Below are 72089 nucleotides of genomic sequence, written 5' to 3' on the forward strand. Positions count from 1 at the left end.
ATGAATATCAACAAAGTGATCCCGTATGGTAAACAAGAGGAGCTGATTAATAATGCATCCCTAGGTAACTTGCTGGGATTTCTTTGTGAAACAAAAGCTTACCTTCTCTGTTTCCTCTTCAACTTTAAAAGCTTCAGGTTTTTGCATGTCACTGAGCAGAGACCAAGAAAAAGCTCTTGCCTTAGCTACATAGAAACTGAGCATAAAAATAACAAGTCCTGGGTCACTTGCTTGATGTCTTATAGCTAGATGCAGCTGCGTTTTAGAGAATGTTTATTTAAAAAAAGTTCTAAGACTCTGCTGAGCTATGAAACTTCTTCTTCACCACAGAAAAAAAAAAAAACAGACAAAAATTCAGAGGCTGAAAGCCAAAGAAGTAGGTAAGGTGTTCACATTAAAAACCATGAATTGGACCTACATTATGGGTAGATTTATAATAATGGGTATTGTATTGTATATTTCAGCTCATAGGCAAATTGTTCATATTATTGAGGAAACTAGTACAAACACGATTATAGGTTAGAGTCAGAACTCAGAGGATGGAGGGCTGTGATGTGTCAACAAGCACAGTAGATTATCTAAGAGTTATGTCCAATGGCCTGAGCATTTCACCAAAATGAGTTTCAGGCCGTAAACACTGACAACTTTGAGCTGATTATTGGTTGCTTGACTGGCTGAGGAAAATCTCAACATTTGCACTAGCAAACAGCTCAAGAAGTTTGACTCTGCCCTGGGTTATCCTCGATCCAGAGTATAAGGACAACCAAGAATATTATAAGACTAACTTAGGGCTTCCAGGTTCCAAGCCAGGATTCCTCAGCCTAATTGTGCCATGACCTCAAGGATCCGATGGTCGCCAAATCTCTGATATCATAAGGCAGTCTCACTTGCCCTAGTCACTTTTCAAACCCATGTAAGAGAATGCTCTATAAATTTAAAATAAAATATCATATAGAATAACTGAAATCCCTAAGTCAAGTTAAATTTGGCCACAGTGCTAATGCGGATGCTGTTCCTGATTTCCACCTTTGAAATGTGTTTTGGTTGTCAGACCCTCTTTTCAAATGTTACTTTTGTTATGTTAACTTTTACCCCACAGTCTTGTAGCAAATGCATTCATTCCATAGCACCCCCAAAAACAGCAGAAGAGGAAAAGACATAGAGGTAAATTTGCCTTCCCAAAAGGCAGAAACTGTTCATCCTGCCTAGGTATAAGAAGTTGGCCCAACAATCTTTCTGGTAAGATCACAGAGAGGAGAAAAAAATTCAAGAATCCAGAATAAGAAAGTCCTTGAAAGAAAGCTATTCCAGGTACTGCTTCTACTCTAACTTCAAAGGCAAAGATTTTCATTTCCACTAGAGTACTATTATGTGGAATAGGAGAGCAAATGAGCAAATATGTACTTAAAATAAGAAGCAAGCACATAATAATTTCACATTCATTTGGTGAAGGGCAATGTCCTGATAACATCTCTATTTTATCACATTGACCCCAGCTTGGTTTCGTCCGTAGCAGAGTTCCTCGACCTTGGCACTGGTGACATTTTGGGCCAGATAATCACTAGTCTTGTACATTCCAGAGCATTTAGTGGCATCCCTGGTCTCTTCCTGTTATATGCCAGCAGCAGGGCTATCCACTCCACAGCTCAAGACAATGAAAAATGTCCCCCGACATCGCCAGTTGCTTCCTTGGGGGCGCAAAATCACCCTGGTTGAGAACCACTGTCCTGAATCACACTGCCTAGAATAACATTTGGCACAGTCTCCTCACACAGCTTCTGTATATACTGTTTCCCCTTCCTGGCTTGATCTTCTTCACACACACACACACACACACACACACACAAACACGTACATTTCCCTTTCAGATTTTTTAAAAATGATTTTTTAAGGGAAATGTTAAAACTTAAAGGCTATATTTCTTTATTTGAATTCAACCAATATTTACTAAGCACCTACTACATGCAGAGCAGTGTGCTATGCATTAAATACGTTCTAAAAATGAATAAGGAAATTTCTCTTCCAAATAGAGTCTGCAAACTATAAAGAGGGATTCAAATTACTGGAACACATTTCAGAGTAAAATAAGCACATAAGAGGGGAAAGAGGGGCGCCTAGGTGGCTCAGTCGGTTAAGCATCCGACTCTTGATTTCAGCTCGAGTCATGATCTTGTGGTTTGTGGGATCGAGCGCCATGTCGGGCTCTGTGCTGACAGTGCAGAGCCTGCTGGGGATTCTCTCTATCTCTCTGTCTCCCTCTCTCTCTCTCTCCCCTTTCTCCACTCACACGTGCTCACACTCTCTCTCTCAAAATAAATACACAAACATGAAAAACTAAGAGGGGAAAGATGGTAAGAAATTAAAAGAAGATATGACACCTAAGCATATTGATTAAATAACCTCCTCAGAGCCGTTTGCAGAGTGCTGTGCCCCAGCCTTGCCCTGCTTCTTGAGGACAGATTGAAAAGATTCTGAATATAAATCTATCTCCCCAAACCACCTTCTCATTTTGGGGAATGTTAGGAGACATAGAAGGGCCATGAATTTCCCTCAAGCAATATTCAATTTCAAGGCACCTAATCAGAGGTGCCCGGTTAATTGTCACTATTCAGTGTTAATACTCTTATTACATCACGTTCCCTGCAGATGACTATTTGCTTTTCACAGAACTTTGGTAATTAACTGAAAGAATTACTAACGTCATTTTGTAGGGAAGAACTAAAGGCCCAGAAAAATTCACTGATTTTTTTTAAGACTGCTGTGAGAATTAACTTTACATTCTTATTTAAAAACTTAGTATTGCCAGCTTACATGTGGATTAAAAGTTACATTCTAATGGGCTTAAATTAAAACTGACAGTAGCTTGAGTCAGAACCTGGTTTGTCTCTGAGCTAAAAAGTCAGCTAACCTTATTATTAAGAGAGCCAGGAGAGAACGGTTTCATGCATAAACCTTGCCTATAAAAATCTGTAGTGATCCAAGCTTTAGTTTCAAAAGAGAGGCTGTGTATCAGAAAATTGATGACTAGGAAAAGATCTTAATTTTTTCTTTCATTTTTCTAATAATTAGAGCAAAGAAGTTAGGTAAGCAAACAAGAAATCTGCTCCTGATCTCTTGTTTTTTCTTAAATTAAGTTTTTTATTTCAATTCCAGCATAGCTAACATACAGTATTGTATTAGTTTCAGATATACGGTACAGTGTTTCAACAATCTTATACATCATTATCCAATGCTCATCATGAGAAGTGTACTATTAGCCCTCTTCACCTATTTCACTCATGGCCCTGCCCACCTCCTCTCTGATATGCTTTATTTTAAATAAGTAAACCAGAGGGGCCCGTGGGTGGCTTAGTCGGTTAAGCATCCGACTTTGGCTCAGGTCATGATCTCACAGGTTGTGGGTCCACGCCCTATGTTGGGCTCTGTGCTGACACCTCAGAGCCTGAAGTCTGCTTCGGATTCTGTCTCCCTCTCTCTCTGTCCCTCCCCCTCTCATGAGTGCCTGTGTGTGCTCTCGCGCGCTCTCTCTCTCAAACATAAATAAAAATTAAAAGAAATTTTCTTAACAAGTAAACCAGGAAGGTCAAAAAGGTAAACCACATCATTTCTTTAGCTAACAGACTAAGCAAGATGAACAGAAAAGCAAACAAAAAGTCCTGTTTTGTGGGAATGCCGCAAAAAACTTCCAGAACACGATAATGATCCACGATGGCTTATTATACTGTACTGCAGAGTTGCAAACATAGTAGATTCCAGAAGAGTAATATCCAAGATAGCCACTCAGGCCTAGAGAGAGACAATGCTAAGACTAAGCAATTGTGAATAACAGAAGGATGGCTGATGTTTACATAAACCTCTTAATCTTGTAGCCTGTCTAAATGAATGCTGGCATTAATATTTATTATTAGAAGTTTTAATTAATACTAAAAATTATCAATATTGTAGTTTATTTTATTCTCAGTGTTCACCATGTCTATGGGTCACCTGTTGGTTTAGACTGCAAGGCCGTAACTCTCTTGCCACTGTATAGGAAAATTTAATGGTGGGGCAAGCTTACAGGAGAAATGCAGTAACTCCCAAAATATTGACCTTATACCAGGTCACAAAGTGGCAGTGAGTAGAATATTGTGATAGGAAAATCATCAGAAGAGACACAGACTTCATCCATGTAACAACCATGGAAAATGAGATCTGGGGCAGTCAGTTAACCATAGGCTGCTTTGGTATTTTGATACCATCAAAGAAGGTATTTAAAAGATTTTTTTAATTTTTCAAATAATTTTCACTTACAGAAAAGTTGCAAAAATACTACAGAGAGTCCTCACTTCACCTAGTTTGCCTTAATGTTAACATTTCATATAATTATGAATAATTATATGGATAATTAATATTGATACCATGCTATTAAACTACAGACATTATTTGTATCTCATTTGCTTTCTCTCTATTGTTCTTCTTCTGGACCAGGATCCTACATTGCACTTAATTGTCATTCCTTCTTAAAAAGTATTTGTCTTTTTTTTTTTTTTTTAATTTTTTTTTAACGTTTTTATTTATTTTTGAGACAGAGAGAGACAGAGCATGAATGGGGAGGGGCAGGGAGAGAGGGAGACACAGAATCGGAAGCAGGCTCCAGGCTCTGAGCCATCAGCCCAGAGCCCAACGCGGGGCTCAAACTCACGGACCATGATATCGTGACCTGAGCCGAAGTCGGACGCTTAACCGACTGAGCCACCCAGGCGCCCCAAAAAGTATTTGTCTTAATTAGAGTTTACGTCCTTCGAAAAATAATTTGACCTAACGCTCTGGAACATGAAGCTCTAATTTCATAGACTATAGTAGGGTGGAAACTACAGATTTGGGGTCTGAAAATATCAGCATTACATTTGCTTTTAATTCCAGGTCTAGTCACCCCAAGATCAGCAGAGCCATACTATCTCTTTAAAGAGAAAACAATCACTGAGTGGTCTTGTCCCTCTTGTCAATAATCCATTCACCATAAATGTGAGAGTTTATTTCTGGACTTGTAACTCTGTTCCACTGATCTTCAGGTCCACCCTTATGCTAGAGCCACACTGTTTTGATTACTGTAGCTTTATAAAAAGTTTTGAAATGAAGAAGTGTGCCTCTTCCAACTTTGCTCTTCTTTCCCAAGACCACTCAATGCGGGGGAAGGATCACGTTTTCAGCAAATGGTGCTGGGAAATTTAGAGCCTTCTCCCACACTGTCCACTAAAATCTACTCAAAGTGAATTATAAACCTAAATATAAGAGCTTCTCCTTACCTACAGCTGCCTGTGAGGTGACCGGGATGAGAATGTCAAAGTTTGGGGGCAGTGGCCAAAGAGGTACAAGCAGGAACTTCAGTGATTCTGCAGAAATCACTGGATGGGAGAGAAAAACGAAGTAGAGACATGGTGAGAAGCCTAGCTCTGAAAGCAGCAACCTTTCACTGTTTGGACCCCAAGGGTCATCTGCAGACTGGGAAATTCAGACCTAATAAGGGACCTTATTATGTTATAAGGGAATTTGCTTTTTAATGTAAAATAACTACTTATTTCTAATTAATTAATTAAGTAATAAATAAATAAATAAATAAATAAATAAATAAAACAAGAAAAAAGAGAGACAGAGAGAAAAGAATCAGGAAAAACTGTTCAGCTAGATTGTGTATATGAGTAAGTGGAGAGTACATAAAGTAAAACCTGGATTTCATAGTAACCAAGGCATTTTAGAAAACCATAAAAGGTTATCTAACTAAATCCTTTTACTTGAATTTAACTAAATAAAATCTTCCATGTACATTTATTTTTTCTACAACCAAATATATGTGTTTGCATGCATGCATGTGCCTATGTGTGTAGATATTCAGAGTGGAGTAAATATGGAGTTAATATTTTAATTTCATTAAAACTATAGGTATTCCACAAGTATTCTCTGTTGTTGATGGGGAACACAATGCTGATAACAATGAAAAAATATTCATATTATTCTTTTTTTTCCTGGGCCACTCCAAGCATTCTATAGTATCAATTTTATTTTCTCTGGGTTAATTTTTCTGAAAGATTATTTTTTTCCTTAAGCTTTTTTTTAAAAAAAATTAATGTTTATTTATTATTGAGAGACAGAGAGACACAGAGAGTGAGCAGGGTAGGGGCAGAGAGAGGGGGAGACACAGAATCTGAAGCAGGCTCCAGGCTCTGAGCTGTCAGCACAGAGCCCGACGTTGGGCTCGAACTCACAAACTGCAAGATCATGACCTGAGCCGAAGTCGGTCGCCCAACCAACGGAGCCACCCAGGTGCCCCTCCTTAAGCTTTATTGAGATAATTGATATATAATCTTGTGTGAGTGTAACATGTACAATTTGTTTGTACTTTGTGTTTGTACAATGTGTTTGTAATTTGATATATGTGTATATATTGCAAAATGATGATCAGAATAAGGTTAGTTAACACATCCACCCCCTTACATAGTTATCATTTGTATGTGTGTGGTGTGTTTGTGTGGTGAGAATATTTGCCTACTCTCTTAGCAACTCTCAAGTATACAACACAGTATTATTAACTATAGTCACCAAGCTGTACATTACATCCCTCAGACATATTCATCTTATAAGTGAAATTTTGCACCATTTGATGAATGAACATCTCCCTATTTCCCCCATCCCCCAGGCCATGGCAATCACCAGTCTACTCTCTCTTTCTATAAACAGGCAGTGGCTTCTTAAGATTCCACATATAAGTGACACCAGGTAGTATTTATCATTCTGTGACTGATTAATTTCACTTAGGATACTGCCCTCTAGGTTTATCCATGTTATCACAAATAGCAGGATTTCCTAATTTAATTTGTTATGGCTTAAAAATACTCCAATGCATATGCATATCATATATATACACATACTACATTTTCTTTATTCATTTATCATCAACATTTAGGTTGTTTCCATGTCTTGGCGATAATGCTACAATGAACATGAGGGTCCAGATATCTCTTCAGATTTCATTTCCTTTGGATATATACCCAGAAGTGGGGTTGTTGAATCATAAGGAAGTCCTATTTTTAATTTCTTGAGAAACCTTCATACTGTTTTCCATAGTTGCTAAACCAATGTATACTCCCATCAACAGTGCATAAGGGTTCCCTTTTCTCTATCACAATACTCCTAAACATTCATATATTTTTGTACCTTTTCTTGGATATTACATTAAAAAGTCATATGCTTCCATGGTTAAAGGAGTATTGTTTTCAGTTTGACTGGACACATTCCTTCCAGATCTCACTTTTGCTCTTCTCCTTTATTGGGGCATAAAACTAAACCTAATTGTTTTTTCTTGACTCTTTCTGATTTAAAAAACCATTACTCTTCTAAGTTTAACAATTTTAAATTGTTATTAGTTGTTTAGATTTTTGAAAGTACTACCAAGCAGTTATCTCATTTTGGTAAGATAAATTAAATGTCAGTAATATTGTTTAAATTTAGAAAAGTCTAAAGGATATCTTTGGCTATGGAACTAAATGCAGTTTCTTTACATTGACTTGATTTGTTTCAATTTATTTTCTTACAAAAAAATCTTCAGTGCTTGGGGCGCCTGGGTGGCTCAGCTGGTGAAGCATCCGACGCTTGATTTCAGCTCAGTTCATGATCTTAACAGTTGGTGAGATTGAGCCCTGTGTTGGGCTCTGCACTGACAGCACAGAGCCTACGTGGGATTCTCTCTCTCTTTTTCTCTCTCTGTGCCTTTACCATGCCCCCCCAAATAAATAAATTAAAACAAAACTTAAAAAACTTTTTATGCAAAAGAGAAGCTAAAATAAGACCAGATGATAAAGATCATGATTCAGATAAATCGTCCAAGTCCTACTTCATTTAGAAATATTATCAAATCAAAACACATTCTTATTTCTCCTTGGTTCCTAAGACACAATTGGAAAACCAAGGATTGTCTTATTAATTTTATAGAATTCAAACAAATATGCTTGCTTACTAAAAAATATACTTTGCTTCTTAGAACACAATGTAAGAAAGATTTTATTTGTAAGCGTTATATTACCATATATAAAAATAATCATAAAAATTGATACCAGTTTCTATTATCATTTATGGAAAAACCATTTTTGAGTGGATATTATATACAAGACACTGTGTGATAGTGATAAACATAACCAATATGTAAAAATAAACAATAGAATACTGAGAAGCTAGCTGGAAGTGTTATTAAGCTTTTGGCTAGATTTTGCTTGGGGCAACACAGGCCAAGAATGGGAATAATAAACTGTGCTAAGGTATCCCAGCATGTCAGACTAAAGCCTGATGAATGAGATGGAAACACAAGGCATTAGTGAGCAGGTTTTGCTTTCACTGATTTCAGCGTAAGAGATGAAACTTGGAAAAGTAAAACTTTCCCTTAGGCAGGGAAAGAGATGCATGAGTGCTTCTCCAGGGGATGGGCAGCTGCCAGTCTAGAAAACAAGCTAACTAGTGTACCAGTCACAGCCAAGAAAGCCAGGAAGCTTTGCCAGGCAGGCAAGGATGATTAATATCCAACCATTTATCCACCCACTGGGACACATTCACACTACAGACAGCAAAAGCTGAACACAAAAAACATTTTTTCCCTTTGCAGTTTTTTGTGATGGCTTGATTGTTAACTAGCTTGCTTAGTGGTCACAGTGATCAAATTACCCACAGTGTTAACATTTTATTTATCCTCTCACATTCTGGAAATACACAGTTAAATTATTGGTGATTCACTTCCTGCTAAATATTCTGTATTACATACTGAAATTTTTAGAAACTTGTAGTGCCTTTACATGTTTCTTGTTCTAAATCACCTTAGAAAGTTAACAGGAAGCACAGCTCTTTGAGAAACTCAGGGACACCTGTGTATTTCCCAACTCTAATGATAAAACTGGTACCCAAAAAGACAGCAACAAATTCAGGAGGTCAAACAAAGGTGACTGGGGACCTTCATTTATTTGTTATGCTACCCTTCCTGTGTCTTATTTGCTTAATGTTGCTCTATCATTATTAGATCCCCTGCAGTTAGGTAAAAATAAATCATAATTAGCATTAATAAGTTACCTTTTGGGTAATAGGATTCCTGGGTGAGTCTGGCACAGATTAAACCTTCCTTGAGAGTCTAATTAGGGTGTTACTTATCCTTTGGCTACAACTTGCCAATTATTTAACATAATCTTTGATCACTAGTTTATTTCAACATCTAAAAATATTAAGGTATAGTTAAGAGAGGTCTTTTTGAGATTAGCTCTTGTACTTTCTGGACACAGCTAGGGGAGGATAATTAGAAAAAGCCAAGATTATCTTGCTTGGATGATTTAGAACACAAAATGTCTACCTCTATTTCTGTAACATAATTCTTTCACTGAAGTCCATGATATCATAAAGCTTATAAGACTTTGGAAATTATATCTAGACAACTTTATGAATATCTGTATATTAAAACTTCTGCATCCTTTGTAATATCTGGAAATTTTTGGAACAGCATAGTAAGCTTTCAGAATTCCTTGAATCCACTAGTTAATAAATCGCACAAAATATAATGAGATCCGCTAAAAAATATACCAGTAGCAGTTAAAAAAGGAACAGTTACAATTTTATGCCTTAAATTGTAAAATATAATAGTCACAACAAGAAACGGAAGGTTCTGGGTTTGCAATAGTGCTCAGCTCCTTCTACTGTTCCCATCTCTGCCAAAATAGAATGAAAAAAGAGGTAAGTGAATAATACATCATTAATATCTTCCAATATTCTGAATTTGGAGGAAAGATAGTTAATAATGAAAAAGGTCAAGGGGCACAATTTTATGAATAGAAGCTCTGACATAACACTTTGTGAACTACAGCAGAGATAAGAGGGCTATCCAGGGCTTCCTATTCCCCAGGACATTGCACTACCAGAGAAGGAGATGAGGGAGGTTATAAAGGGGCCAATGAACAATACCTATATTTTTTCTTAATCAGATACTGAATCTGTCAAAAAAACAAGGCAAAAGAACCATGGTATGGAGATAAAAAAAATTGTCCCTGCTATTGATAACACTGCATAGGAGAATGTGGCATGTAGTCGCAAGGTAGCAGGCTTCCTAATACCAACACATTGATTTAGACTCACTTCCCCATTAAGTAACAACCAGAACTGGAAATCTGAAGACCTCCTCCTGTGAAGTCTCACTGTTATAAAAGTTAATAGAGTTCAAGAGCAGATCAGAGCTCATGCTTCTTAGAGGTACTTTGGTTCCCATAAAGAAAGAGTGGCTTAACCATGCATGTCTACTTTCATGGCCCAAAACTAAGCAAAACTCCTTCCAGCTACTCTTATTTCTAAAGGTAGTGGATAAGGTGGTAGTCTGGTCTATTTGGGGAAAATGTCCTCTTGGTAAAAGCTAGAAAAGTGAAGACTAAGCTCCCTTTCCAACTAAAGTTATACTTCAGTCTGTACAGAGTGGGTTCTACTAACAGAAAAGTAATCAGGTCTTACAAGAAAGTCCAAAGTCTTAGATGAACCCAGCCTCATACCAGCTCTCCTTCTGGACCCCAGAAATGCCAGGGCTCAGGAAAATGAACAGAAAGAAGTGGTAACTGGGGTAGGGAAAGGCAAATTAGTCTCAAATAAGATGGGTATCAAAGGGACATCTCCCATATTTCATCAGAAAAAAACAGTTTGGATAAATATACCCATATCAGAGAAATAAATGAAAAGTAATGGCATGGCAATATTTTAAACATACTATACACACATTTGAAGGAATGAATGAACAAATAAAAAGAACAAATGAGATGTGCAGAAGAGAGACAAAGAATTCAGCATGGGAGAAAATGTCATCAAAGAAATAAAAGCACTACCTAAACACTACCTAAGAGCTACAGAAACTTAAAAAATTAACATAAAAAGCTCAAAATTATATTATTAAAAAATCAGAATGAGAGTAAACATACTGTAAACTTACGGAAACAAATATAGAAATAAATAATTACATTACAAATATACTAAGTTAAAAAATAATAAAGAAGAGAATAGACATAGACGAATATGAAAAGATTTGACATAATCATAATGGGTTAAAAAAAAGGCAAGAATAAAGAAATTACCAGTGAGGAGGTGAAATTATTTAAAGTAGACAAAAATGATCCAACATAAAGATAATATCTCTAAGATAATGAATATAAGGAAAAAGGATCTGAAATGTAGGAAGACGTGACTAGGCAGATTAAAAGACATAATACCTCATGGAAAAAAGTGATAAAAAACAAGCACATCAAGATAAATTATGGCTAACTATTGAACTGTAAAGATAAAGGAAGGTGGAGGCAATTCAAGACGGGAGCATAGGAAGACCCTGAATTCACCTCCTTCTATGGATACACTAAATTTACAGCTACATATAGAACAATTTTCTCTAAAAAAGACCTGTCAGCTAGATGAAAACCTCCTCTGCAACAAAGGATAAAAAGGCCACATCAAGATAGGTAGGAGAGGCAGAGACACAGTCTTGCCAAAACCCCACCCCCCAGTGCAACACCCCACAAGTGAGAGGGATCTCACAAATGTAGAGCATATCTTTGAGGAGTTAAGGTTCAAGCACATCAGACACTCCAAACCATGGGAACTGCACAGAGAGATAAGCCCCAAAATATCTGGCTTTCAAAACCAATGGGGCTTACATCTAGGAGACATAAAGGGCTATAAAAATCTGAGACTCTGTTCTTAATGGGCTTGCACACAGACTTACTTATCCTGGGACCTAGTACAAAAACAGTAGGCTGAAAAGTACTTAGACCCCATGTGAAGGAGATTATTGGCTAATCTCAAAGCATCTACTAGAGGGGCAGGGGTTTGTTGGAACTCTCTCCAGGGATGGAGGCACTGGTAGGTGTCATTTTTTGCAGTCTCCCTCTGCTTTGTTAGCACTGCATGCCCCAATCTGGGACTCTGCTGAGGCTCCACCCTGCTAAGCCTGGCAGGTGGCAGCACCCTGGCCATGTGTTCCACCATGGCCCTTCCCTGCTAAATCCAGTGGGTAGGTATACCCTGGCCTGGCATTCACCTGTAGTCCCATCAAAGCTGGTAGCTTCATACAGTTTACACAGTGGATATCCTTTGATTGCCTGGTTCTGATGGCCAGAGAAACACATTTCTGGGCCCTATGGGACTAAGACAATCTGAGACACAATTCTTGGCAGGCTACCACCCCAAGGCACTACACAAACAGCAGACTGAATCATACTTCAGTTTTCCTGTAACCACTCCTTCAAGACTGGGGGAGATAGCTGCTTCACCTAATAAATAAAAAATATAGAAAGCCAAGTAAAATGAAGAAACAGAGGAAAGTGTTCCAAATGAAAGAACAAGATAAAACCACAGGAAAAAAACCTTAATGAAATGGAGTAAGTAATATACCTGACAAAGAGCTCAAAGTAATGATCATAAAAAATGCTCATCCATCTCAGGAGAAGAATAGATGAACCCAGGGAGAGCTTCAACAAATAAATAAAAAACATAGTAAAGTACCAAATAGAAGTCAAAGATATGAAGACTACAATAGCCGAAATGAAAAATACACTAGAGGGGTTCAACAGGAGACTAGATGAAGCAGAGGAAAGGATCACTAACCTGGAAGACAGGGCAGTGGAACTCACTCAAACAGAGCAGTAAAAAGTAAAAATAATTTTTAAAAATGAAGGTATCTTAAGGGATCCACAGGACAATGTTAAGCGGAGCAACATTTACATTATAGAGGTCCCAGAAGGAGAAGAGAGAGAAATAAACAGAAAACTTATTTGAAGAAATAATGGCTGAAAACTTGCCTAACCCGGGGAAGGAAACAAACCTCCAGATCCAGGAAGCCCAGAGAGTTCCAAAAAGATGAACCCAATGAGATCTACATTAAGACAAATCATAATTAAAATGTCAAAAGTTGAAGATAAAGAGAGATCTTAAAAGCAGCAAGAAAAAAAAAAAACAACTTACTACATACAAGGAAACCATCATAAGAATATAAGCACATTTTCTAGCAGAAACTTTGCTGGCTAGAAGGCAATGTTGTGATATATTCAAAGTGCTGAAAGCAAAAAACTTCCAACCAAGAATACTCTACCCAGCAAGTTTTCATTCATAATTGAAGGACAGATAAAGAATTTTCCAGACAAGCAAAAACTAAAAGAGTTCACCACCATCAAATCAGCCTTACGATAAGTGTTAAAGGGATTTTGTTAAGTTGAAAAGAGAGGGCACTAATTACTAACATGAAAACATAAGAAAGTAAAAATCTTACTGGTAAAGGTAAATATATAGTAAAGGCACTGGACTAATAATCATTTAGAGCTAACATGAAAGTTAAAAGACAGAAGTAGTAAAAATAACAATAACTATGACAATTCATTAATGAACATACAAACTAAAGAGATGTAAAATGTGACATCAGAAACATAATAGAGGGAGAATAAAATTGTGGAGTTTTATAATGTGTTCAAACTTAACTTGTGATCAACTCAAGATAAATTGGTATATATGTAGGCTGATATACAATGGCCTTGTGGTAATCACAAAGCAAATGCCAGTGGTAGATAAATAAAAGATAATGAGAATGAAATCTCAAAAAAGGCATCTAACCACAAGGGAAGAGAACAAGAAAGGATCAGAGAGGAAGTATAAAACAGTCAGAAAACAGTGAACAAAATGGTGATAAGTACATACTTACCTATCATGTAAATGTAATTAAAGTCAAATGTAAATGTATTAAATTCTCTAATCAAAAGTGATAGAGAGTATAAATAAAAACAAACAAAACAAAACAAAACAAAAACAAGAGTGATCTATAATGCCTCCAAGAGACTTACCTAGGGAAAGGATATACAAATTGAAAGTGAAGAGATGAAAAAAAAAAAAAAGTGAAGAGATGAAAAAATATATTTCATACAAATGGAAAGCAAAGAAATCTGAGGAAGCTATACCAATATCAGATAAAATAGACCTTTAAAAGCAAAGATGGGAATTACATAGTGATAAATGGGTCAATCTAGTAAGAAGCTATAACAACTATAAATATTTATGCACCCAACACAGAAGCACCTAAATATATAAAGCAAACATTAACAGAATTAAAGGGAAAAATCAGCAGCAATACAATGACAACAGGGGATTTTAATACCCCACTTAAATCAATCGATAGATCATCCAGACAGAAAATCAGTAAGGAAACATTGGCCTTCAGACACATTAGACCAGATGGATTTAATAGATGTATACAGAACATTCCAACCAAAAGCAGAATAATACACATTCTTCTCAAGTACAAATGGAACATTCTCCAGGATAGATAATGTGAGGCCACAAAAAAGTTTCAATAGATTTAATAATATTGAAATTATATCAAGCATCTTTTCAGACTACAATGGTATGAGACTGGAAAGCAATCACAGGAAAAAAAACCCACAGGAAAAATTACAAACATGTGGAGATTAAACAACATGCTACTGAGAAACCAATGGGTCAACTAAGAAATCAAAGAAGAACCCCTGAAATGAATTAAAAGGCAAAAACAACACACCAAATCTATAGGATGCAGCAAAATCAGTTCTAAGAGAGAAGTTTATAGTGATACAGGCCTATCTTCCAAACTGGAAGAATTAATATTGTTAAAATTACCCCAAGCAATCCGTAGATTTAATGCAATCTCTTTCAAAATTCAAATGGCATTTTCAAGGCACCTGGGTGGCTCAGTCAGTTAAGCGTCCCATCTTGGCTCAGGTCATGATCTCGTAGTTTGTGAGTTCGAGCCCCGCAACCAGCTCTGTGCTGATAGCTCAGAGCCTGGAGCCTGCTTCAGATTCTGTGTCTGCCTCTCTCTCTCAGCCCCTCCCACGCTTATGCTCAGTCTCTCTCAAAAATAAAAAATAAAAAACAAAACCATTAAAAATTCAAATGACATTTTTCACAGAAATAGGACAACTTTAAAATTTATATGGAACCACAAAATATCCTAAACAGCCAAAGCAATCTTGAGAAAGAACAAGACTAGCGGCATCATGCTTCTGGACCTCCAAACTATATTACAAAGCTATAGTAATCAAAATAGTATTGTACTGGTATAAAAACAGCCACATAGGTCAATGGAACAAAATAGCCCAGAAATCAACCCATGTGTATATTACCAATTAATTTACAACAAAGGAGGCTAGACTATACAAGGTGGAAACGACAGTCTCTTCAATAAATGGTGTTGGGAAAACTGGACAGCTTCATGCAAAAGAATGAAATTGGACTAATATCTTACATAATACACAAAAATTAACTCAAAATGGATTAGAGATGTAAATATAAGACCAGAAACCATAAAACTCCTAGAAGAAAATAGCAGCTGTAACCACCTCCATATAAGTTTTGGCGATAAATTTTGGATCTGATTCTAAAAGCAATGACAAGAAAAGCAAAAATAAACATATGGAACCATATAAACTAAAAAGCTTCTGCACAAGCGAAGGAAATAATCAGCAAAATAGAAAGGCAACCTACTGAATGAGATGAGATATTTGCAAATCATAGAATTAATAAGGGGTTAATATCCAAAATGTATAATGAACTCATACAATAATAAAAAAAAACCTAAACAATCTAATCAAAAATGGGCAGAGGCTCTGAGCAGACATTTTTTTTAAGAAAAGCATACAGATGACCAACAAGTACATGAAAAAAATGTCAGCATCACTGATCATCAGGGAAATGCAAATCAAAACCACACTGTGACATCATTTCGTATCTATCAGAATGGCTATTATCAAAAAGACAAGAAATAACAAGTATCAGTGAGGATGTGGAAAAAATGAAACCTTCATGTACTTTACATGGTGGGAATGTAAACTGGTACAGCCACTATGAAAAACATTAAGTAGTTTCCCCAGAAAACTAAAATAGAACTATCATTTGAGCCAATAATTCTACTGCTAGGTATTTATCTCTAGAAATGAAAACAGTAATTTGAAAAGATATATGCACCTCTATGTTTATTGCTGTTTTATTCACAGTAGCCAAGATATGGAAAGAACCAAAGTGTTCATCAATGAATGAATTGTGTTAGAAGATGGAAGATGGTCATAAAAGTATCCACCAAACTGAAGAGATACTTTCAGATTGAAAAACAAAGCCATGCCACACCATTTACAGAGTTTAATTTAGGGTAACTCACTGGCAGAAGGTGTGAGTAGACAGACAATCTAGGTGCTATTCTCTACACAGTCTGGACCCAAATCCATAGTTTTTATAGGGTGAAGGGGCATAGTAATAAAAATAGTATTGTACTGGTATAAAAACAGCCATATAACTTAATGGAACAAAATAGAGAGCCCAGAAATCAACCCATGTGTATATGACCAATTAATTTACAACAAAGGAGGCTAGACTACACAATGTGGAAAGGACAGTCTCTTCAATAATGAGATCAAAGAATACTTATCTAAAGTGAACACCATCTTTGTGCCAGAGGATCTCTACTAGTTATTGACAGTGACACCCTCTGTATGCCAGTCATCTCTACTAGTTTCTAAAGTGGCACTGTGTGTGAGTCATCTCTGTAAGTTATAAAGTGGTGCCACTCTAGGGAAGATCAGAACAAGCCTTCTCACAGTCTGGTCAGGGCGTACATTAACTTCCAATGTCAGGGCCTGGAACATGGAGGGCCAAAGATGGAGTCAGTGCCGTCAGCACTCCTACAAATGAATAAAGAAAATGTGGTATATTGAATAAAGAAATGAGTAAAGAAAATGGAATATTACTCAGCCATGAAAAGAAGAAAATATTGCCTTTTGCAATGACATAAATGGGTTTTGAGTATATTATGTTAAGGGAAATGAATCACAGAGAAAGACACCATATGATTTCACTTACATGTAGAATTTAAAAAACAAGACAAAACAAAAACAACTCATAGATGCAGACTGGTAGATGCCAGAGAGGAGGGGGGTTGAGGGTAAATGAAATGTGAGATGGCCAAAAAGTACAAACTTCCAGTCATAAAATAAATAAAAAAGCATCTAGATACAATGTACACATTAGTGACTATAGTCAGTAATATGGTATCACATATTATGCAACTTTATGTGGGGAAACTAGACTTCTTATAGTGATCATTTCACAGCATATACAAATATTGAATCATTATATTTTATACCTGAAACTAATATAATATTATATGTCAATTATACCTCAATTAAAAAATAAAAAAACTTAAAGGAATACTTTTGACATCCAGGTATAAAAATAAATCAATAAATCATCTAAAAGAGAAAAAAAATTCAATCTAGACTAATTTCAGATATTACCCAAGCAACAATCAATGCCAGAAGAAATGGAATAACTTCTAAAAATTTGTAGGAAAGACACTTTGATTCGGTAACCTACCAAAAAAAAAAAAAAAATTCTCCTTCTAGCTGGATAGAAATAGGCAAACACTGAAAACATGCACTAATTCAGGGAAGACAGTAAACATTAAAACAACCTAAATGATAGAAATTTATCTAGATTTATCAAGAAATAAATAATTATCATGTTCTTATATAACATGAATAAAACTGGGTGGTATGGTTTGGAATGATATTGGAAATCTTATTTTCTCCTGCTTTATATTATTTGAGTTTAAAATAAACTCAAATAAATTTGAACTTAAAATAAACATAGATCATATTAATAAAAAGCATTAAGTCTGCATTTTTCATGTACAAATAATGTGATTTCATCTAGGTAAAATTTTAAAACAGTCAAAATTGATTTTTAATTATAGAAGTAAGTCAACATTTGACTGGGTCTGAGAGTGAGAGTTACTTGCACAGGGGAACTTTTTGGTGATAGAAATACCTACTCCTTGACTGTGGTCATCTTACACAGGTGCATAAATTTACCAAAACGCACATGCCATTATATTGAAAACAGGTGCATCTTACCATAATTAAATTATATTTCAATAAAATTGACGGATATTGCAATGTAAGAAACTCATGAAAAATAATCTGGGGGCATGGTGATTGTGGGCATAACCTAGTGGCTATGATTATTTTCCTAATAAATGTATCAAATGAACAACAGAATTTTGACACTACAATTTAGGTAAAACGTTAACCCAAAGCTCCAAAATTTAAACGACTGGTACTTGGTGAGATACACCAAGATCCCCATGAAAAATCTTTCCTTAAAGTCATTAGAAAGCTTTCCTTAAAGTCATTTTCCATTTCCAGTCATTTGTATGCATGTCTTGATCTCTCCACAATGATCTCTCCAAAATTTTTAAGTTTTTTATTTCAGTTCAAGTATAGTTAACACACAATGTCATATCAGTTTAAGGTGTAAAACATAGCGATTCAGCAATTCTATACATCATTACTCAGTGCTCATCATAAGTGTATTCTTAATCCCCTTCACCTATTTCACCCATCCCCCCATTTCCTTCCCTCTGATATACTTCACTGTAAATGAGCACACTCAGTTACTTTTTTTTTCAGTAAATACATTTTTTACTCGAAGCATACTGTAGGATATATGTTTTTTTTTTTTTTTTACTTTTAAAAATTTATTTTCTAGTCATCTCTGTACTTAACATGGGGCTCAAACCCATGACCCCAAGATCAAGAGTCACATGTTCTTCTCACTGAGCCAGCCATGTGCCCCCAGAATACATGGTTCTAAAAGATATATATAAAACATTTTACCCAAGAAAATAGAATACACATTTTCCTCAAGTACACACAGAAGAATCCACTGGTTAAATAACATAAAAAGAGACCTAGCAAATATTATAAATTTAAAAAGACTGAAATCATACCAAGCATCTTATCCAACCACAAGGGTACAAAACTAAAGATCAACAATAAAACAAAACTGGAAAATAGACGATGCAAATATTAAATATTTAATATGTAAATATTAAACAACACACTACTGCACAAGCAATGGACCAAATAAGAAATCAAATGGCTAATCAAAATATGCCTTGAAATGAAAGAAAAAGAAAACACAACATTCAAAAACCCATAGGATGTAGCAAAAGCAGATGTTAAGAGTGAAATTTATGCTATAAATGCCTGTATTATGAAAAAAAGTTAAAATAAACAACATTAACATTACACCATAACGACCTAGAAAAAGAAGAAACTTAGCTGAAATTTAGTAGGGGGAGAAAATAACGAAGAAAAAGCAGAAATACATAAAACAGAGACCAGAATAAACAATAACATAACATTGAAAGTAATGACAAGCTTTAAAAAAACAAAATTGGCAATGCTTTAACCACATTAACCAAGAAAAAAAAAGAGAGAAAATTCAAAGACAAAAATGAAAAATGGAAAAGAAAACAAAACACCAGATAACCACACAAATACATAGTGTGATAACAGATTACTATAAGTGATTATATACTAACAAATAAGATAACTTAGAAAAAACCCCAGATAATTCCTAAAAATGCACAAGTCACCACAGTTGAATCATGGATCGTGAATCCAATAAAAAGGAAATGTTCTTAGAATAATAACAAGAATGAAAGTTGAACTAGGAATGAAGGAAATTAGTAAAACATTTTGTGGATATTTGTTTCTGCACATTGTGATTTTATAATTTGCAGAAACAAATATCCAAAATCATTTACTAATTTCCTTATTAGACTCTGCCTCAGTATGTTGTGATAGAGCAGAACTTGGTAGCTACAATTCAGTCTACAATTCAACTTTATTTTTTCAATTTTGAAATACAATTTCAATGAAATATAAATTTGTCATTATTACATTTAAGAGTTTATTATATATTATATATTTAATACCTGCTCAAAACTTTTTATTCCTAAATCCAAACTATTTTAATACTCCGTAAGTTTTTATGATCCATATGACTTTTACATTCATAAATATTTGTTTTACTTCCTAATCAGTGTTTATAGCTACTGTTTAGATAAATAAGAGAGAGATTAGGTAGACTTTATTTTTTTCCTTGAGTTCTCCAAAATTCATATCCTTTCTAATTCTGGGAGACCGTTGTCAGAGTAGGATTGAATGTGAAACTAATGAAGCTCTGGCCTTAGGCACCCTAACATTTGGGAGCTTCTATGAGTGCAAGAAGTTGCCATAGGGTCACGCCAAGTTTTCCCCTTTGAGATATTCCAGGCAGCCGTATATTGGTGGAGTCCTGGTAGAGTCTGGTGTACTTTCTGAGTTGAGGAGACAGAGCTGAGAGTGCTAGGAAACCAAAGGGGCAAGAGCTCACAGGGCAGGGTAGGTATCAAAGAAGGAAAAGCTACACACACACACACACACACACACACACACACAATCTCAGGAGATCTTCACAGAGTCCACCTTGAATATTCAGCAGAGTACTGATCAGCACATGTCTGTAAGGAAACTATACAGCTGGTAAAAGAGCCATCCTAAACGATTAGAGGGGGGAATCAATAATGCTCAAAGAAGGCCACGAATAATTCCTTTCCCCAACAGTGAGACTTGAAAACCTTATTATCATGGAGCATTAGAAATGTTTCATCAGAAGTGTTTTGCCCGAGTAGTGGAGAATAATTAGCCCTAGACTAAATATTTATCTGCTCTAGCCCAACAAATCATAAAAGGATCAAACTGTTTCCAAGAACCATGACTGTATCCCAGAACAAAGTTCAAGATGATTTATAAAAATATAAACATATCTAGAATGCAACAAATTAAAATCCATAATGCTTGGCATCCAATCAAGATTATAAGGCATGCAAAAAGGCAGAAAAACATGACTCATAATGAGGGAAAAAACAATTAATAAATGGACCCAGAAGTAACACAGATGTAAGGATTAGTAGAAAAAGACATTAGAACAGTTATTATAACTGTAATCCATATGTTCAAAAATTTAAGTGGAAACATGCAAAATACTTGAAAAAATGCCTTCAAACTTCTGCTGTTAAAATCTCCCATGGCTGAGATGGAAACTACTACAATGAATGAGATTAACATCAGATAGACTTTGCGGAATGTTAGTAGATTTGAACATACTGTAATAGAAAGTTTCCATAATGAAACATAGAGAAAAGGAATATTAAAACATGAAAAGAGAATGAATTAATTAGCTGTGGAACAAGTTCAAGTAGCCTTGTATGCTTATAATCAAAGTGTCTGAAAGAGAGGAGGTATAAGGCTGAAAAAAATTTGAGATAATGGCTGGAGGTTTTCCAAACTCCATTAAATTGTAGATCCACTGACACAAGAAGCTCAACAAACCCCAAGCACAACAAACATGAAGAAAACTGCCATGAGTCATAATATAATAAAATGTTCAAAACCAGTGACAAGGAGAAATCTTAAGCACAGCCAGAGAACAAAGACACATTATGTATCGACGAACAAAAATAAGGCTGACCAAAGATGTTTAACTGGAAACATTGCAGGATAGAAGAAAGAGAAACAATATCTAAAAGCACCAATTAAAAAAAAAACTGTCAATTGCTAGTCTCTTCAACAGATGGTGTTGGGAAAACAAGACAGCAACATGCAGTAGAATGAGCTTGGACCACTATTTTACACCACACACAAAAATAAATTCAAAATGGATGAAAGACCTAAATGTGAGACAGGGAACCATCAAAATCCTAGAAAACACAGGCCTCAATCTCTTTGACCTTGGCCATAGCAACTTATTATTAGACATGTTGTCGAAGGCAAGGGAAACAGAAGCAAAAATAAACTATTGGGACTTCAACAAAATAAAAAGCTTCTGCACAGCAAAGGAAGCAATCAACAAAACTAAAGGCAACCTATGGAATCAGAGAAGAAACTTGCCAATGATATATCTGATAAAGGGTTAGTATCCAAAATATATAAAGAACTTACCAAACTCGACACCCAAAAAACAAATAACCAAATTTTAAAAATGGGAAGAACACATAAAAAGACATTTTTTCCAAAGAGTACAGGCAGGTAGCTAACAAGCACATGAAAAGATGCTCAACATCACTCATCATCAGGGAAATGCAAATCAAACTACAATGATATATCAACTCACAACTGTCAGAATGGCTAAAATTAACCACATCAGAAACAACAGGTGTCAGTGAAGATGTGGAGAAAGGAGAACCCTCCTGCGCTGTTTGTGCAAATGCAAACTGGTGCAGCCACTCTGGATAACATTATGGAGGTTCCTCAGAAAGTGTGGTGTACACACACACACACACACACACACACACACACACAGCGACAGACACACACACTGGAATATTACTCAGCCATGACAAAGAATACAGTTGGGGCACCTGAATGGCTCAACTGGTTAAGTATCCAACTCGATTTTGGCTCAGGTCATGATCTCACAGGTTCATGAGATCCAGCCCTGCACTGGGCTCTGTGCTGATAGCCTGGAGCCTGCCTTCGGATTCTCAGCCTCCCTCTAACTCTCTGACCGTCCCCCAATCATGCGTGCACTCTCTCTCTCCCTCCCTCTCTCTCTCTGTCTCTCTCAAAATAAACTAATAAACATTAAAAAAAACAGTGAAATCTAGTCATTTACAATTATATGGATAGAGCTAGAGAGTATTATGCTAAGTGAAATAAGTCAGTAAGAGAAAGACAAATACCATATGATTTCACTCATATGTGTAATTTAAGAAACAAAACAAACAAGCCAAGAGGGAAAAAAGGGAGAAAGGCAAACTAAGAAACATACTCTTAACTATAGACAACCAAATGATGGTTATCAGAGGGGAGGTGAGTGGGGGGATGGGTCAAATAGGTTATGGAGACTAAGGAGTGCACTTGTGATCAGCACTGGGTGTCGTATGTAGGTGCTGCATCACTGAATTGTACACCTGAAACTATTATTTCACTGTATGTTAGTTAACTGGAATTAATATAATTGTTAATAAAAGCTTTTTAAAAATTAAAAAAATAAAAATAAAAAAGTCAATCTAAAATGTCTTATCAAATTGAACTCATTAAATTATTATTGTTTATAAAATAAATGATATATCTCCTCTTAATTAAGTAAAATGAACTAAACCTTAGATATGCAGAACATTTTGCATTAAGATGTAGAACATTTTGCATACTGGCCACTTATACTTTTCTGTGGGGCTTGCGAAAAGGAATTTTAGTACAGACAATTTATAGATGCAGGCAGGCATTGGGACATATCTTTATGTGGTGGAATCCCTAGCTACAGCATTGAATTTAAGAAGCAGAATTTCTTGGGGCACCTGGGTGATGCAGTTGGTTAAACATCCAACTCTTGACTTCAGTTCAGTTCATGATCTCACAGTTCATGAGTTCAAGTCCCACGTCCGGCTCTGCGCTAATTAGTGGTCTGAGTCTGCTTAGGATTCTCTCCTCTCTGCTCCTCCCCCCACCTGTGCTTGCTCTCTCTAAATAAATAACTACAACTTTAAAAAACAAAAAAGCAGAATTTCTTTTGGGAACACTCTCAATCACAAGGCAGGGCTTCAAAAACATCAAGGTGTTTGGCAGATTATTTAAAAACCAAAAGCTGAGCAAAGAAGACAAAGCAGACCTTTCCCCGTTTTAAAAATTCGTATAAAAGTTTTGGCTCAAAGTAAGGTAAATGTGAGATACAATAAGTAAAGCAAAAAGGCACCGATAAAGTAGTAAACGACAATCACAGATTTGGGCTCATTTGGACACAGTATCCGGCACTGTGCTTAACATATAATAAAAGTCCAATAAATGTTTGTTGAATGAATAAATGAGTGACTGAACAAACCATGGAAAACAAATTTGTCTGAATATTCTCTCCCAGTAATAGCATTTCTTTATCTTGTTTTTTTTTTTTCAGCTAAAACCCTTGTCATGTTATGTCTTGCATATCTTTTAAAATGTCAATCTCCCATCCAGATGTATATTGAACATAACATAAATACATATTAAATGAACAAATGAAGGAAGGTAGGAAGAAAGGAAGGAATAAAAGATGATAAAACATTTGATATGTGAGTGTTTACAACAAATTATCTATTCAACATTACTGATAAAGAGTAACTTTTTATCATTTCAACAGTATTTTCTTCTAATTGGAGATGTGTTCTAGGATTTAGACAAGACTGAATTTGTGCATTTTGGACTCAATATAATAGAGCTTTACAGTAAGTCTTCATAATCTAGAGAAAAATGTAATTTTTTATGGTTTCCAAACTTTTCCTGCATATCATTTTTAAACTAAACCATTTTACAAGTAAACAACTTAGTTGCCGATAAAAAGAAGCAGTTTTTCTGGAGTCATTTGGATTTAAATAATTTGTCAAGAAAACTGCCAATCTCTTAATTTAAATTGTTTTTTTTTTAAGTTTGGCAGTTGTTACCTTTGCTCCAGGATTAAAGCACAAGTCTGACCCCAAAGGTCCTGTTCTTTCCTGCCACAATCTCACATGTGGGGCCATCCATGTGGGGATGGAAGGGCCTTCCATCCACATGTGCCACTGGGCATCTAAAACAGCAATTCAATTCATGCCCCAAGAACAACTTTTAGCTTGAGCTTTACAGTAAAGTTTTTTCAAGAGAAGACTAGTCATTCGAAAATAGTTTTATCTATTCCCATTGGATATGCCTTACAAATGTTGTGAAGGGTTCTGCTGAGTCCTGAGTGAGAGAAAAGAGTAATAGAAAAAAGAAACAACATTGCATGGTGACAGATGGTTGCGGTAGGTACACTTCTGGTGAGCACAGAATAACAGAGAGATGTTGAATCACTAGGTTGTGCATCTGAAATTAGTGTAACGTCGTGTGTCAACTATAGTCGGATTAAAAAAAAATTAAAATGGATTTTAAAAAAGGAAAAAAGCAACAGTGGATATAAACACAATGGATATGTTTTGTTTTTAATCTTTGTCCCTGTCTCTGTTTGAATTGAACTTATCTCTGTTTTAAATTGGACAGTTTCCGGTGCCTGGGTGGCTCAGTTGATTAAGCGCCCAACTCTTGGTTTCGGCTCAGGTCATGATCTGACCGTTCCTGAGAGTGAGCCCCACATCCAGCTCTGCGCTGGTAGTGCAGGACCAACTTGAGATTCTTTCTTTCCTTCTCTCTCTGACCCTCCTGTGCACACTCTCTCTCTCTGAAAATAAATAAATAAGTTTAAAAAAAAAAAAAAAGAATTTAAATTGGACAGTTTAATGTCTTTAAAAATCAAATTTTATTTCCCTAAATCCCAACATGATATTCGCTTGGTTTCTAAGTTTTTTTTCTTTAAAACTGTGGGACATTATTTGATGTAAAATGTATGATTTAAATATTTTGACTTCTGTATTCAAATAGCATTTACTCCATATTTTGAGAGCTTTTACTAAAGTCCGTTTTTTTTTTTTTTTTTCTGTTAACTCTAAGTGGCCATAGAATTTTACAACGGTAGTTTTGATAAGACGATTTCACCTTCTATGTTTTTTTAAGATTTAAAAAGAATGTTCATTTATTGATTTTGAGAGAGAGCAAGCAAGAAGGGGAAGGGCAGAGAGACAGAGAGAGGGAGAGAGAGAATCCCAAGCAGGCTCTGCACTGGCAGGACAGAGCCCGATGCGGGGCTGATCTCACCAAGTGTGAGACCATGACCTGAATAGAAATCAAGAGTCAAGAATGCTTAACTAACTAAGCTGGCCAGGTGCCTCTCACTTCCTCTACTTAAAAAAAAAAAAACCAAAAAACAAAAATCGCCAATACACATTGGTGCCATGAGAGAGAACAATGAACAATACATTTTTATTTTATTTTAACTATTCATAAATATTGCTTTTAAGGAAAATAATGCATTTTAAAATATTACATAAGAGTTAACTTCTATTACTATTCCATTTCTTTACTCACTGCTTAAAACCTGTTTCAAAGTACTAAAACCTTAGTGAAATTTTTAAACATTCTTATTACTTAATTTTACTAGTCAATTACTGAATGTATTGCTTTTTTAAAGAATAAATCAACATAAGATTTTCTAAGTTTCCAATTTGAAAACCAAAAAAAAAAAAAAAAAATCTAAATTCATATGGGTAGTAGACCTTTCAAACAGTGTAAAAATAGATTTTGCTCTTTAATCTTCACGTTTTATAATTGTCTTGTGGCTTCTAATGTGGAGGCATAACATAGAGAAATAGAAACTATGTGTCAAACGTATGAAGAATTGCTAGAAGTTATTTTGTTAAAGGCCAGTATAAATTTCTAGGACCTGTTAATAAAATAGGTACAGCTGTTATGTGAATTCACACATTGCTTTAAGTTTTATATTACTCAGAAATTCTTTAGCTACATTATTACCATTTCAAATGAATTCTTATTTAAAAGAGGTACAGGCAAAGCTTTACTTTTTCTGTACATTAAAGATGGTCTTGATTCTATCTTGAGGTATATTTATGATAAAAATTTGAATGATTTTTCTCATTTCATCTATTTTTCAAAAAAAAAAAAAAAGCTTAATGAATCTCCTCAGACATTTCAGAGAAACTTATCAGCATCTATCTCCTAGATAGGGTCTAGTACCAATCTTGGTCATCTTCACAACTGTTACTATCCACCTTGTTCAAATCACTTGTGCACAGATTCACACTATTAGGTTTAGAAGGACCAAAGCAAATGAACACATTTTAGGTCACGTAGTTAACTTGTATCTGTGTATCTCCAGGCTTCTGAGCGCTCAGCTATTTTGGGGTCATTATTACTTTGTATGGAGGCGTATTTCTTGGCCAGAAGTTACTAAACCACATATTGTCATCTTTAATGAACCTGTTGTTAGTCATTCACCACCCCTTTTTCACTTGCCATTTATGTTACCAGAACAAGTATGCTTTGTAAGACTCATCCAAATTTTATTTTTGGAAGTGCTTTAAAAAGGAAAATTCTTGGCTGAAGAGTCATTGGAGTAAGGATATATTTTAATCTTTATATGTGGGGAACATCTATATTGGACTCTGTAAGCTTTTTAGATGATATCACTGAAATTTCAATATTAACACATTTTGCAACCAATCTAGCATTCTGAATGTATATATGGCTTAAAATAGATGTTTGCAAGAAAAATAGAGGTGAGATACATAAATGTTGGCTAGCTAAAATACAGATAGGAAAGTTTTCATAAGGAAACAGCTTGTCATGAAAATCTTAAGGTTTGATTATTCACTGTCTTATCTCATCTTTCATTGTTGTAAATGTTAGTATTTTCTATCTGTAGTATTTTTCACCAACACTGGGTTTCACATAAGAAGATTATTTTCGAAGACTCTCATATTGCTAATTGGGTTATAGCCAACTCTAATGAATATCAATTCCAAGTTATGAGCACCGTGTGGTGGTGAAGAAGGCTGTGGTGTCCGAATACTTGGTTTTTCTTGGGCCTCATCACATGCTAACTTTATGATGTAGAGCAACTTGCTTAGTTTCTCTGTACCTCCATGGCTTCATTTCCATTTTTTTCAAGTTTTTATTTAAATTCCAGTTAGTTAACATGCAGTACAATATTAGTTTCAGGTGTAGAATTTAATGATTCATCACTTACATATTACAAGTGCTCATTTCAACAGATGCCCTCCTTAATACCCAGCACCCATTTAGCTCATCCCCCTGCCCACCTTGTGGCCAGCAACACTGTTACTTCTCCATTGTTAAGAGTTTGTTTTATGGTTTGCCTCATCCCCTCCCCTCTGGCTCTTTTTCTTCCCCCTATATTCATCTGTCCTGTTTCTCAAATTCCACATATAAGTGACATCATATGGTATGTCTTTCTCTGACTTACTTCACTTGGCACAATACCCTCTAGCTCCATCCGTGTTGCTGCAAATGGCAAGATTTCATTCCTTTTGATGGCTGATATATATATATATATATATATATCATCAATCGATGGACATTTGTACTCTTTCCATTTTCCATAATTTGGCTATTGTGGATAATGCTGCTATAAACATTGGGGTGCATGTATCCCTTTGAATCAGTCTTTTGTATCCTTGGGTAAATACCTAGCAACTGGTGGATCATAGGGTAGTTCTATTTTTAACTTTTTGAGGAAACTCCATACTGTTCTCCAGAGTGGCTGCACCACCAACCAACAATGCAATTCCCACCAACAATGCAAGAGGGTTCCCCATTCTCTGCACCCTCATGAACATCTATTGTTTCTTGTGTGGTTAATTTTAGCCATTATGAGAGGTGTGAGGTGATATCTCATTGTAGTTTTGGTTTGCATTTCCCTGATGACACGTGATGTTGAGCATTTTTCATGTATCTGTTAGCCATCTGCATTTCTTTAGAAAAATGTCTATTCATGTCTTCTGTCCATTTTTAACTGGATTATTTGCTTTTGGGGTGTTGAGTTTGGTAAGTTCCTTATATATTTTTGATACTAACCCTTTATTACATATTTCATTTTCAAATATCTTCTTCCATTCCAAAGGTTTAGTCTTGTTGATTGTTTCCTTTGCTGTGCAGAAGCTTTTTATCTTGATGAGGTCCCAATAGTTCATTTTTTGTTTTTGTTTTTCTTGCCTCAGTAGATGTATCTAGTAAGAAGCTGCTATGGCTGATGTCAAAGAGGTTGCTGTCTGTGCACAGCTTCATTTCCAAACTGTAATAATAGTACCCTAAAACATAGGCCATTTTGAGGTTAAATGAGACAATGCTCTGATTTGCAAGAGTAAACATCCATATATCACTATTATTACTGACAGTCTTGCAAATAATTTCAGTAGTCTCTGCTCCTACTCTTCTCTACCTGCAATCTATTATTCCCACAGCATATGTTTAAAAATTAAAACAAATAATGTCACCACTGTTCATGAACTCTTCAGGAGCTTTCTGTACATTTGGAATAAATTCCAACCCCCTTACCAAGACTTAAAAGGTCATGGTGATCTGTCTCCAAACTGTTTTTCTGGCCCGGTTTCTTTTTTTTTTTTTTTTTTTTTTTTTTTTTAATTTTTTTTTCAACGTTTTTAATTTATTTTTGGGACAGAGAGAGACAGAGCATGAATGGGGGAGGGGCAGAGAGAGAGGGAGACACAGAATCGGAAACAGGCTCCAGGCTCCGAGCCATCAGCCCAGAGCCTGACGCGGGGCTCGAACTCACGGACCGCGAGATCGTGACCTGGCTGAAGTCGGACGCTTAACCGACTGCGCCACCCAGGCGCCCCTCTGGCCCGGTTTCTTAATGCTTAGTGTTCTGGCCACATCCTTTTTGCTTCTCTAGCACACCAAAGCTTTCTTGACACAGCACTTTGCACCAGCCCTTCTCTTTTCTTAAAGCACAGCATGTGTGCATGGCTATTTTCCTTTAGGCCTCAGCTGTGATGTTAGCAAAATCTTCCTTAGCCATCGTATTGCTGTGGGGTCTTTTCTCCATAGAATTCAACAATAGCTAAAATTACCTTATTTATCCATTTACCATTTGTTCTCTTTTCCTCTCAGTATACTAAAAGGCACATAGGTATAGGGACATTTTCCATCTTATTTTCTATTATCTCCAATGCCACAACTGTCTTGATAAATATTTGCTTAATGACTATATAATTATAGCTTGGTTCAAAGGTGATCCAATTTATTATAATTTGGCCAAAACTCCCATCAGGATAAAAATCTGTATGGCAAGAGGAGATGGTTTCTAGGCTAGAGTGTTTTATTTTATTTAAATTTTATACTTCCTATCTATCAGGGCTATGCAAACCGTGAGAGGTTTGTGACTGTCTTTTTAAACCACATGTGATCATGTTAAGTCTCAAGAACCAAGTTTCAAGTTGAGAATTATGTGAAATATATGTAAAGGCTACAAGATGACAGAATTTTTATGAAGAATAGCCTAGATACCATCCAAAAGAAAAAAAACCTGACTTCTGACAAGTTCCCCTAAACAAAACTTTCCACCCTTCTATATTCCTCTCATCCAGAACCCATACTCTGACTCATTGTACTCAAGAGACTTTGCAGACTTGCGGCTCCTTCCTCTGTTTTTTTTTTCTAATCTTGAACAGCACCTTTATCAGTTGTGATATTAACATGAAACAGATGACACATTCGAAATCAGAAAATGTGAGGAAAGATTAGTAGGGGAATTAATTTCCTAAAGAGATGTGGCAGGAGGACTGGTGCAACTATTTGGAGACTTCCCAACCCCTAGATCTCACAGTGACCAAAATTCAGAGTTAAGTGTCTGAGGACGGTCAGACCACAGCTGGCTTTCGGGGAATTTGGCCAACTGGTTGCACACTAGCAAGCAGGGAGCCACACAATAACCGGCCCTTCTCACTTCTCCCAACCTGCACACATCTCCTGCTGGTGCCTCCCAACGGCCCACAGAGGCCATTCATACATGTTCTCTCTCCCCGCCCTCCTCCAACAGGGAGGATGCAGACAAGGGAGAGTATGTTTGAAGTTACAAAAAGAAGACAGGCAGCACCTCTCCCCTTCTGTCCTATTGTTTATGACCCACCTGTAACAAATCTGAAAGGATTAAACCCAAATCTGCCACTTTGCTATGGAAGTCCTTTCTGAGAACTCTGTGTGCTCTGAATATCCACATTCTACTCCTCAGACTGTCAGTGTTTCCTCCTCACAGTTTTGTCCTTTCTCCTGGAACATACGCTAACCTCAACCTGGAGAGAATGGAGTGGCAAAAAGTGCAGTACACCTTAAAGGGCTTCCACATTTTCTCTTCCAAACTCTTCAGGGAAGTGACCTACTCCTCTTGCTCCTCTTCTGTTATCACCTCCTCTCCACGTGGCCATACCAACATTTTCCCACTAAATCTTCAAATATCCACTACAATCATTTTAAGTTCAGCCTACTTCTAAACAAATCACCTTATCTTTCCTCAATTTTCCATCCTTTTTTCTCTGTCTCCTAAGGCATTGTAATCTGTAGAGTTGGCCCCTTGGCAATCTTTCTACGTGCTGTTTTAATTTTGTCCTAATTCTGGATAGTATTAGGTCTTCTTGCTATTCCTCGCTATTCAATCCCTAATTTATTTAATGCCATGGCTTGAGATATTTTTATTTATTATTTTGCACACTGGCAACGCCTCTGATTCCATTTTTATCCAACTAAATAAGTATTTCCTCCCACTTGATCCACATTCAAGCCTGTTACTTATCTTGGTTTATACTTTATCCTTCTAATATTGTGGGAGAAAAAAATAATCTATTTATTCTACCAAATCAATTGGTAGCCAAGTCCTTTTACATTGCCTTCTGTACTATCTCTACTATCAATTTACATCACCACCACCTACAAGATTTAAGCCTTAATAATTTTTGGCTAGAGTGTTGAAGCCCTCTCATGTGTTTCCATCCCTTCAGATTCTTCCTCAACCAAACTACCCTTCTCACCACTGGCCAAAACCATCTTATAAAATCACAGAACTTATAAGGTAATTTCCCTGAGGAGAAATTTTCAATGGAGCTTCCATTGCATTCTGAATAACTAACTCCTACACCAATGCATGTAAGAAACTTCCCAGAGAGCCTATAATAACCTAGTTAATGTTTTATTTTTTTATTTGGCATTAAATATTCCAAAAAATAAAACTTAATATGTCAGTTAAAATGCAAATATTATAAAAATTTTACTAAGTCACTGAGAAAAAAAATTTCTTTTGAAATTATTTAGCATGATATTTTAGTTGTTTTCATGATTCATTTTCTGATTTTTCATTAGATGTGGACAAGGGAGGAAAGCACTGAAATCTGCACGACTTTATGACATTTTCCAATTAAAATATTTTCACTATCATTGATAATTAGTTTTGTCTTATTCTTTTATTCCACATCTATTGAATTTCATGGCAAGATGCAGACTTCCTTCCACTAAACTAAGGATTTTAACTGTAGAATTAGGTCTTACTTTTTTTGTATTATGGATGATATTCTTTAAAAGTGTAATAGGGAATGACTATAATTTTGATATTAATTATATATAATAAAAGTATCTTTATAAGAGCTCTACAGAAAAGAATCTAGGTACTTCATGCAAAATTAATTGTACTTTTAGAAAAAAATTTTAATTTTTTCAAAATGAAACATTAGAGTATAGCAACAATAAAATGTAGTGGGAGATTATATGAAAAGACATTTGAAACAATGTACGTTAAGGGGAAGGGACTAGACATTGCATCCAGGGTAGCCCAGGGAGTCACTAGTCAGAAGCAGGCACAACAGTTTCTGAAAGGAACTCTAGGAGATTGGCCCCCACAGGGTCAGGAAGCCAAGGAGAAGCAAACACATATTCTGTAGATGTTGGCAGTGAAAACACCACCCCCTTCTATGGGTGACTTTACCCCCCTACAGCATCTGGGGCATACAAATTTATTGGCTCTCTTCATTCTTACAGTCTCTCCTCCAGGTACACTCAGAGCCTGCCAACTGAAAGACAAGGAGACTGGCTTCAACAGCACTAGCCTGGCTGTTGCAGGACTACCCTGGGGTACAAGAAGAGCTTTTCCCAGAACACCTGAGGTTGCTGCTCAAAGCAATGTCTCAGAAACCATCCAAGAGCCCCTCTACCCCTCTGACAGATGTCACGCTGAAACCATTCATGGTAACTGTGCAGACTGAGCACAGCAATGGCCAGCCCCATGTCGACCACCAAGATCACCCTGTTAGTGTTGGAGCCTGCCAACTCATCGACTTGCTGTATGTATTCTTCCTGCTTCTCTCAACAGAACAAGAGCCAGGCAAGCTGCCTGAAGAAGCAGGTGGAGAACTATGAGCTGAAGACCCTGTGACAGAGGGTCAGCCAGTCCAATAGCCAGGTGCACAAGCTTCAGGAGAAGCCGCAGTTTCTTAAGCGAGTACCCTACCTAAGCAGCCTACTGCTGCCAGCTGGGAGCCCCCCAAGATCAACCTAGTGGTGGAGCCACTGTCCTGGGTGCTGGGTATCTGGCTGTCAGATCCACCAGGACTTACCTGATGCTACAACCCTTCTAGTAACTAGAAGAGGTGAACATCTTGCATATGGGCCAGCCCATGTAGAACTTCTGGTTTAACATTTTCCACCCTGACACATAAACCATGCATAAAGAATGTGGCTTCATCCACCAGAAGCCCAAAACCAACAAGGTGGCCTTAGCACCCAGAACTCAGGTATTGTGGAGGTGGAGGGTAATGTGAACCAGTGGGAACTGTGCATGATGTCCCATTCCAGCACCAGTCCATCCTTGCCAACGAGCCCCCCCATGGGGCAGATTACCTGAAAATTCAGGTTGTACTCTGAAGGTAAATTGAACAGGCAACCACAACCCAGCCCATGACTCAGCATCTTCATATTACCTACAAGAAGGTTCCCTCCTTATGCAAAGTAAGACTTTGACCTGGGTGGGGCCTGGCCACCTATGTATCATGACACTTCAGCTTCTCAGTAGATGCTCCACAGCAGGTGTGGGTGTGACCACAGTTCTCTGTGGGTTCAATAGTGTTGCCACTTGTACCTTTAAGGCCATAGAAAAAAACAAAGGCCTAAAAAAAATTAAAAAAGAAAAAAGGAAGAAGGGACTCCACACAGATAAACGATTTAAATGATTTTTATTAGCAAAATGAAATTTACAATGGATAAAACTAATTACTTACATGCTTATTGCTACAAATATTATTTGAGGTTTCTATGATTTAATACTGCTGTACAGGTGAAGCAAGAATTGAAGCAAGAATTTGGCTAATAGCCATGTTCATTAGTATTTCTGAGTAATACAATCCTTGAAAAATTAAACCTTTTCACTTTCACATAATTGTTCTTAGAATTATTTTATGAATCAAAATATACACTAATTCAATACAGGATCATGATATTAAATTATATTTTTAGCAACTGTAAGAGCAGAATAACACTAACATACCTTGAACTAGTTACACTGTCATCAAGACATAATGTAAATCATCTTCAAAAATAGTCTGTTTAATGTCAAGATAACATAAAAATGAAGTGATTATTAATCTAAAATAGACATTCAGACATGAATGTCTAAAAGTATCTGGTGAGGACTAAAATATCTGATGGAATGATTGCTAGGAAATATATTTTGACCTAATTATTATTATGTTATCTGATCATTTCAGCCTACCTGCTAGAGCATGCTCCATTAGCTAATTAGACTAGCTGAAATAAAAGACTAACTATGATCTTGATTAAAACATTCAAAAAGGTTTTTAATATAAAAAATACAAAATTAAAAATTTAGACATGTTCAGCCAGCTGAAAATAACTGAGTGTCAACTGGCCAAAACCTATTGCCAAGTATACATTTTTGCAGTTTTTAGAGTATTAATAGTAGGTTTTAGTGTGTTATTAACTTCCAAGCTCAACAATAAGCACTCATCAGTATTCTCCTAACCTTTTCGGAATGAACTGCGTAGGACTTACTGTGAACTTCAGTGTTAATGTGGCCATCTAGTAACAGTGGCCAAATTTTAACAACATGGTCTCTCCCTTATACAATATATCATTGACAATAATGCTTTAAGTTTTTAGAACATTTTTAGATCCTTTATTTTCTTTTTACAATAAATGAATTTGTGAAATAGGGAGATCAGATATCTTTATCCTAACTAAAGGAAGAAAATAATTTATAAGAAAGTTAACTGACTTACTAAAATGTATACAAATATACAGAACAAAAAAACAGAACCTAGGCTCCTGGACATCCTATGTTTTTTGCAATGATCAACAAAACCTGAATGTCTCCAAAACATTTTATCATCATTGTTATCTCCAGAAACTGATCCACTGATAGGCTCAAGACAACCCACACTTCTATTTCTGTTACCACAGCAATTTCCTAATTACTATTGGTAGCTCAACTTTCCATTCTTTCTTTTTTTCAACAGAAACCACTCAGACTGTATCATCTCCCTCTTACTTCCCCAAAGGAGGAAAAGAATGATCATCAATGGCAAGAGGCAATTGTGGAAGCAACTTGAAGCCAGCTTCATGCTCAGGAGAGAACACCACCATGCCTCCTCATCATAGTCCTTTCTTTCAAAAAGGTATCTTTCAAAGATATCCGAACAGCATGGCCCTGACCTCTTTCTCTAACAGTCCATCCATAGCATTTCAGCAATATCACTTTTCCCACAAGGGATGCTGGCTAGATCCTTCTGTTACTCTGGAATGGAGGTTACAGCAACTCTTATATATTCATCTAGAGCCTAGGAAATCCTAGATTGCTCAGAAAAGGTTGTATTATCTCACATAAGTAAGATGACGGCTGAAAATATTTATTAGAGATTTAGGGCCAAATAATGCTTGATTGCCTCCTTACTTTCTCTGTTAATAAATATGTCTTAAAGAATATCACTATGGCAAATGTTAAAAAACAGGTTGTTCATAGGCCCAACCAAAAAGGATACAGTGACACAGGCCTACCCCAAGAAATAGGAAAAAGCTCAAATAAACAATTTGATCTTATACCTAAGGAACTACAAAAAGAAGAACAAACAAAACCTAAGGTGACTAGAAGGAAGGAGATAATAAATATCAGAGCAGAAATACATGACATGGAGCTTTAAAAAAATAGAAAAAAACAATGAAACCAAAGCTCGTTCTTTTTCTTTTTCTAATTTTAGAGAGAAAGTAAGCATGAACAGGAGAAAGGGGCAGAGGGAGAGGGAGGGAGGGTGGGAAGGAGGGAGGGAGAGGGGGAGAGAGAGAGAGAGAGAGAGAGAGAGAGAGAGAATAGAGAGAGAGAGAGAGAGAGAGAGAGAGAGAGAATATCTCAAGCAGGGTCCATGCTCAGCATGAAGCTTGATACAGGGCTGAATCCCATAACCCTAGGATCATGACTTGAGCTGAAATCAAGAGTTGGATGCTCGACCAACTGAGCCACCCAGGTGCCCCAAGAGCTTGTTCTTTGAAAATATAAAATTGATAAATCCTTAGCCAGACTCATCAAGGAAAAAAAAAGAAAGAAAGAAAGAAAGAAAAAAGAAAGAAAGAAAGAAAGAAAGAAAGAAAGAACTAAAATAAATAAAATCAGAAATGAAAGAGAAGTAACAACTGGCACCACAGAAATACAAAGAATTAGAAGAGAATACTACAAAAAAAGTTATATGTCAACAAATTAGACAATATAGAAAAAATAGATAAATTCCTAGAAACAGATAACTCCTAAAACTAAACTAGGAAGAAATAGAAAATCTGAACAGACTGATTACTAAGAATGAAACTAAGTCAGTAATCAAAACTACCAAAAATATAAATCCAGGATCAGACAAATTTACAGGTGAATTCTATCAAACATGTAAACATAAACTAATACCTATTCTACTCAAAGTATTCAAAAAAAAAAAAAAAAAAAAAACCAGAAGAGAAAGGAAAACTGCCAAATACATTCTTTAAGGCCAGCCTTACCCCAATACCCAAACCAGACAAAGACACCACAGGAAAAAAGAAAATTACTGGTCAATATCCTTGATGAATATAGATACAAAAATACTAAACACAATATTAGCAACTCACATTCAATAATACATTAAGGGGATCATTTATCATGATCAAGTAAGATTTATTCTAGGGATGCAAAGATGGTTCAACATTTGCAAATCATCAATATGATACATCACAACAACAAAACAAAGGATAAAAATCATATGATCATCTCAATGAATGCAGAAAAAGCATTCAAGAAGATTCAACATCCATTCACATAAAAACTCTCAACAAAGTGGATTTAGAGGGAACATACCTCAACATAATAAAGGCCACATCTGGGGGAGCCTGGGTGGCTCAGTCGGTTGAGCGTCCGACTTCAGCTCAGGTCATGATCTCACAGCTTGTGAGTTCGAGCCCCGCATCAGTCTCTGTGCTGACAGCTCAGAGCCTGGAGCCTGCTTCTGCTTCTGTGTCTCCCTCTCTCTCTGCCCCTAACCCACTCACATTCTGTCTCTGTCTCTCTCAAAAATAAATAAACATTAAAAAAAAATTTTTAAATAAATAAATAAAGGCCACTTCTGAAACATCCAAAGCTGACATCATATTCAATGTTGAAAAACCAAAAACTTTCCCTCCTAGATCAGGAACAAGACAAGAATGTCCACTCTTGGGAAAAGATATTTGCAAATGACATATCAGACAAAGGGCTAGTATCCAAAATCTATAAAGAGCTCACCAAACTCCACACCCGAAAAACAAATAACCCAGTGAAGAAATGGGCAGAAAACTTGAATAGACACTTCTCTAAAGAAGACATCCGGATGGCCAACAGGCACATGAAAAGATGCTCAACATCGCTCCTCATCAGGGAAATACAAATCAAAACCACACTCACCTCACGCCGGTCAGAGTGGCCAAAATGAACAAATCAGGAGACTATAGATGCTGGAGAGGATGTGGAGAAACGGGAACCCTCTTGCACTGTTGGCGGGAATGCAAATTGGTGCAGCTACTCTGGAAAACAGTGTGGAAGTTCCTCAAAAAATTCAAAATAGACCTACCCTATGACCCAGCAATGGCACTGCTAGGAATTTACCCAAGGGATACAGGAGTACTGATACATAGGGGCACTTGTACCCCAATGTTTATAGCAGCACTCTCAACAGTAGCCAAATTATGGAAAGAGCCTAAATGTCCATCAACGGATGAATGGATAAAGAAATTGTGGTTTATATACACAATGGAGTACTACGTTGCAATGAGAAGGAATGAAATATGGCCCTTTGTAGCAATGTGGATAGAACTGGAGAGTGTTATGCTAAGTGAAATAAGCCATACAGAGAAAGACAGATACCATATGTTTTCACTCTTATGTGGATCCTGAGAAACTTAACAGAAACCCATGGGGGAGGGGAAGGAAAAAAAAGAGGTTAGAGTGGGAGAGAGCCAAAGCATAAGAGACTGTTAAAAACTGAGAACAAACTGAGGGTTGATGGGGGGTGGGAGGGAGGGGAGGGTGGGTGATGGGTATTGAGGAGGGCACCTTTTGGGATGAGCACTGGGTGTTGTATGAAAACCAATTTGACAATAAACTTCATATATTGAAAAAAAAAAAAAAAGAAAGAATGTCCATTCCTGTCACTTGTATTCAACATAGTACTGGATGTCCCTGCCATAGGAATCAGGCAAGAATAATAAAGAAAAGGCATCCATATTGGTAAGGAAAACAATGAACTACCACTATTTTCAGATGACATGATAGTGTACATAGAAAACCTTGAAGACCCCACCAAAAACTATTAGAATAAATGAATTCAGTTAAATTGTAGTATATAAAATTAATACAATAGTAGCATTTCTATACACTAATAACAAAGTAGCAGAAAGAGAAATTAAGAAAACGATTCCATTTACTATTGTACCAGAAAGAATAAAATACCTTGGAATAAGCTTACTCAAAGAGATGAAAGACCTACACTATGCAAACTAGAAAACACTGGTGAAAGAAAGTGAAGATGGCACAAATGGAAAGAAATTCCATGTTCGTGGATTGGAAGAATTAATATTGTTAAAATGTCCATACTACCCAAAGCAATCTACAGATTTAATGCAATCTCTATAAAAAGACCAATAGTATTTTTCAGAGCTAGAACAAAGACTACAACTGAACAATGAAAGACTCCAGACAGCCAAAGCAATTTTGAGAAAGAGAAAGAAAGATGGAGGTATCACAATGCCAGATTTCAAGATATATTACAATGCTGTTGTAATCAATAGAGTATGGTACATAAATCAGAGAAACAGAAAAGAGAGCCCAGAAATAAACCCACACTTATAGGGTCAATTAATCTATGATAATGGAGGCAAGAATATACAATGAGGATAAGACAGTCTCTTCAAAAAATGGTCCTGGGAAAACTGAACTGCTATGTTCAAAAGAATGAAACTGGTCCACTTTCTTGTACCATATAGAAAGCTAAATTCAAAATGGGTTAAAGACCCAAATGTGAGACCTGAAACCATAAAAATCCTAGAAGAGAATACAGGCAGTAACTTCCTTGATATCAGCCATTGAAACATTTTTAAAATATGTCTCCTGGGTAAGGAAAATAAAAGCAAAAGGAAACTATTGGGACTACATCACAATAAAAAAACAAAACAAAACAAAACAAAAAAACTTTTGCACAAGGGAAACTGTCAACAAAACAAAAGGCAACCTACTGCATGGGAGAAGATATTTGCAAATGATATATCTGACAAGGGGTTAATATCCAAAATATATCAAGAACTTACAACTCAACACCAAAAAACAAACAATCTGATTTTAAAAATGGACAAAGAACCTCAATAGACATTTTTCTAAAGATGTATAAATGGCCAACAGACACATGCAAAGATGCCCAACATTATTAATCATCAGGAAAATGCAAATCAAAGCCATGATGAGATATCACCTCACACTTGCTAGAATGGCTAAAATCAAAAAGAGAGGAAATAAGAGTTTGCGAGAATGTGGAGTAAAAGGACCCCTCACACACTGTTGGTGGGAATTTAAATCAGTACAGGTACTGTGGAAAATAGTACAGAGGTTCCCTAAAAAAGGTAAAAATACACATACCATATGATCCATCAATTCTATGACTGGATATTTGCTGAAAGAAAACAGAAACACTAATTTGAAAAGATATATGCATAGTTAGGTACATAATTATTTTTTGCATATTTATTGAATAATTTACAATAGCCAAGATATGGAAGCAACCTAAGTGTCCACTGATAGACAAATAGATAAGGAAGATGTGATACACACACACACACACACACACACACACACACACACACCAGAATATTATGCAGCCATAAAAAAGGATGAGATTGTGCCATTTGAGACAACATGGATAGACCTAGAGAGTATTATGCTATGTGAAATAATTCAGACTGAGAAAGAAAAATACCATATGATTTCAATCATATATGGGATCTAAAAACAAAACAAATGGATAAACAAAAGCAGAACCAAACCTGTAAATACAGAGAACAAACTGGTTGTTGTCAGGGGGGATTGGGGTGGGGGGTGGTCAAAATGGGTGATGGGAAGTAGGAGATACAGGCCTCCAGCTATGGAATGAATAAGTCATAGGAATAAAAAGGTACAACATAGGGAATATAGTCAATGATATTATAATAGTGTGGTATAGTGATCGATGGTAGGTACACTTGTGGCAAGCAAAAAATAAAAAATAAAGGATACAGAATAATTTCAGGGAACCCATTATTAGGAAGAATATCCAGGATCCGGGTAAGTAGCAAAACATCAATCTGTCACTCCCTTTGTCTTTCTTTATCCTGCTGGAACCTCACATTCTCTTTTGCTCTTTCTCTAAGTATATGTACTTCATTGTTTTCTGAAGATCCACTTCTCCACTCACCTTACTGCACATGGCTAATTATGACTTTCATAAAATGGTAACATTAATTCCTGGTCTGTAATGATATCTGGCTTAGATTTTCCAGGTAAGTCACCCAGTTTTCATGTCTCAGTTTCACTTACTAATAGAAAATCTGATTAATACAACTTGTGTTGAGCTTGCCTCACAGCCCCACTCCCTTCAGCCATATCCGGAGTTGTGTGCCTATGTGATATATCAGACTTACTCTTCTGGGCTTAAGAAGAGCTGGTTGCCTCTTATGAGAACTTAACCCAGTATCTCGAGTATATTATATTTTGAAATAAGCAAAGATGTGTAAAGGGCTAGAATACTGTTACTAAGGGTCTAGAAAAAAATAAGTCCAATAAAATATTTTCAGCTGTAAATTGGTACTATTTCCTTGAAGAAAAAGCACATCATTAGCATTAAAAATAATCACATATATTGACTCAGTAATTCACTTCTAATAATTTTCATTAAGGAAAAAGGCAGAGGTGAGCAGCAATATTTATATATGATGCTAATATTATAAATACTGAATGATATTTATAATAATTAAAAGCTGGAAAGAACCTAAAAATGCAAGGACAGAGAAACTGTTAAAAATATTCCAATACAGGGGTGCCTGGGTGGCTCAGTCGGTTAAGCGGCCGACTTCGGCTCAGGTCATGATCCCGGGGCCCGTGAGTTCGAGCCCCACGTCGGGCTCTGTGCTGACAGCTCAGAGCCTGGAGCCTGTTTCGGATTCTGTGTCTCCCTCTCTCTGACCCTCCCCCGTTCATGCTCTGTCTCTGTCTCAAAAATAAATAAACGTTAAAAAAAGAAAATATTCCAATACATGGAATACTATGCGACTAAAATAATAATATAAAGGAGTATTTCATGATAGATGAAATGCTAAAAATATATTTAAGATAAATAGAGGACAAATTTGTACATATGCTGGAGTAAATAAATGAATAAATGTATTCTCAGAAGAATGCCAGATACAGAGTAAGCACCTAATAAGTATTAGATCTTATCCCAGTTGGGTTTGAAAATGTATGTGAATGAAGAGATGTGCACGCATGGATATATATGTAGAGTTAGGAAAATTTTGTATACCTCCAAAATCACCAATACCTTCAATTAGCCATTGCAATATGAAAAATCCTCAATTCCGATGTAGCTCTGCCTTGCTTGGTTTACTAATCCTCTCAACCCTTTTGCCCAGACTTTTCCTTAGCTTAACCAGGTTGGTAGTACAAGAAGACTGACAGTGATATTATAAACTCTGAGAAATGCAATTCCAAAAATTGTAATGAAGACGTGGAAACTAAAAGAAACAAATCTGGTAACTGGAATACAGAATTTCTCGAAGTAATTCTTAAGTATACTTAACAGAATATCGTTAACGACAGTGGAAAGGGAGTAATATCTCCAGTGAATTTAAAGAATGTAGGATAGATTATTTGGCACACATATGAATTTAATATGAATTTGGCACACATATGAATTTAATATATGTGTGAGTGTTTTAATATTAAGAACAGAGTGCTTCCTTTTTCAAAAAAAATTTGTATGTAATATTAACATTTAGGAAAGATGAGCAGTGCTATGTTTGTGCTTTAGGCTTACATAATGCCTGGGACACCATCATGTGTCTTCAATGGTAATAGTGCATTCCCTTGAAAAGCACAGAATTCCATGATGTCATATTCTATAAAAGATGTTAAAGCCAAGCTTGTCCCAGACTTTCACAGTGGAAAGTGTAATTCTACTGGCAGTTATAGGGTAAGTTGACATCACAAAACTATATACGTCGCCAAGTTTATTACATGAAAGAAAGAAATACAAACTTACTCTACGTCATTTAGGAATAGGCAATACAAAGGGGGCCTAGGTGGCTCAGTCGACTTTGGCCTAGGTCATGATCTTGCCGTTCCTTAGTTTGACCCCTGCGTCAGGCTCTGTACTGACAGCTCAGAGCCTGAAGCCCGTTTCAGATTCTCTGTCTCCCTCTCTCTCTCTCTCTCTCTGCCCCTCCCCTGCTCATGCTCTCTCTTTCTCTCTCAAAAATAAATAAATGTTAATTTTTTTTTTAAGAATAGGGAAAACAAGAAAAAGCTAAATGTCATTGATGAAATTTCGACTTGAAGATTGCACAGCATGTAAATATGAGATGAAGCAAATTATGAGCTCAAGAATGGGGAAGTACAATATAAAAAACTGCCAGTAAACACTAATGTCACCTAAAATAAAAAATACAGAGAGATCTTCAGCCATATTTTAAAACTTGATTTAAATTTTCAGATGTATTCTTTGTGTAATGTGTGTGTGTGTGTGTGTGTGTGTGTGTGTGAACATAGTCCTCACTTTTTGTGGTAGTGCGAGACCATAAAAAAGATCATGCATGCTGAAACCATGCAAAGTGATCTTTATAATCAGTGGGCAAGGGTGCAATTGTTCTGCGATATCTAACTTGCTCTGAACAACCTTTTCGAATATGTTTGTCCAGCAAGCAGCTTTCGAAGATAGACACAATCTACTGGAAGAGATTTATTTACTATCCAATATGATAGAAATAAGTTCTCCCACTGGAGCAGTTGTACTTACATGGTGTCATATGGAAGGCCCCTCTCTCAGATCAGGCTTCCTAAACTCAAGGTTCTGTAAAACACTCCACTGCGCGCACAGGCATCACTTGGGCCTCATCTCTTTGCCCTGTGGAAACCGGGGGCTTAGAGAAGTGACACCAAAGTGTTATCTGGCTGCTACTATTGTAAGTGATACATTGTCTTTGTCACCTACCCAGGAGTCTCCTGTCTTCTGCTGGTATTTATTAAACCGTGGCAAGCTAAATTTTCAATGGAGGTCATGAATAGGTCAACGATTCTATCACTTTCATTATTCAAAATTATTAACATTTAGAAAGCAATTACTAAGAAAGAGCTTTATATATAAAAAAAGGAGGAGAAATTTTTCGTATTATTTTCAGATAACAGAATCACCCAATTGTAGCAGCAACAAATATTAATTGTGATTTTAATTATAATTCAAAATATTATATTTTTAACTAGTAATTAAAAAAACAGAATAGCCTTTTCCCCTCCCCAAATCAGTTGAAAATGAACAGTAATCAGAATCAGACCCAGCCAGATACTAAAACTTAATAAAAGCTAAAATAAAATAAACTCACTGCGCTATATAGACCACTTTGCATTTGAATTGGAAGGCATTCCTAAACTTATTATTATAATTTCAAATTCTTACATAAATTGGGACTTTTAAAAAATGTTAACTTATTTTTGTATTCTTATTTGTAGTTAATGATATTGATAATAGTTTATTTTAAGGTATCTTAAAAATCACAAAATGCACAAAAATAGAATTAGAAATCAAGCATGATTCTACCATGCAAAGAAATATTTATCTTTTTTTACTCATTACAAAATCAATACAGTTGGACTATAGAAAAATGTCAAAAGACAAACTTAACCAATAAACAAAATAAACAAAATCCCTCACAAACATATCTCTTGGAGATAGCTATTATTAACACTCTCATAAACTTATTTCCACACATTTTTCTATGCATAGATAGTAATGGCAATATTCTGCTTAATAACTTGACATTTTCACTTAAACACACATCATAAACATCTATCAATGCTAATGGATATTTATCTATAATACCATTTTCAACTGGATGAAAGGTGTTGCATTTTATTAATGTACTATAATTTATTTAACACCTACTTATATATATTAATGGGTTTTCCCCCCTCAATATCTTAATATAATAAATAAAGCTACAGTAACTCTTTTCAGAACCAGCAGGTATACCGCCTGAGTTTTATCATCTAGACTCCTGACTTTAAAATTTGTTTCAAGGACTAATCATTTTGCTTCTGCAATACATTTTGCTTGTTTTACATCCAGCTGATGGATCCTGTTCGGGGTCTTAAATGCACCTGAGCAGCCACTGCCCCCTCAAAATTCACCCTGCAACAAAAGAAGGAAGCGAGACTGACTCCAGTCCAACGAAAGACTACATTCTCCAAAGAAACCCCTGATCAATAACATCTTAACAATGGTGGGAATCTGGATGGCATGGATGAATGTCCTGTGGCCTGATTTCATCTGCTCTTGGCCTAAAGAGGGGCTAAGAATGAGAAAAGTGGCCTCTGACATCTGAGAACTGCTCTGTACTGCCAACTAGGCCTTGGTTTTTTCCTGTTGAACATAAACGATTCTATAGAACATCAACATCATAAAAGGCCACATATGACTATATGACCATGATGGTTCAAGACCAAAACAAGAACACTAATCATGCCTAAATATAATCATGCCTAAATATAGATGAAAACCTGAACATTGTCCAAATGACAAAAATGACCCAAACAGCCCCCTATCCTGCCAAATGAGTGACTCCTTTAACAATTCTAGCCCTGGCCTCATTCCAGCATTCCCTCCATCTAGATAAGATTTGCATAACCCATCATGGCATTACACTACTTCCTGACTACATCCAATCTGGAGCCAAGCTCTGCTTCCTTAAATCTTCTTGAAAACCACCAATATCAGGACAGTCAGCCCAAACCCTGTAAATCTTTTTAATAGTTTCCCACTGAGATGCCTCATTGTTCCCCACGATGTGGGCTCTTCCTCCTTACAATTATTCATAAACCCAAATTATTCAACCACAGGCATGGCTGGAGAGCAATGACACTTTTAAAACACTTAGAAGAATTTCTGGCACAAGGTAAGTGCTTAAAAAATGTGAGCTGTTATCATTATTGGAAGCAGCTTGTTGTAAGGAAACATCAACGGATTTAGAAATCAGACCTCACACTGCACTATCTTAGCCAAATCCCAGATTTCTCTAAACCTATTTCTTCACCTGTAATGTGAATTATAGTAACATTTTCCTGCAGAAGGTTGACTATTATTAGATGAAGACCTCATATAATATTAATTTCCTTCCTATATCTTCCCATTTATTCTACAAAATTCATACTCTATTTCTAAGACAATAAGTGAATTCTCAATGGGATAATCCAATCATTTTTAGTTCTCTCTTAGATACCCACGATAAGCAGAAACAAAGGCATAAATAAACCTTTTAAATAGGGGAATCATTTATGCACAACCAGTTTTTTTTTTTAATATTTTTCTTCAAACAGGCTGCTGCAAACACGGTAACAGAGGATAAAGGAATGAAAGAGTGAAGGTATAGCTTTGCTCCTTGGCCAAGACAGAAGAGACCAAAACCAAATGGAAACATTACTTACAGACTAGATGGCAATTTATATACAGCCATTCCTACACATATTTAAAACATGGTTTAAGCTTAAAAATTCAACTTATACATAAGTTTAATAACAACTTATCGTGTAAAAAAAGCTACACATGAAGATAAACGCTCTTTATTAAGCCAATGCACTAACCAAGGACATTCGGCATGAAAAGATAGTATAACCTTTTCCCTGCCTTTTAAGCAGAGGTCTACTATAGGAAAAAACAAAAGAAAAGAAAAGAAAAGAAAAGAAAAGAAAAGAAAAGAAAAGAAAAGAAAAGAGAAAAGAAAAGAAAAAGGCTTTTTTTTTTCTCTACCAAGAATTGAATAGGAGAGTAAGAGGGGATGGAAAAAGACAAGGACAATAGGCCAAATTTAAATCAAATATAAAAATAGAAATGTACATACTGAAAACTAAAATCAGTGACTGTATTCCATGAACAATTTAATTCTCCTGCTTTGGATATATTTAGGTTAATTGAAGCATGTTGCTCTAAGAGACTGATGGTCTTCTCTAATGGGAAGAAACACTAAGATTAAAGGGTTAACATGTAAAAAAAATAAGAGGGAAGAAAATTGTGTCCAGTGGAAATCAACTTTCAGTACATTAGCAAACATTTAGTTCGCTTAATTTTGACTTTTGTTTTTCCTTTTGGTACTTAGAAGAATACTTATTGGAACTTTAACCTCATAATTTAAATTATGTAAATTTCTGATGAAAGCAAGAGAGTAAAATATCAATTTATGGATTTACTAACATTATGGATTTACTAACATGATGGATTAATCAGGAAATCACTTTGGAAATAGTAAATAGTATATAAATAAATATAACTCAGGAGCAATTTTATTGGAATTTATTGATATAATTTCACTCATCTGCATTTCTGATTTCTGGAAAACATTTTGGTACTTATATTTTAATATACTTAAATATATATTTCATTTGTATGTAAATACAAGTGTACATTCCAACATTAAGCATCTCATACAACATATTGAGATCAATTTAAATTTCATCATTTATTCACATAATTTTTAAGTGTAGATTTTGTGTTTTCTCTTATATATGCCCATAATTGTTAAATTATTCTCTTTCTTAAAAGTGATTATTGAATTTACAGCTGCTTACTGCTCTAATTTACTGATTTTCCTACACATAATGAAAAGAATGCAAATATCCTATTGGATTTACTACATGTAGATGGATTTGAATCAAAAAGAATTGGTAAAACTTAGGTATTCGTTGTAACTCTAATTGTAGTTTGGGAGGGCTGGAAATAGTTAAATCTTTAGAAAGCTCACTAAGGAGTGAGTACATGGGAAAAGCATAATTAAGCTTTAATGTGTGTGTTAATGAATCTCAGTAGCCAGACCAGGTGTGCAAAAAGTCAAGTTTTAGGTTTCGTGTAATGACATTATTTCTGACTCTGACTCCATTCCTTCAATCTAATGGAAAATAAAAATAACTTCAGTTTTTCTGTGTTTCTCCTTCTTTCTCCTGGAATTGATCAGGAAATTGATTAGGAATTTAGGGCTGACCTGCAGCTCGACTAGACCTGACAGGCTTCTTCCTGACTCTACGCCCCTTTCTCTCCTTTTTACTAGAGCGTTTACTTTAGAAAATTTATCATTTAAACTTTTTTCTCTGCCCCTTGGAGATGTAAACCTTTTAAAAAGCTTCCTGCCAGTTTTACACTCCAGGAACGTCCTCTCAAGGACCTGAGCGCCACCCGTTCATCTTTTTTAAGTCGAGGATGATAACACCCCTATCTGCCACTCTGTGACAGAGTTAAGAGCTTACCTTCAGTGAGAGCCAATTAGCAAGCACAGATGATCTAATCGTAGAGAAAAGCATCTACAAACTTGGAATAACTCAGTGTGCTCAACACATCCCACTGATCACCTCCCCACTAGTGTTCTCCAGTATGTTTCCACTAGCTCATCCCAGAACTTAAAAACCTCCCCACTCTATTCTTATAGACGATCAGGCACCAAAACTTTCCATTCATTCTTGAAAATTGTCCCATTACATTTGCTCACGAGCTCACCTACACATGGCTAAATCATTTTAATATTCTTCTCACTGGAATGCCCCTGGATCAGTTCTGCATTCAACTGAAACCAATCTGGTCAACTTACACAAAAGTGGCATTTGTTAAAAGGGTCAATGAAAATATCACTGGGAGAGCCCCAAACGGTGGTTGGGGTTAAATAGCCAAAAGGTACACCATAATGTTGCAAGAATTACCAATATTCTTGCCTCTATTAGGCACAGACACTACTACCCCCTTGCTTTGCCAACTGCACTGACCTGCCATATTGTTACCTTGGCTTTCTCTGGAAGTAGGAAGTAGCTCCTTCTGCTGCTGCTGCTGCTGCTGCTGCTGCTGCTAATACTACTGACTGTCACCCCTGTCAGACTGAATCCAGTGTGGACCTGAATTCCTCAGGGAACCCTTATAGAATATATGCACATTCTTCGGCTGCAGACGACCCTCGGACAATGAGTATTTGGCATTCAATAGTGAGAAATGAGCTCTGCCATATAAGCTGAAAAATCCCAAAATTAGGAGAAGTGTTTTAGATGCCAAACTCTAAGCGACAGAAACACACATAAGGTCCCTTTCTTATCAATCTTACATAAAAATCTAATATTACTGACTCCATTATCTTGCTATGACCTTGCTTCCAAAAATCCATTGGTTGTAGCAATATGGATGAACCCAGAGGATATTATGCTATATGAAATCAGTTACACACAGAAGGACACATACTACATGACATCATTTATGTGAGGAATCTAAAATAGTCAAACCCATAAAGGCAAAGAGTAGGATAGCAGCTGCCAGAGGCAGGATAGGAAACGAGAAATGTTAGTCAAAGGGCACAAAGTTTCAGTTATACAAGATGAGTAAATCCAAGAGATTTATTGTACAGCATAGAGCCTATAGATAACAATAATATATTTGATACTTAAAATTTTGCTAAGAGGGTAGACCGTTTTTATGACGTACAAAAAAAGAAATAATAATAATAATAAATAAAGAGGATGAGAGGAAGTTTTTGAAGGTGATGGATATGTTTACAGCATAGATGTAGTGTCATGGGTATATACCTATCTGCAAAATCAAGTTCTCTACAAAAATATGTACAGCTTTTTATATGTCAACCTTACTTCAATTGAAGTATTTTTTTTAAAAAAAAAACCTGGTTCTCAGTAACCAGGTGAGACTGATATCCTAAATGGATCCCCTAAGATCCACACTGTAACCACTCAACCTCCCCTGCCCTATCACTCAGTGTATATCCTCACCTTCTATTGTTCCCAGGACACAAATTCTAAGCCAACCCTAGGCACCCTCTGCCTAGAATGCCCTTTCCTTAATTTATCTGTACAGATCAGGGGTGGTAAACACTTTTCACCTCTAATTGTATCTGTGATGAAACACAGGGTCTTCCTGCAACACTATACTGAGAATGATTAATACTGCTTCCAAGTTCAGGAGGAAAATGACTGATAGCTAAAGGAGAAGGAAGTCACCCGTTCATACAAGATCTCTGTCCATCCTGGCCCAAATATCCTCAACTTTCAAAAGTCCGGACAAGTACAACCTCTTCTATTAAGCCCGGTTCATCTATTATAGCTCACTATGACCAATCTAATTTAAAACCTTAGCACTAATTTTTTTCACATTCATTTTGATACTTCTCTCTTTTCAGTCTCATGAGCATATCATATCTGCATGTATCTTGTTCCCTAGATAGTAAGCTCCTGAAGGTTAGGATTTTTTCTTTCTTTCTTTTGCACATCAGTACGTTAATCTATACTGGCTTCAGTAGATAGTCAAAAAGTTTGTTGAAGGAGAAAACGCCACTGTAAACCTATCTCAGGTTTTGTCTTCTTCTTTAAGATGTTGGGATCTCATATTCTCCACAGTGACTCCTATGATATTTATGTTCCTGATGTACCCAAGGCTGGCTTCTCAAGTTCCTAACACATCCCTGGCAATGATGCCAGTAGATAAATTGGCTCAGTATCTCAAGTAAATTCCCTAAGGCTCCCTGAAGCCCAAGCAGCTGCTACAAATGTGTTGTACTTGATTCCCTCGGCTAGCTCATTATGCTCACCTCGGTCACCTGTTCTCACACTGCTTTGGCAAATGCACCTGTTGTGACAAATGTCCTCTCTCTTCAGTGAGACAGTGATTCAGCAAATATCTTAATCAGGCATTTCCTTTTCTAAAGCTTTGAATGCACTTGTTCTTTTCATTATTCCTGTGTGCTGAGGAAAATAATGTCTCAGATCCTAGAGAAGGGAAAATGCTTTATTAAAGAGTCTAGTGTGAGAAAACTACGGTAACATTTTTTGAGTGTAAAGGTTTTGAATTTTGAGTATGCAAGTGTACTAGTGTGTGTATGTATATAACCATTTTCCACGAAACATTATTAATTTTGGAGAAAGTCAAAATTACCTTCATTACTAGCTTTAACTTGTAATAAGTAAACTGAAAAAAAATCTGTATTCAAGTAGGAAGCTGTTCAACTGTCTTGCAATTTCTCCAAAGAGCAAATGTATCTTAAGCATCTTCTAACATCCTCATTCATTTCTTCACTAAATTTCAAGCTTACTGGATATTTTCAATATCACAAAACTTCCAAATGCCTAATCTAGCAATTATTCAAAATCTACCTTTCCAATATTATCACCACCCAGCCAAATGCACACCCTGAAACCCTGTCACAGTCCATCCTTCAGTAACGTCAACACTCCCAGCTCTTTACAGAATCCCCAAATTAGTTCTTGTTTCTGCATTCTGCAATAAGTCCCTAAACTCGCTTTTTGGCCAATTTTCTGCTACATCATCATTAACCAGCTCACATACCCTCCTTTTCAGTTAAGCTTGCCTCAGATTCTCAAGGCCAATTAAAAGTGGTCCACTAACTTTCCACGGAACTGTTTTCTATTACAACTGACTACTTTCTGAGAGTCTCCAGCCTGGAGATTGTGAGTTACAAGAAGGCAGATCCTACCCCATTCTTTATGTCCTTGATGCCTGGCATAATATATGATACATACGATGACTTCAATAAATATAGGAAGAATAACTGTATGTTCACAACCACTTTTGATAGATTTTGTTTGTTTGTTCTAAAAACAAAAAACCTAGGATAGAGATTTGCATTTTCAGCATTATGGTATTTTTTTCAATAACACTACCATATAAAAAAATTCAGAATGCTGCATAAAATATAAAAAGCATCATTTAAACCCGTTACTAGACTGACAAGAGCATTAGAAATCCATAATAACAGTGAAGACAAAGGAGATAACTAGTGATTTTGTTTCTGTCTGTAGGGAGTTTGTAGGGAGTTGTTTATGTCAGAGGTAAGGAGGGGTGGGCCTTGGGGTGTTAACTCCACCCAAGTCAGTGAGTCCAACAAGAGACTGCTATGTAATGCGGAAAGCTTAAAGCAATACACGTTCAGCGTGATAGTGAACTTGAAATAAACTTGGCAGGGAAGAGCAGCAAGGGATCTTCCCCTTCTATCCTTCATGACTGAGTCTAGGAACAAATATTTTCTCTTCCCATAATTTGACCCTCCTCAAATATATGCTCCCAAATCACAGTACTTGGATTGTTCAAAAATTCTCGAAGGGAAATCCTAATTATAAAGTAACTGTTGATAAACAGCATTCATAGGTACCTGGCAGAAGCAACTGCAAATACTTTTTGGATTAACGGAGTTCTCAGGAAATCATCAGTAAGAAAGTTTCTAGGAACATAAATCATAACACAAAATCACAATCCACCAATAATGTGCCATAATCTCCAAAGAAACAACAGTAAGAAACAAACTATACAAAGTTTTTAGATATGAAATTATTTGCTATGGAATATACAATAAAAACATTAACAGGTTTTTAAAAACAGAGAAACTGAAAACTATGATCAAGAAAAAATTTTTAAGAACAAATATAACTTTGAATAATGAAATAATTTCAATAATTGAAATTTTATAATGAGTTAAAAAGCAGGTTAGACATAGCTAAAAAAATACAGTTAGAGAAATTAAAGATTGACTTGTAAAAATCATTCATAATGCAGGGACACTTGGGTGGCTCAGTAGGTTGAGCTTATGATTCTTGATTTTGGCTCAGGTCATGATCTCAGGGTCATGAGATTGAGTCCCATGTCAGATTCTGCACTGAGCATGGAGCGTGCTTAAGATTCTCCTTCTCTCCCTCTTCCTCTCTCCCCCACTCATGCTCTTTCTCTAAAATAAGAAAATTGCTGTAAACAAAATATTAACCACATTGCAGCCATGAAATGCAGAGATAAAAATGTAAGGCTGTTTTACTTTTGTAATAGTTTCTTTCTTTCTTTATTTATTTATTGAGACAAGGAGAGCACAAATGGGGGAAGGACAGAGAAAGAGGGAGTGAGAGAATCCCAAGCAGGCTCTGGGCTGTCATCAGAGAGCCCAACACAGGGCTCGATCTCCCGAACTGTGAGATCACAAGCTGAGCCAAAATCAAGAGTCTGATGTTAAACCAACTAAACTACTCACATACTCCATAAAGGGTGTTTTCAAAGGTTATCTAAAAACATTAAAATACTATATTTCATTTTCATGAGTAGAAAAAAATAACAAAATAATGATAATGGGGGTAAATGTACCCCCAAATACTGTGTAGATTCAGTGACATTCCAGTAAAAATACAGAGAGATTATGGATGTTGAGTAGGCAGAGTCTAATGTGTTTAAGAAAACATCCAAGAAGGACCAAAACATACCTGGGAAATAATAAGGAAGGAGACTTACCACACTAGCTATTAAGACCTGTTAAACATTTGTATGTTTAAATGGTAACATAATTAAGACAGTGTCAATAAGCACAAAAACAGGGAAACAGGCAATGAAACAGAATGAAGAATTCAAATTATAGTGAAAATGCATAAGATGTAGTTCCACGCATTTAACACGGTGAATGTCTCAAATATGATGTTGCGCGTAAATCACAACATGAAAGAAATATCCTTGTTCTCTTCATATAAAATTCAAAATGATATAAAAATAAGCGATATGTATTTTAGGAATACATTTGCATGTGACAAAACAGTAAGGAAATATAAAAGAATATGAGAAGCAAAATCAGGAGAATGTTACTCCTGAGGAAATTAAAAAAGACTGAAATAAGAAGTCAATTCTATGAAGTTGGTCATATTCTCTTGCTTATATTGTATAGTGGGATTAGAAATGTTTGTGTTGTGTACTTTTTATTCCTCCGTTCACATGTGTTAGAAATATTGCTTTCTCTCCTTATAACCAATATTGAGATTTGATTTTGAATAGCTGGGATTCATTAATTAATTCAACAAACACTTACTGAGAACATTCTGCATTCAAAGCACTGTTTCTGGTGCTGGGATACAGCAGTAAACAAACCAGATTTTCATCTGGTTTTTAAACCTGACATTCTAGTTTTAGAAATAAAACAGTGAACAGAATTCTTTTCTTTTACTAATGAAGAAACTGAGAAGTGGAAAGTCCAAATGACTTTTTAAAGTTCCAACAGGAGGATAAATCCAGATTGAAGCATCAACTGGCTGGACAGCCAGTACAGTGTTCTTTTCGTTACAAATTCAGCTATCTTTATGCAAGAGAAATGTTACCTGATAGAGAGATACAGAGAAGAATCAAAGCTGGAGAGATGGAGAAGAAGAGATACACTCTCCTAAATGGTAGACTTAAACAAAAGCAAAAAGAGTACACTAAGGGTATGTTCCTGCAAGCATTTATCTGTTGGAAGACAGTATGCACTCTTTCATTACTGAATAGTCCTCATAAAAGGTCATCTTCTGACAAACACAATCATTAACATCTCATTTTCATTTTAAATGGTGACAGACCCTAAAATATGCCTTTCAGTACCTTTAATTAAATGGTAGTAATGTAACATCAACGATTAATCAATAGTAAGTCAACAATAGCAAAGTGCTTAAATGGATGAATGTATAATTTTTTTTTTTTAGTAGTGAACTAGTGCCAATAGCAATACTCTGTTATTTTCTTTAATGCTGTCAGGGCTAAGTGAAAATTGATCAAAGCAAGGAAATCTTTGTTAATTTGGAAAGGACCAGATCTGGGCGACACCCTATATTAAAGACAGGATGTGGATTATGTGTTTATGCATCTTTAAAATAAAATGTGTAAAACTTAAATAAGTACTTACAATTCTGTAGAGACCACAATTCTGTAGAGAATATGGGTGAACATGAAGAAAACCTCCTATGTCCTAAGGTTTCACTCCACCTTTTTTTTTTCTAGGAATGTCAATGCTACTTACAACAATACAGTAACTCATTAATTAAAGGATTTAATGCAATATTCCCAAGGTTAGTTTGATTAGTTATTCCAGAGAGCAATCAATTAAGAACTACTGACTATTTTCCCTTGAGAAGAATAATCATTCGATAATTGCAGATTTTTTGAACCAGCAAGAACACAAAGTTATAACAACAGTTATAAAAGACTATATCATATAATATATATTTTTCAGAATAGGGACGGGAGACAAGGAAACAGGAGAGAATTGAAGGCAGTGTCAGGGAGAACATAACCAAAATCACATTCCAAATAGTTAATCCATATGGCTTTCTCTGAGAATGTCTTGAACTTCGATTTTTACAGAACTATGAAAGTATATTATGCAAGCTAAAAATTATGTATATTATTAAGAGAATTTAAAAGAATTGATTCAAAAGTTCTTAAGGCACCTGGGTGGCTCAGTCAGTTAAGCGTCCAACTTCGGCTCAGGTCATGATCTCACGGTCTGTGAGTTCGAGCCCTGCGTCGGGCTCTGTGCTGACAGCTCAGAGCCTGGAGCCTATTTCAGATTCTGTGTCTCCATCTTTCTCTGACCCTCCCCCGTTTATGCTCTCTCTCTCTCTCTCTCTGTCTCAGAAATAAATAAACGTTAAAAAAAATTTTTTTTTAAGTTCTTGAACCTGTCACAGTTTCAAATTATTCAGCCACTCAGGAAAAAAAGCTTCTCATTTAAAAAAAACTATTATTTTCTTTTTTGTTGTAAATAAAATGGTGTTTGGTTTGTCAAATCATCTCCTTTTCAGAGACAAACTCATTCTCATAAAGATTCATAGAGATAAATAATATGGTGTGATGTGACCCAGAATTTAAAATTACTGAATGAAGAAAGTACAGGATATGGTTTTAGCTTATTTAATATCTCTAATAAATAAACCTATCAGTCCTAGAATAGACTAAGGAATATGGCATTTTAAAGAGCATACCGTGTTAATGGCATCATCACTTATGCTCTGAATCAAAATGACAGGATTACCAACAAACTATACAAGTACTTTTTGATCTGGAAATACAATTCATAGGCTCATAGCTTGACTAGTCAGGAGTGGTTATAATACTTATTTGTACTTTATTTAACTCTGTGCCATCTGTATTGCTAGCTAGAGACACAAGTATTTCAATCACTTAATATCATCACATCATATCCTTGAGGGATTTGAGGTTTTCATATGCTAGTTGAATCTACTTACTCAATGATACTTAGTTCTATCTGATTAAAATCTCAATATATTCCTATATATCAGAGATTCATTTTTTCTATAATATCCTACGTGTTTTATAGAAAGATGAATGAGACATTGACACTGGCCCTGTGATTCTGTCATCCCATTCAGTGAGACAGACAAGAACATGTAAATAATGATGACACCTGTGTAAAGTGTTTTACTCTAAGTACTTTGAGAAATATTACATTATCCTGCTGTACATTACCCCACACCATGGTTACTCCTTTTCCCTTACTAATTTCTTCCAGAGAGATTTATTAGCCAAAAACTGATTATTAAGCTAAAAACCAATTAATTAGACCAACTGCAGACAAGGATTGCTTTGCTACAATGAAATGTAAGCAGACATGTGCTGGAGCTGCCTGTTTCCTTTTCTCCTTCCTCCTACCTGGAATGTGAGTGTGATGCCTGGTTTGGGGCCATTTTAGTGGCAACCATAGGACAAAGCCCCATATTAAAAATGGCAGAACATATGTTGATTTCCCATGTCAATGCTTAATGACCACCTTGAATCTCTGGTTGTGTGATGTACAAAAAACTTTTAACTATTTCAGCCACTGTTGTAGTCTGTTCTACTGCACTGAATTCAATCCTAAGTGATACAACAGAGAAGGGTAAGTAAGCTAGTGCTGCTCGTGACATTAGGGGAAGGTTTCTTACCTGAAAACCTTGGCAAGACCTTGAAAGACGTGTAAGAGCTCAGAAACACAGAAGGAAAGGAAATTTGAACCAAGTGGGGGGGAACAGCAGTCTGTATTCAAAGTACAGAGTGACTGCAGGGATCCAGTTTAGGCACATAAACACAAAAAGAGGCTGGAGTTTGATACTCAAGGGTCTTGTGATTTTAGGCACAGGAGTCTGGACTTTACTACCGTGTAGTACTGTTGTCATCGTCACTTCTCAACCATTTGCTTTAAGGTTCTGGATTAACATTTGCCAATGTACAAAATTCAAGCAAGATTTAGAAAGTGAAGTAAGCTAGAAGCTATTATTCTTAGCAGGTCATAGAGATCAGTGGCTTACCAAATTTTTACATAAGCTCACACTGGATGATTACAACAGCCAATAATGATTTTTGTGGCTTCCTACAAAAAGAGAGGCTTCTCCAGTGTCGCCACTCGTTTGGAGAAGTCACTCATAACTATTTCTGCTGTGGTTTTCCAGAGCTTTAACCCCCTTCCCATTTTTCCAAATTAATGTGAGGCTTACTCTTATAACGAGCACTTTATTGGTCTCATGTGAGAGCAAATGCACACTGGTATAACTGGTAAGCAGCGAGAAGCAAATTTTTCTTCTTCTTTTTTCTTTTTTTTTTTTTTTGTAAAATTTATTTATTTATTTTGAGAAAGAGAGAAAGCATGGGAGGGGCAGAGAGAAAGGAAAAGAGAGAATCCCAAGCAGGCTCTGCACTGTCAATGCAGAGCCTGACACGGGGCTTGAACCCACAAACCCTGAGATAACAACATGAGCCGAGGTCCAGAGTCAGATGCTTAACCAACTGAGCCACCCAGGTGCCCCTAATTGAAGGTTTTTAATCAAGTAATAGCATAATCAGATTTGCATCTAGAGAGACACTGTCATGGGAATGTGAAATAAAGAGGGGAGAAGAGATAAAAGTAAACTAAAAGAGTCACTAAATATATGCTTAGAAAACGTACAAGAAAATGGACTACATTTCTATTTGGAGTGGTTACAATCTACTACATCGTCTCTACATTATTTCTTGAAATTCATATTTTTCTAGACATTTGCCACTGAGAGCATGGTGATAGTTTCCCAGCAAATTTTAAAGCTGAATTACCTCTCCAAAGCCTCCTGAGAGAATACTGCTACTTAAGGATCGCTACTCTACTATGCTACGAACCCCTAGGATCCTCTAAGATCAGTATGTGCCCTGACTTCTGCGCCACTGAAAAGGTTCCCACACATCAGAAGAAAAGAAAAGAAAAGAAAACAATTCTTCAACTCAATCACTAATACTTGAGGAATAACATCTGTCAGCCGATAGTGATGAAACATAAGATTGCCCCTAGGAGATTCAGCACTCTGACTTTGAGCTGTATTTTTAAGTTATGACTAGCAAGTGATTTTTTTTTTTTGTACCAGGCTTTGTTGAATACAAAAAGATAGACTTCCAGGCGTGTTGAGTTTCTGAAATAGACGTAAATAGAAACCCCATGAAACCCATCAGAATGAAATTGAAAACTTTACATTTGTGATAATTTTGGCCTCAGAGTGCCTTCCATTCATTCATGTAGTTATTTTTTGCAAAAAAAAATGACTGGCACCAACTATGTACCGAGGCTACAATTAGACACTAAGGATACAGAGGTAAATAATCATCACCATTTATGTGTCAGACAATAAGACAAGTAAAATACAATACAGACAATGTTCTGCTAGGCCTCTAACAGTCTCTACCACCAACACTTCTGCTTTAAAATCTACATTTCTAAATGTCTGCCAGCTAACATCAACAGTATAAATCCAGCGCCACCTCAGGTACATAGAGTCCTGGTGATCCACCACAACTGACATAAAGATGCCGCATAAAACACCCCATTTGACCTTGGAGTCAGGCGTACCTGACCCATGTTGTTTCATACCTGATCCTCCAAGGGCTCTATCTTTTCTAGTTAAAAAACACTTATATTTACTTCCCTCATACAGCACATAAAAGTGCATCTGTCCTCAGATGCACTCCTGCCCAAATTACGTGCCATTAGAGGCCTCTCCTGTGCTATTACACTGCCACTGCCACTCAGTTAGCTACTGACTCTCCTGTAAGCAAATGGTGCATAGTGCACAGGCCTCCCTTCCCTGATCCCAACGCCCTTAAATACACACCACTAGCAGGGAAGTTTCCTCCGCTAGGTCCATGTCTCTTGTTTTTCTATCTGTATAAATGTTGAGTGTTCACTGCGTGGACACAACTGGTGCCCTGCTCAGAGGGTACTCTGTGAGATTCCCAAGATTCCCAGTTTCCTCTCACTTGTGCTCAATACACTTCCTCAGACCCTTCAGCTCAGTGTCTAATAGTCTTCTTCAGCTTTTCTACCCAGCGTCTGTGGCCGAGGAGAACCCTCTTTCTCAATTCTTCACAGGACCCCAAACATTGTCACTGACAACATTTACAAATATTAACTCCTGTAAAGAGCTGGCAAACCCATTTCTAGAAAGAAAATCCACCCAGAACTTCACCAGGTCTCCAGTCTTTAGAAATTAAAAATCACTGAATATGTTATCCAATCGAATCCCCATCATAGTTCTTAACACACTAGCATTTAAAACTACATTAGAATTATTTTTTAAATTAGTTTTTAGTCTCTAGGGAAGATGGCGGCATAGGAGGACGCTGGGCTCACCGCGTCCTGCTGATCACTCAGATTCCACCCACACCTGCCTAAATAACCCAGAAAACAGCCAGAGGACTAGCAGAACACAGTTTCCAGAGCCAAGTGCAGACGAGAGGCCCACGGAAGAGGGGAGGAAGGGCGGAGAGGCGGTGCGCGCTCCACGGACTGGCGGGAGGGAGCCGGGGCGGAGGGGCGGCCCAACGGCCAAGCAGAGCCCCCGTGTCTGGCTTGCAAAAGTGGAGGGGCCGGACGGAGTGTGTTCCGACAGCAAGCGGGACTTGACATCTGGAAGGTTATAAGCTAACAGCTCTGCTCAGAGAACGGGAGGGCTGGAGAACAACGGGAGGGAGACTTGTTGAGCCCCGGAAGACAGAGCTCAGCTTGGTGGGGAACAAAGGCGCTCGCCAGCGCCATCTCCCCCACCCATCCCCCAGCCAAAATCCCAAAGGGAACCGGTTCCTGTCAGGGAACTTGCTTGCACCCCACAAACACCCAACGCTGTGCTTCTGCAGATCCATTCCTCCGGCAGTGGGTCTGACTCCTGGTGCTGCAGGGCCCCTCCTGAAGCAGATCACCGAAGCAGATCACTGAAGGAAAAGTGAGCTGAGGCTGCCCCTCCCGCCCCCGTGCACCTTGCTGATCCACCCCAGCTAATAGGCCAGATCCCCAGCACTACAAGCCTGGCAGTATGCAAGTAGCCCACACGGGCCACGCCACCCCACAGTGAATCCCGCCCCTAGGAGAGGGGAAGAAAAGGCACACACCAGTCTGACTGTGCCCCCAGCGGTGGGCTGGGGGCAGACATCAGGTCTGACTGCGGCCCCACCCACCAACGCAAATTATTCAAGACAGCACAGGGGAAGTGCCCTGCAGTTCCGCACCACTCCAGGGACTATCCAAAATGACGAAACAGAAGAATTCCCCTCAAAAGAATCTCCAGGAAATAACAACAGCTAACGAACTGATCAAAAAGGATTTAAACAATATAACAGAAAGTGAATTTAGAATAATGGTCATAAAATTAATCACTGGGCTTGAAAACAGTATAGAGGACAGCAGAGAATCTATTGCTACAGAGATCAAGGGACTAAGGAACAGTCAGGAGGAGCTAAAAAATGCTATCAATGAACTGCAAAATAAAATGGAGACAACCACGGCTCAGAATGAAGAGGCATTAGAGAGAATAGGTGAACTAGAAGATAAAATTACGGAAAAAGAGGAAGCTGAGAAAAAGAGAAATAAAAAAATCCAGGAGGATGAGGAGAAAATTAGAGAACTAAGTGATGCACTAAAGAGAAATAATATACGCAAAATTGGTATTTCAGAGGAGGAAGAGAGAGGGAAAGGTGCTGAAGGTATATTTGAGGAAATAATACCTGAGAACTTCCCTGATCTGGGGAAGGAAAAAGGCATTGAAATCCAAGAGGCACAGAGAACTCCCTTCAGATGTAACTTGAATCGATCTTCTGCACAACATATCATAGTGAAACTGGCAAAATACAAGTATAAAGAGAAAATTCTGAAAGCAGCTAGGGATAAACGTGCTGTAACATATAAAGGGAGACTGATAAGACTCATGACGGATCTCTGTACTGAAACTTGGCAGGCCAGAAAGGAATGGCAGGAAATCTTCAATGTGATGAACAGAAAAAATATGCAGCCGAGAATCCTTTATCCAGCAAGTCTGTCATTTAGAATAGAAGGAGAGATAAAGGTCTTCCCAAACAAACAAAAACTGAAGGAATTCGTCACCACTAAACCAGCCCTACAAGAGATCCTAAGGGGGATCCTGTGAGACAAAGTACCAGAGACATCGCTACAAGCAGGAAACCTACAGACATCACAATGACTCTAAACCCATATCTTTCTATAATAACACTGAACGTAAATGGACTAAATGTGCCAACCAAAAGACATAGGGTATCAGAATGGATAAAAAAAACAAGACCCATCTATTTGCTGTCTAAAAGAGACTCATTTTAGACCTGAGGGCACCTTCAGATTGAAAGTGAGGGGATGGAGAACTATTTATCATGCCACTGGAAGTCAAAAGAAAGCTGGAGTAGCCATACTTATACCAGACAAACTAGACTTTAAATTAAAGGCTGTAACAAGAGATGAAGAAGGGCATTATATAATAATTACAGGGTCTATCCATCAGGAAGAGCTAACAATTATAAATGTCTATGCACCGAATACGGGAGCCCCCAAATATATAAAACAACTACTCACAAACATAAGCAACCTTATTGATGAGAATGTGATAATTGCAGAGGACTTTAACACCCCACTCACAGCAATGGATAGATCATCTAGACACACAGTCAATAAAGAAACAAGGGCCCTGAATGATACATTGGATCAGATGGACTTGACAGATATATTTAGAACTCTGCATCCCAAAGAAACAGAATATACTTTCTTCTCGAGTGCACAGGGAACATTCTCCAAGATATATCACATACTGGGTCACAAAACAGCCCTTCATAAGTTCACAAGAATTGAGATCATACCATGCATACTTTCAGACCACAATGCTATGAAGCTTGAAATCAACCACAGGAAAAAGTCTGGAAAACCTCCAAAAGCATGGAGGTTAAAGAACACCCTACTAAAGAATGAGTGGGTCAACCAGGCAATTAGAGAAGAAATTAAAAAATATATGGAAACAAACGAAAATGAAAATACAGCAATCCAAACGCTTTGGGATGCAGCGAAGGCAGTCCTGAGAGGAAAATACATTGCAATCCAGGCCTATCTCAAGAAACAAGAAAAATCCCAAATACAAAATCTAACAGTTTTTAGTCTCTAGCTCACAATATTTGAGGCCATGTTTAATTCAGTTACTGTTGCTCCTACATTTTGCTCACTGACTTGCACAAACTGGAGGTTGAAAAATATTTGCTGAATCAAAGAATAGATACCTAGACGGATCAACCAATTAGGTACCTTTTAGCGTCTAGAGATCTCGTTCCATCAGCCTTCCTATTCAACCTCTTCATACATCAAAATCCAAAGCCCTCTATTTGTATGAATCCTGACTCTGCCCCTTACAGCTATGTGAGTTTGGGAACTTAAAACTTAGCAACAGTTTGCTCACTTGCAGAGTGACAGCACCAATTCAAAGGGTTGTTATAAGGTTTAAATTAGACAATACATGTTAGACATTACATATAAAATGGTTATTATAGACTTTGGCATCTATACCTATTTCATATTATTGTAATTAATGTGCTATATTTGCCAACTTAATTTGAGTATAAATGGCCCCGTTTGTTTAGAGAATACTTCTAAAGGGAGATTTTCTCACATCTCTGTACTCCTTAACCAACAAAGGTTGACATATCTAATGCTAATATGAAATAATCTTATGATGGGTTCTTTAGAAATTAAAAAGCCTATTCCACTTCCTCTCCCTTTTCCAGAAAGTATTTGTTACCAGGAGCTAAAGGAAGCAGAGAAAATCAAAGCATGACAAGTAAGTAAAAGGTAGAAAATATTCTATGTAAGATTGAGGCTTTATCTTTGTAGGACTTGGCACTCTACTGTATATTTAATTGAAGATTATTTCAAAGACTGTCTAATGAATACAAAGTTAATTCATTTTTCCTGTGATGAGAAATATAAATTAACTCATGAAATATAACCTGAACCATTTTCTCTTTTCATTTCAAGGACATTTTAGACACCTTTGTAATTGAATCTTTTATTATAATTTCATATTGGTAAAGTACAAAGGATTTTCTATGTTGTGTATGTCAATATGTGACTATTCAGGCACAAAGATAAAACTGATAATAATCAATGATAACATATCTTAACAGATAATACCAGTGTATCTTTAATGTGGTAAATGTTAACCACATTATACAATTAACTCTTTATATCACAACTTTAGTGAGATCCCGGGGAAATAATATTATCCTCCATATTAAACAATATTGATGTTTAACTGATTATCAGTGTTCATCAGAACACTCCTAGAAAAAAATTTTTTTACATCTGTAAATAACAGTGCATATTTTATTATTTTTCACATAGAAATAAATTTAAGAGGAGGTAATCACATTGGTAAATTTACTCTGTTCTATTAAGTTTGGTAATTAAACTCAAGTTGGTCATTCTAGTGGCAGGATATAAAACTGGGTAAGCCTCACAAACAAGCATAGAAATGCTGGAATATTTACTTATTTTTTGTGATAAGAACACTTAACCTAAGATCTATCCTCTTACCAAAATTTTAATTATACAATACACTAGTGTTGACCAAAATAATAATAGTGATAAATAAAGAGGGTTGGAGGAAACTATTGGAAAGAAACATACGTTCATGGCATGAATTATGGTGATGGTTTCACAGGTATACATTTCTCTCCAAACTCATCAAGTTGTGTGCATTAAGTATATACAGCTGTTTGTATGTCAATCATACCTCAATAAAGTGATTAAAAAAAATAAATGCTAGAATATTTACGTCTTAAAGCTTCTTATTAGAGGCCCTCATTCCAGAATTTCATTAAGCTCTTAAGGAATATTGTTGTACTTGGAACTAAGAGAAGAGATTTGTTATTTTCTAGGGTCTTCTAAAAAATTATATAGTTATAAATAATAATATGTTTTCTATAATGTAGATTGCCCACATGAAAAGTACTGAGCTCAAAATATTTAGCCACATGCAACTACTTAATTAAAAAAATAAACAGCAGCTTACTATTTGAGTATGAGAATGATTCATTCCTCAAGAAAAGGTAATTTTTACTCTTTAGAGATTTCCAAACTTTCTTTTTCACTTTTAAAACACTATATCCTTCTAGACAACTTTCAAATGAAGTATTAAGGGAAAAAATGACTAATGAAATTAAGATATCCCAATTACCTTGTAACTTTTCCTTTTAATCACTTAAATGCAAATCAAATGGTTTTTAGAAATAGTAGTGACACTCCGCCAAAATGTAATTGGCTATAAGCACCGATTAAATTTATCTTTTTGTGCCTCATATTTAATTATTTTACTTTGACACCTTCTCCTCGCTGGGATTACTCAGTGGGGTCATAGCTATCTATATTTTGCATTTAGATCTGTCATTTAAAAACACACCTCCTTCTTTAATTTATATAGCCAATGAGAACACTTGAGTCCTGATATTCTAGAATACATATTTTTTTGGAATCAAAACAAAAATACATGGATTGAAGAAATCACTGGTCACAGTATTAGGGTCAGAATTAAGGAAGTACTTTTGTTTGTCACATTTCTCCCCTGGAGTTATTATTTGCTTTAGTCTACTCACACATCATTAAACTATAGTTATGGCGAATGTGAAAGCTCCAGGGATAGATGTGAGTGTAGGGAGTGGGAAGAGGGAGACAAACATTAAGATGTACAATGAGGGGCACCTGGATGGCTCAGTCAGTTAAGTGTCTGACTTCGGCTCAGCTCATGATCTCACGGTCTGTGGGTTCGAGCCCTGCGTCAGACTCTGTACTGACAGCACAGAGCCTGGAGCCTGCTTCTGATTCTGTGTCTCCCTCTCTTTCTGCCCCTCTCCACTCACGCTCTGTCTCCCTCTCTCTCAAAAATACATAAACATTAAAAAAATTTTTTTAATAAAAAGATGTACAATGAAACCTGGAAAACTTGGGGATAAAGAGTAAAAACGTTTTCTTCTATATCAGACATGTTGAGCTCTGTGACAAAGAAGAAATCACGGTAGATCTAAATGTTCACTTTTCAACCAAGAATTTGGTTGTCAAGACCTTACCAATTTAACCTTCTGGGAAGAAATGTAATGTCACTCAGACTTGAGGCAGAGTAAGTGTAAGGTAATGTGAAAGTAAATAGGTTGATATACTGTCATGAAAAGTTGTACTTTTCTCTAGGCTTGCTAAAGGTCAGAGACAGAGAACATGTGTTTCTTTCTTTTCCCAAACACATAGCAAACCTAAGAAACTGTGTGCCAAAGATACAGTTCAGTTTAAAAATACAAACTGTTTCAATTAGAATTAGTGTAAATTGAAAATACTTTAAATAGTCTGTAATAGGAAATTGCTACTTCTGCTGGAAGTCAATGCAGTCATAAAAATTCATAATCAGGAAAAACACAGATATAAATATTCATAAAATAATATTAAGTAAATATGCTTAATAAAAAGGCTATATTTAAGTAATTAAGATTGATAAGATCTAGATAGAAATAAAAATAAAACAGTTCATATGTTAGTAGAATTAGCAGGACTTCCCCCCTAAGCTTCTTTTATATATATTTTTACTGTTCACACAAACTTTTACACAACAAAATAAAATAAGGAGAGTACAGGGAAAGCATCTCATTTTTTATCAATTATAATAGTAAAAGAGAGCTAGAAAATTATGAGCATATAAACTGAGCATATTCTAAATATACATAGAGGCCAGAAATTTCACTTCTAGACATATACCCAATATAAATGTGTATAAAGGTTCGTCAAAAGATGTTCTCAACTATTCTTGGTAGCACCATTCATAACTTCAAATCAGAAACTATTCAAATACCCATCAGTGGTAGAATGGATAGATAAACTGGATATTCCCCCAGCTGAATGTTACACAGCAGTGAGAATGAACCTTCTACAATCATGTGCCATAATATAGACGAATCTCAGAAATGCTATTTTGGAAAGAGAAGAATGTACTGTCTTGTGTCTGGCTTTGCTCACCCAATATTATGTTTGAGAGATTCCATCTGTATAACGTAATTGAAAGTCCACAATAAATCCTTTCAGACCAAATGTACAGTTCAGGACATGGAAAAAATCTGCTAGAGCGAACTAAGAATTTCAATGGGCTATTAGGAGCCAACATGTACATCAAAGTTGAAATTTGCACAATGACATAAATTCATTTTACCTAAAAAGTCTTTAATTTCCTTTGTTACAAAACCTATGTGCATACACATGCAAGTATGCCTACTGTATGCGTATACATTAGACACGTATACATATATGTGTGTATATAATATGTATATAAAGATATATACAGATCTTGCTCATTTTACAATAGAGGTATGTCCCAACAAACCCACTGTAAGTTAAAAATATTATAAGTTGAGGGGCGCCTGGGTGGCTCAGTGGGTTAAGCGTCGGACTTCAGCTCAGGTCATGATCTCACAGTTTGTTAGTTCAAGCCCCACATTGGGCTCTGTGCTGACAAGCTCAGAGCCCGGAGCCCACTTTGGATTCTGTGTCTCCCTCTCTCTCTGTCCCACCCTGCTAATGCCCTGTCTCTCTCTCCTTCAAAAATAAATAAACATTAAACGTTTTTTAAAATATATAAGTTGAAAATGCATTTATTACACCTAACCTGCCTTAAATGTGCTCTGAACCCTTACATTAGCCTACAGTTGGGCAAAATCATTTAAAACAAATCCTATTTTATAAGAAACTATTGACTATCTCATGTAATTTATTGCATACTGTACTGATGGTGAAAAACAGAATGGCGGTAAACCCTCATGATCACATGGCTAGCTGGAAGCTGCGGCTGCTGCCCAGCACCCCAAGAGAGTATTCTCTGGCATATCACTAGCCCAGGAAAAGATAAAAATTCCAAGTATTGTTTCTAGAGAATGAGTATCAGTTCCACACCACAAAGTTGAAAAGTCATAAGTCAAACCATCCTAAGTTGGTCTAGGGACCATCTGTCGTCTAAAACATCTCTGTGGCAAAAGCAGCTGTGTGTCCACCAATGTACTGTCCTCCCTTTCCAGAGTAAGACCTACTGCTGAGAAGTGGCCACTCAGCCATGTACTACATTTACTAGTCCCTTAACCTTTCTTTTCTCGGGTGAGATAAAATGACTCCTTCTAGCCAATGGAACGTGAGCATAAAGGATACCCTGGTTAAGAACAAGTGTACGTTCTTCACACTGCCCCCTTCCTTCCATTTGCCAGCAGGATCCAGAAAAGCCAGAATAAAATTCCAAGGTACTAGATGATGGATAAGTCATAAGATGGACAAAGCACAAAGTCTCTGAATGTAGCACATCTCTGAATGCAGAAGGTTGCCCATCTACCAGAATCATTTGCATTGAATGAACTGTTACATGAGCCAAAAGTAACCTTCTTTGAAGTCTGAAATTTTCAGGTTTATCTAATAGCAAACTAGTTTAGTATAGAGTTTTTGTTTTTGGTTTTGGTTTTGTTTTGTTTTGTTTTTTAATTCTGGCTTGATCCAGTTTTGAGAGTGTGACTAGAGGCTGGTCTGTTTTCCTTTTTGAAGAGCGGGTAAGATCACACTCCAACCATTTCTCTTATCGGGCTCTCACACATCAGGCTACTAAGCTCCTGCCTTCATCAGCCTGAAGCCAGGTACAAGACAGCTAGGAACAGTCTTTATTTCTCTAGAGCCCATGAAATTATCCAAATTAGCCAATCTACAAGGAGACCAGGAAACAGATAATTCCACTCTTGTTGTACATAAGGTGCCCTCTAGAGTTCCAGCTTGCTGTTATCCTGTCCCCAGGTGCAACTCTCTGTGTGACCCTGCCTAGCAGCCTTCTCTTATTCGGAGCTGTAAGTAACAGAGCATTCTGCTTTCATCTATCCAAGCATTGTGTCCCACCACTAAAAGAATCTTAAATCCTATAAAACACGAATTCAGGGCTATTTTAATTAAAGTACACCCCAAGCTTCTTTCCGTAAAATGTAGTCATTTAGCATTCAAAGATTTAATACTTGCGGGTTTTTTTTTCTCAAAGAATACCAAAGATTCATTATGCATAGTAGTTTGTACATTTGCCGAGACACAAATTTGAATAACTTCAAGGATGGTTGAGTACACATGCTATTTAACTAGCAATTGGGTTTATCGAGTTGCCCAGCATCTGCATTTCAATGTGGCTTTGTTCTTACTTCATAATTATCTTCGCAGAAAATATAGTAAAGTGCCAAAATCTGTACTTCTTTGTGAAAAACAATCATTGAGTGAAAGATAAACTTCAATGAAATCTGAGAGGGTTAACAGGGCACAAGAAACAAATGTGTCTGCACAGAAACGTGATTCAAGAATAAGTTGAGAGACTGTATAAATGCATTAATTCTCTTGAATTTCATGTTTTTCAAAGATATCAACCATATCTCTGCAAAATGACAAAACCTAATCATATAAATGCATATGTACTGCATATAAATCTATGTAGTTCATTTTTTTCTTATCTTTCTTGGTTTTGTCTTTGTCAATCTACTCCATTTTTTCCTTCCATAGTACTAATATGAGAAGTGTGAATTATTTAAGGATGTAAGATGATTACGAGCAATTAGCAGCTTGAATTTAGAAAGAAAACAACAATCTTGGTATCTCTTCATCCTACTTACCTCCTCCTTCTCCATTTGTGCAAAAGAGAATATATCTGGGACTATTTAACTCGAAATTGTGCAACTTGGTATTGAGTGAATATGATTAGGAAATGTGCATTGCTTTCTGTTTCCTAGAGGTTTTGGAGATTTAAAAAGGAACGAAGAATAAAATATACATGCTACCATAAACACATTTATTGTCTAAAAAATATCCATTTATATAACACATCAATTTAGGTAAATCATCTATTTAAAAAATTTCTAAACAATGACTAAGCTGAACTATTCAATTGTAGATTTAAATAACCAGCTAAGAGGAACAAGGTAGCATAGTGGTTAAGGTCACAGACTCTGGAGTCAAATTGTCTGGGTTTAAATTCCAGTTCCTGTCTCTATTGCTGTGTGATTTTGGATGGATCACTTCACCTGCTCGTACTTCGGTCTGATCTTCAATAAAACAGATATAATAAAAGCAACTACGTTATAGTGCTGTGAAGATTAAATGAATAAAGATGTGTAAAGTACTTAGAAGTGTGCCCAGTACTGATGAAATGCTGCATATCACTATTACCTGGTGTGATACAAATAGTGGAAGTGAGGAGGTCCTATATCTGGAGTTAACTCTCTACATAATCTTAAAGAAGGTATTTACTTCTCTGGGTCTCCCAGTCTACATCTCTAAATGAGATCTGGCCTGTATAGTTTCTAAGGTCTTTCCTGGCCTAAGTTTTTGGAAATCAAATAATATTTTATAAAAATCACTTGACTATCACCTCAGTTTTTACTCTCCTAATCGCATTCTCATGAATACATTAAAGGGCTGCGTGAAGAACCTTAAGTATTGTGGCTAGTTGGTTGAATGTGAGTTCTGAATGAGCCAACTTCTGAGATCTTTCCAGTTTCAAATTATATTTCTTTTGCTATAAACATAAAACAATAGGGAAATGGTGAGTTTGAGAAATTCCAATCCATAAGAGATACTGTATCACACTTAATGGATCATCAGAGGAACCAAAGCAGAATAAGTTAGCACTGATGCAGGCCACATTGTAACTGACTCTTTCATGTCAATCAATTTAACTTTTTAAGCAGTATATTTATGACATGTCCTTTACAATATCCAAAATCAGAAGTTCCATTGTAAGGCTAGCTCACTACTTTAGTACTATCTGCTATATATAATAAATTTCAGCCTAACACCTGAGTTTATGCACTTACATTACTGTACCATATTAAAGTAAATTTGTATTAAGAAAAAAAAAGGAAGATCATTTAGCAGCAGTTTCAAATAAAAGGTGAGCTTTGTATAAGGTTTTCAATAGTAGCAATAATAAAAAGTACTTTTCTCTTTCAATATTACCTTCATCCAACAGTGTGGCCATGGCCAAAAGATGTCTATGGAAATTAACTTGAGGTATAATACAATTTGGAAAATAATTATTAGTCAATTACCAACTTTTAAATGTGATTTTTTTAAATCTTCACTTGCTGAAGTCTATAACTGCTGTCATTTTGCCACAGATTGCACCACATTTAATCAGTTTTAAACTAAGACACAGACGGCCCTTGTTCCATAAAATCCCTGGTTTCTTTCTCCTTCACTGACCACATAGTCAATATGCACGAATCACAAAGCTGAGACTTAACATTTTCTTCAATTAGCCCAAAGCAGTAATAAATCAAAGATTCATTTCTGGAGAAGGCAGACCTCACAGATACAATGCTGTGAAGATCAGAAAGACATCTGTTTCATGAAAGAATGTTGCTAATGGTGATCAGTTATGCATTAATGCACAATTTCCACTCATCTTTCATGGGTCAAAATCTTAGGTTTACTCCTATTTTTTGTTACTGAAGTACAGGCTGCTTTAATTAGATGGATACGAAATAATCAAGATTTATTCAGATCAGATATAATCAATGCATACTTTTTCTACTTCAGCTTCCTGATAGATCTCAAGCAGTGGGCAGCAAACAAGACCCAACTTCAGCACATGCTGACCATACTACAAACATAGACAATGTTTTTCCTTTCTAGTTGGAAAGTATTTTTTTGAGAGACATACTGGCCTTATTTAGAATATATTTCAATTGGCTTTCTGGGAGATAGAAACTATGGCACAGCTTAAAAAATTTGTGAAATTAAGGATTGTTATTGAGGTTTCCTTGAAGGAAAATAAAGACAAAAATGAGTGAAATTTGAAGCTGGGAGGGGAAAGAGTAGGAAAAGGGTAGGAGAAGAGTCAAAACAGCAAGAGATGGGGGGTGAAGAAAAGCAGAAAACACTCTCCTATGCATGATGGCACTAAACATGGATGATAGTACAAAACCAGGTAGGACATCATAACCTCTCCATGACACTCCAGTCAGATTCATAGAGTGGATGTTTACTATGCGTGTAAATAAAACATTACAGGCATACTACCGGGTATGCATGAACTTATCATGGTTGAGAGGTACAGAGATCTATCATGGGTAAGCATAACAGAAATTTTCTTGAAGAAAGTACCATCTAGAGATCTGAAATATGAAAAGAAAATATCCACATGGAGAAGAGATAAAGAGTGTTGAAGGCAAAGATAATGGTTTATGCAAAAGTTCAGGTGAACAAGAGAATGTTCCATATTCAAGGACCTAAAATGACTTCTGAAGTACTAGATTATAGAATAGGAGATATAGTATGTTGAGAAATAAAACAGAGGAATAAATGAATCAGACATTAAAAGGCCCTCCAGTTTATCCTAAAGAGTTTAGACTTGGTCCTGAGGAAAATAGAGTACATTAAACGAGTTTAACTAAGAGAGTAATAATACCACAGTATCAGACCCAGTAAAACAGATCCTTGTCCATGGCTTCCTCTGGCTGTGCCTCTACCCACACAGCAAGGAGTACAAAAGGCCAAGGACACGAACCCACCTGGCACCCATGCCCATCCTTCTAGATCATGTTCTGTGTATACATTCACATAGAATTCCATGCCTAGATGATTCCAAGCTGCTTCTTTGGCCTGTGTGACCTCTGTCCCAAGTCTGTCCCATAAGTGCAGATCACATCCATGGGCTTACCTCTACACCTGAGGAAAGGCCCCTGAGCAGCTGTTAAGGGGAGGCTGTGGACAGTGATCAAATACATAGGTTGGAATGTCTCCATATAAATGCATGCAATGCACTTAGATGTCTGTGCCCTGGTAGTAATGGAGGGAGCATGAAGGTAGAGAAGGGGAAGGACTATTGACCTCCATTTGCACTCCTGTCTGAGCACCAGAGATTTGGGGACTGGGCCGGATGCTCATATTTGTGCTTTACAAGATCACTTTGTCTATTCTGCAGAGAATGGAATGGCTGCACAAAGAAATGGTAAAAGCATAGTATTTAATGATCTGTTGAATATTCCTGGAAAGAGTTGATACAGTATAGCCCAGGTAGTAATAGTGGAAATGGAGATGATTTGGTAGAACTTGGTGTTTGATTGCTGTGGGGGCTGAGTTGAGAAAGAAGTCAAAGCTAGTACCCAGATTTTCAGTTTTCACAATTGGGTTGATGGTAGTAGCTTTAACTAAAAAAACCAGAGGAAGAACGATTTATACACAGATGATGTTGACTTCAGTTTGGGGCATAATGAATTTAAAGTGTTTGTGGGAATCAAGATGGAGAAACCCAATAAGGCACTGGATTTTGTGATCTAAAGAGCTACCTGCTAGAGAAATACACGTGGGACTTATTAGCAAATGATAATAACTGAAGTCCTTGGAGTAGATGAAATCATCTGAAAAGTGGTAGAGGAGAAGAGAGTGTGGACAGATCAGTGAGTAAAACCAACATTTCAGGGATAAGAAGAGAATTCCACTATAAAATGTGTCCACAGACATAGTTAGTGTGCTGCAAAGAAGGTTAATGACAGAGAGTAAATAAAATGAATAACATAAATTAACTCATAAAATGAATCCATAAAATTAAATTCAGATTATGCTTGAATAGCTAACACCACCTACTAATCCTGAGAGTGTTGCCTGCAGAGATTTTTCAGCAACTTTTAAAAAGTATTTAATACATGAAATACATGAGCCAGTTTAAGTGACCCACTTCCCACCAATGATATTCTTTAAATGGTTGTTTTAAAAATCATAAAAATGTACCATATTTAGTAATTATAACTGAAACTATTGATTATACTCTTATGTACTATTTCCATTTAATTGTACTAAATT

The 72089-nt window shown here is 36.4% G+C and overlaps 2 pseudogenes; one reads left to right on the plus strand and one right to left on the minus strand.

Moving 5' to 3' along the window:
* The first annotated feature begins 32086 nt into the window (after positions 1–32086).
* On the plus strand, positions 32087–33314 carry LOC132680565 (peroxynitrite isomerase THAP4 pseudogene; annotated as a pseudogene).
* A 1513-nt stretch (positions 33315–34827) lies between these two features.
* On the minus strand, positions 34828–35026 carry LOC132682656 (small nucleolar RNA U3; annotated as a pseudogene).
* Positions 35027–72089: the final 37063 nt, after the last annotated feature.

This window comes from Panthera onca, chromosome A1, assembly GCF_046562875.1.
Source record: "Panthera onca isolate mPanOnc1 chromosome A1, mPanOnc1 haplotype 2, whole genome shotgun sequence".
In the NCBI taxonomy this organism is placed as follows: Eukaryota; Metazoa; Chordata; class Mammalia; order Carnivora; family Felidae; genus Panthera; species Panthera onca.